The following is a 71910-nucleotide window of genomic DNA, read 5'->3' as shown; positions in this document are numbered from 1 at the left end:
TCCATCTGCGACTCTATTTCTGTCTTGCAAATACATTCATTTGTACCCTTTTTTTAGATTCCACGTAGAAGTGATATCCTATGATATTTGCCTTTGTCTGTCAGACTTACTTCACTCAGTGTGACCATCTCTAGGTCCATCCTTGTTGCTGCAAATGGCATTATTCCCTTCTTTTTTATGGCTGAGTAATACTCCATTGTGTACATGTACCACGTCTTTCTCCATTCCTCTGTCGATGGATGCTGACGTTGCTTCCATGTTCTGGTTATTGTGAGTAGTGTTGCTGTGAACACCGGGGTGCACGCATCCTTTTGAATTATGGTTTTCTCCAGATACATGCTTCTTCTTGAGGCTTTCCCCAACATCTCTGGCAATGTCTTTAATTCGCTGTCCCTTTGGTTTGCTAGAGAAGCCCCGACTTCTGCCCGTTAGCTGGTGTTAGAGCCATGCAAGAAGGATGCTTAACTGAATGTTGACACAGCCCTTCACAGTGTGCCCTCATCCAGATAATCCCTGAAGGAACGTTCATTCTAAGGTGACCTTCTGTCTTCCCGTGGTGTCTCTTCAGCGGCCCTGAATCACCGCACAATCAAACGTCCCCGCGGTAAAATCAGCCCCTGAACTGACAGCGCCCTGCATGTTGAAGCTTGTCATCCCTGCCATCTGGCTGAAGTAGCCCGGGGTTTATATTTCGAGCAGAAGAAGAGGTTACGTGGGATGCAGCAAATAAAGACCACAGAGCAGCTGTGCCTGTGGGGATTTGTGTAGTCGGGGATTCATGGGAGCTCTCCTGGCTACTCAGTGAAAAGGCAACCCCGGGGAAGGTGAGCTGAAGCTGGACAGTTTATAAGAAATGCCTGTGTGGTTCTCTGGACAGCCGGTACATAGGTCAGTTCTACGTACATTTTCCATAGTGAATGACCGTATGTGCAGGCAAGAAGTGGAGCTGCAGTGAGAAGTTGGAATAATATTGTAGGACGGTAAATCCTTCCTAAAAATATACAGAGGGAGAGAAGGAGGGAGAGAGAGGGAAAGAGAGAGAGGGAATTAAGGAAAATTGCAGAATGTGGCCATTCTATTTCATCGGCAAGGGTTAGAAGCCTTCTCTATGCTTTAAGTCTTGGGAAACCCGGTAGGCATTGATGGTAGATGGCACTAAAATGCAGAGGTACGTACAGACCTTAACTCTCCCGTTTCCATTTCAGACCCTCTGCAGGGACATCACGGTACAGTGGACAGAGCAGAGTGTCTGCACTTGGTGTGACCTCATTTCTGATTCAAGATCTGCAGCTCACGGCTGTGCACGTTGCTCGACAATGGACCATGTCACCGACGTGGGGAGTGGCAGAGCTTAGGTGTCCCAGCTCTGACTCCAGAGGTCCAGGTTTGACCGTTATGAGTATCACCTGGCCTCCGAAAGCCCCAGTCCCCACCTGGCAAACAGGGAAATAATCTCTCTTGTACCAGGCGTTCCTGAGAATCTAGAGAAAGGGTGAGCCTGGGGTTGAGCCAGCCTGGGCCCCTCCGGACACCTGAGTTACCTTCCACTGTCTTGATCTGAGGACCCTGTTTTCCTGTGAAGTATTGTAGTCGTTTTTTTTTTTTTGCAGTACTAATTTTTTTTTTTTTTGTAGTCGTTTTTTTAATGACCTCTGACCAAAAGCAATACATGGTGCGGCACGATCTTTTGTTGTCAATGCCCCTTATAAATTATACAATTTACAAATGAAGAAAAGCTTGACCCCTTTGTCGTCCAAAGAATATATTGATGATTGGATCTGTGGTAAAACGTTACAGCATTCACCTAGGTTTCAAACATTTTGTTAATGTCAGCCATGTCCACGGCCATTCAAGCCTCTCATTAGTCAGCCATGTACACGGCAATCGTAGCTTCATGAAGGTAACGATTTGCAGTATTTACAGGTATGATTCTGATGCAAGTTTTTGTCTGAATAATGCCGGTCTCTCCCCTAATCACAGCGTTCCCTTCTGTTGCTCGGAACGCACGTCTCCTTTCTCCTGTGTTACTGACGTCTCCCCGTGCTCTGTCGCACGACTTCTGTTTACATGTTTCTGTATCCCTGGTGTCTGTGGCTTCCGAAATTATGCATCGTTTTACTCTCGTAGTAAGATAAGAAAATTATAATGGAGGGTTTTCCAAAACTTATGGCAGTATTCGTTGTTCCGCCTGACCCTTCCTTTGTGATCCCATGGGGACAGTCCCCGAAAAATAAAATAAAAATCTGCCAGGCCCGCCACTGCCCACGCATATAAGTCATCCTGTTTCCTGGTCTGCTGGTGTGTTTACTGCAGGTTTGGCTTCAGCCTGATTCATCCTATAGGCATGTGGACCGAGCTTTAATGAGCTCTTGGTAGAAGCCCAAGCTTTCCTAGGTACCACCCTTAGGACGAAAGCCGTTCACCAAACCTGGACGGGCCCAGCCTGCTTTATTTATCCTGGCAAATTTGTTGGCAGTTGGCTGTTTAGTCGGCACGGAGACCATATCAGGTCACTTCGACGTTTAGCCTAATGAGAATTCCATTCATTGACCATGGATGGAATTCACGGTCCTTTGTGATTCTTAAATCTGTACCTACTGTGTCTTCTCGCTTTTGCTCGTGTCCCTGGCTTGGCAAAGGAAACTTGTGAGCCGCCCCCCTCCCCGCGTGTTTTCTCCTGCTGGCTTCTGTGGCTGGGGGCAGTGGCGGCAGCAGTCAGCACATGGCTGCCATGTGCTGAGAGGGAAGTCCGAGCTCCAGAGCTGTCTTTGTGCGTCTGCGATTCCTTCTTGCCGACAGGAAAAGAAAGAATGGGGAGGGGGTCTGCGTCTGGGCCTCCTGGTGGAGAGCCGGTCCCACCCGCCAGCCCCATATGCAACCAATCACCCTGGGTCCTCTACGTCCAGGCACACAGCCCTGCAGGCCAGCTGGGACTGTGCTCTGAGTGGATTTTACTGGGCTTTGCAGCAACTTTGCGTAGGTTTTCTGGGTTGGGTCTTTATTGCCCCCACTTGGGCCAAGTAACAGAGGCTTTATAGGAGGCTAAGAAACCTTTCACCACTCTCCGACCGGCACGCACTTGGGGGTATGACGATGGAGCTTTAAATCAAAATCAAAATCTCCAGTTTACCCCCTTGTATTTTTAATTGACTTATACTTGAGTTACAATGCTATGTTAATTACCGCTGTACAGCAAAGTGACTCAAGTTTTGCATATATATATATATATATATATACACACACACACACACATTCCTTTTTTTAATATTATTTTCCATTATGGTTTATCATAGGATACTGAATATAGTTCTCTGTGCTGTGCAGTAGGTCCTGTTGTTTATCCATTCTTCTTTTGGTATCTTTAGCTCAGATCCTATCAATGACTGTCTAACAGTCAAAAACGTTAACCTTTGAAATAATGGAATAGATACATTTTAAAACATGTAATTATTTCTGAATCTGGTGATATTGAATAGAATCTAGTTAATTTCTAATTATTGGCCAGATAACTTCAATTCACCATCTGGAAAAAGGCAGCTTCACCTTTGGACTTACCCCTTCTTGCTGAAGGAGATACATTCCTGTTAGTCACTCATCCAACTATTTTTAGGTGGGGATATTTCCTCTTTGACATGCAAGCAATCACCACCTCTTAGAGAATCTTCCGGTCGTATTTCACAACCACCTTTTCTCCTTTCTCTTTTTGGTCGACCACTTCAATCAAGCCTTCATTAATTCTTGTCTGGATGGTGACAATCACCTCCCAACGCATCTTACCAGGAGCCCCATTAATTTTTCCCAATGGGAATCATGCCAATTTACCATGTCCCCATTAACTTTCTTGAAGTTTCTCAGAAGTCAAAGAATCTATGGTATGTCATCAAAAAACAAGCAAAACCCCTAGAACTGTTCCATATCGACTGTGCCATTCACCTTATCACGGACAATTCGTCATAATACAGCACAACGGCCATACTCAGCTTCCTCTTATACCCCACACTCCGTGAACCGCAGCCCTAAGCTAAACCGAGCCATTCACTGTTTCTCAGAGACCCAGGAATCCACATCCTTGTGTCTTCCTCAAGGTCATTTTCTTCCAAGGATGTTTGTCTGCCATCTGTGCTTGATCAAATCGTAACCCTCCTTGACTGAAGCTTCTTCTAAGACCCTTTTCCCATCCAATTGTATACCCTCTTTAAAACTCTTTCAACTACCCCTGTTAATGAGCGTTTAGTTGGTGGTCCATTCTGTCCTTGGGGTCATTGGGTTATCTCACTCATTTTTCTCCACCGAATTGTGAATCGACGATCAATAGTAGGTCTTCACTAAATATGAGAAGACGTAAAGCAATGTCACGGATACATACGTAAGGACATGGAATTATCATATCTCTCTCAGAAGTCCATATGAATCTGACTGCCCGTGGACCTCTACAGCTAAGAATACAGGTTGGATCTCAAAAGGAAACTCAATTCGTACACAAGTTGGCATGCCATTTTATCAGCTATTTTAATAGCAAACACAATACAAATGGCACTTCTGTCACATAGAGCTAACGTAAACAACACTTGATAGGATGAAACCTATTGCCACCTTGTACTGCTTATAAACCCAAGACACAGAGTCAGGGGGGAAAGAAACGTTTCCAAGTTCCTAAACACAGACACATGCAGAATTTGGGCAGTAAGTGAGAGAATATGAAGTATTCCAAGTTATGCTTTTATTATTTTGCTTCTTTTCAAACCATGTGGAACTCATTAGATTTCTTTTCCATGCAGCACTCTGCTACACAGAGACAATAATGTAACTGGGAACCAAAAGGACCAGAATTGGTGGTAGGTTGATGTGTGAGAATTAGACCTTTGACCTGGAAGCTTTGACCTGGAGAATCTTTCAGGAAACATGGTGGGTTCTGAGGATCTCCTGTAGAGTCCACTATAAATGCTCTGTCCCGTCCTTTGATCTCAGATCTCTCCCATATGAGTGAGTCTTTATTATTCAATTCTGAGGCTTGGATTGCATACTGAGGCGGGTTCTGTTTATTGTGGTAAGCTGTTTTTTAAAAAAGTTGTCTCTCTGCGTTTGATGTAGGGAATTCCAGTCAGAAAAGAACTGTTTATATATTTATAAGGTCCAGAGTCCTGGTGAGTAACTCGGTCAAAGCCGAGGCGTCATGTCCTCGGGGAACACTTGGGAGCTCAGTTTTGGCGAGATACCTGCTTTACAAACTCTGATCGCGTCCTGTTCTTCTTTATGAGATGTATCACGACTGTGCTTATCCATGGATTACTGTGTATCCATTAAATTTTCGCCTCCATTTTTGACGTTTTTATTATGCTCTTTTCACCTTGTTTGGCACATAGGATATGCTCAAAAGTATGCATTTAATGAATGCATGAAGGAGATAAGCTATATAATAAGTGGTGTGTGAAGTGGACTGTCTTTCAAACACATGCACTCAGATTTGTAGAGCTTGACAATTTCCATGGTGTAAATACTCCACTAGAGTTGAGGCCAAGCTATCCATGGTTGACCAGATGGCTCTCAGAATTTCTGGCTGTTTGACTTGGCTTCTTAGAGCCAAGGTGAGCCACTGCATACGCAGTTCATCCACAGTGTGTGAGAAAGGTCTTTGGGGCATGGAAACATCCCTTCTCAACAAAAGAACATGGTTAGTAACTTAGGGTCAGAAGGATTCTTCTTGATTTAATTCTTTTATTGAAGTATAGTAGATTTACAATGTTGTGTTAATTTCTGCTGTAGAGCAAGGTGATTCAGGTATACATATATAAGCATTCTTTTTAAAAATATTCTTTTCCATTATGGTTTATCACAGGATATTGAATATAGTTCCCTGTGCTCCACAGTAGGACCTTGCTGTTTATCCATCCTATAGATACTTTGCATCTGCTAACCCCAAACTCCCAATCCATCCCTCCCTTCCCCCTCCCCCCTGGCAACCACAAGTCTGTTCTCTCTGTCTTTGAGTCTGTTTCTCTTTCGTAGATCAGTTCCTTTGTGTCATATTTTAGATTCCACGTACAAGTTATATCATATAATATTTATCTTTCTCTTTCTGACTTACTTCACTCAATACGATAATCTCTAGTTGCATCATGTTGCTGCAAATGACATGATTTCATTCATTTTTATGACTGAGTAATATTCCATTTTATATATATATATATATATATATATATATCTCACATGTTCTTTATCCATTTATCTGTGGATGGACATTTAGGTGGCTTCCATGTCTTGGCTATTGTAAATAATGCTGCTATGAAAATAGGGGTGCATTTATCTTTTTGAATTAGTGTTTTGTCTGGATATATGCCCAGGAGTGGGAGTGCTGGATTATATGGTAGTTATATTTTTAGTTTTTTGAGGACCCTTTATACTGTTCTCCACCAGCTTACATTCCCAAGAACTGTGCAGGAGGTTCCATTTTATCCACACCCTCTCCGGCATTTGTTATCTGTAGACTTTTTAAGGATGGCCATTCTGACCGGTGTGAGGTGACACCTCATTGTGGTTTTGACTTGCATTTCTCTAATAATTAGTGATGCTGAGCATCTTTTCATGTGCCTATTGGCCATTTGTATCTCTAGAAAGATTCTTCTTAAATAAATATTTGCTTTGTGTTGCCTGATGCAGATTTTCTCAAGTAGAAAAGCCCTTGTTTCTTTTTAGAGCATCTGTCAGAACCAGAGTTTTGAGCTCTACCTAAGAAATGCTGCTCCAGACACATTGTCCTTCTGTTAACAATCAGAAATGTTGTCAACCGGTGGCTTTGGGACGTAGAGTAATAGAACAGAACAAGAAACATAAATGAGAGATCTAACAATTGGGGAAGAGAATAAGCTATATTTTTTCACAGACAATGCGATCAATTAAGTAGCTCTGCTGAAAATGATGTATGTAAAAAAGACCTCCATGAGAAGATTTAGCAAAAGGATTCAAGACTTCCATGAAAAAAAGATCACAGCGTTTCTGGCAGATATAAAAAGCAGCTTATTAATAGGAACAATTCATGTCCTTGTGTGGGAAGACTCAATCTCATAAAATACAAATATTGCAAAACTACTTCATATTTTCTAAAAATTCCAACTGAAATGTCGATGACTTTTTGTTATGAAATCTTGGAAAATAAAATTTATCTCAAGGCAAAATTGAGCCAGAATGCAGATGGCAATATGGGAAATACAGGGCTTCCCTGGTGGTGCAGTGGTTGAGAGTCCGCCTGCCGATGCAGGGGACACGGGTTCGTGCCCCGGTCCGGGAAGATCCCACATGCCGCGGAGCGGCTGGGCCCGTGAGCCATGGCCGCTGAGCCTGCGCGTCCGGAGCCTGTGCTCCTCAACGGGAGAGGCCACAGCAGTGAGAGGCCCACGTACCGAAAAAAAAAAAAAATATGGGAAATACTAAGAAACTTGCCCTGTCATGTTAAAATATGATATAAAATACCCTCCAATAAGCGAGAGAACCAAAACCCGCAGGGGTATTTAATGTGAGGGAAACTTCTGATTACTGGGAAAATAACACATCAATACATGGCGTTAGAAAAATTGGCTTAATGAGTCAAAAAAGTTAGTTTTTTTCATCTCATACCGTAGAGCCAAGTGAGTTACAAATGTTTTGAGTTTTGATATTTAAAAATGAGAAATATTTTTAAAGTATGTAGGAGAATACCTAATCTCAGAATGAAGGAGGACTTTCTAAACATACAAAAGGATTAAAAAAAATAGAGGGGAAAAAAAGAGAGATACAGCTACAAACAATTTCAAAAGGCCTGTACTTCCAATGATTGCTGTTCTCCAAACAACTGAAAAAAAAAATGATGAGTGGAAAAAAAACATGTGCTATATTTAGAACAAGTATTGATGCCTTGTGTATTTGCTGCACTTAGGGTGCGTTAAGGCCTTGTTATGTAAATTATTCCATTGCTCAAGCAAGAAGGCATAAACAGCTCAAAAACTAATAACTAATTCCTCCATGAAACGGCCAACTTATATATTTTGACCATTAATTCAAAAGTATGAAAGACGGAAAACACAGAGCCACCTTTGAGTATAAAATTAGGAATTGTTAAAGCGAGAGCAGTTCTGAGGCATAAAGGGTGGAAAGGTAGCGTCCTTACATGCCAGTTCGGTGGCCGTGGGAAGGGGAAAGCCTTTTAAGGTTTTCGACAGCACTTCCAAAACGGTTTGCAAGGGCCTTAAAAATGTTCACACCCTTCACTGTTGCAATGATATGTCTCAGAATTCAGAGATTTATGGGACAGTCTTTGCAGAGACAGCCCCAAATGGAAAACAATGTAGATCTCCACCAAGATAGGAGGAGATACTTAACGGCACATCCGTTGAATGGGGTATTAGCCTGACTAATGACATGGGGAGATGCAAATCATATTGTTACGTGGAAAATAAATGGACTTAAAACCATATAGTTAAGCTTATAAATAGAATATATACATATATATATAATATATATATATGTATATATTTTCACAAAATCTGAACATGTTCAGAGAGTTATCCTTGGGTAATGGGATTGTGAATTTTTGTGTATGAATATTTTCCATTTGTTCCTATATTTCTTTTTTTTTTTTTTTTTTTTTGGGGCGGTACGCGGGCCTCTCACTGTTGTGGCCTCTCCCGTTGTGGAGCACAGGCTCCGGACGCGCAGGCTCAGCGGCCATGGCTCACGGGCCCAGCCGCTCCGCGGCACGTGGGATCCTCCCGGACCGGGGCACGAACCCGTGTCCCCTGCATCGGCAGGCGGACTCTCAACCACTGCGCCACCAGGGAAGCCCTGTTCCTATATTTCTATATTATTTTTAGTTATTTATAAAATGTATACTGTAAAATAAGGGTTTAAATCTCAGTAGAGTACAAGCTTGCTATGTGACAACATTAGAAACTTGGTCTTTTCCTCCCCAAAGGCCCCCAACTCCCAGATCCACCTTCCTTCCGGCCAATTCCTTCGTCCCTTGAGCAACTGGCCTCATGGTGGGTGGTCTTGTGTGCACTTTTCTGGTTTCTGCTGGAAAGATGTCAAGAAAGATGATTTTCCTCCATTTTGAAATGTACTCAATGTGGTATTTTCTGCAGGAAAAATCTCAGTGGTTATTTTTTTTTAATTATTAGCTTAAATCCCAGCTTTGACAAAATGTCTCACTTTCCAGAATCAACAATAAGAAAATGAAAAGGCAGTGGATACTAATCCAGTTCTCTGAAAACTGTGTTTTTAGTCTCTTCCTTTAACTATTGATTTAAAATAGACCTCCAGCTCCTGCCATCGTTCAGAAAGAAAATAGAAAGAGAGCTTTTATTCAGAATCTATTTTTATAATTATTCAGAGCCAAGGAAGTCCATAAACTCCAATTCTTCACCCAGACCCAGAAAATGTATCACTGAATTATTTTGACATATTTCATAGATGCTATACAACACAAAATAGTAAAAAGAGACTGCAGGAACCTCCATGGCACACATGAGTTCTCTTAGATGTGCTTGTTGGTGTTTTTTTGGTCATTGTTTTTCAATGCACGTCGCCAGACATTAATGGAAAATAGTCTTGTTTTTTCCTTCCAAAAGCAGCACGTCCACACTTTTTTTTTAATAACAAAAAGCTGAATTGGGTTTTTCACTAACAATGCATCATGACTCCCAATCTTTCTAGGACTTTGTAAGAATTAAAATATACTTTACTCGTTCTGTCTCTTAAATGATAAAGGGGTCCTCAGAGTCCAGATGTCTTCACTGCAACATTGTACAAAATTTTAACGTATGCCACGTTTAATAATACAACTGAAATGTTGAGCTGGACTTCAGACAGTCTTTCTCTGCCGCTCGCAGACGGCAAGAATTGGGGCTGGCCACGGAATCCCATGAACTAGAATAAAGACATAATAGTGGAAGTTCCGTTGCTAAAGTCACAGTGTATATGAAAGATTTTGAAAATTGCCACTCTTGTGCCAATTTGAGTTCCACTATCAATCCAACAAGATGATAATAACAATAATACTAATGACTTTTTAAAAAACAATTTCCATGGCACGCCCTTGAGAAATGTTATCTTATTTAAACATCACAGCGTTTTTATGGCTTAACGTGTCACGTGGGACGATGGTACGGCTGAGATAAACCCCAGGCTTGCAGACGCGTAACACAATAAGCACGGTTTTCCACTTTCAAGAGCAAGGATGGTCCTCGAGAGCCATGGTGGCCATAAGAGGAAAGGTGGTGGAGACCAGAGCCCAACAGAACCCACAGGGCAGCCCATGCCAGGTGTTCGTGCCCATGGTGGTTCAGGAACTCAGGTCCTTCCTATCCTGTGGCTCCTCCATTCCCTGGTCCCTTGTAACCCCTTTACTCAGTTGGGGGATGGGAAAAGAGCCAGAAGGGCATCTCTGCATCTTCACCTTCTCAGCCTGGAAGGGACACACGTCATTGGTGAGAATTAGTCACGTGACCCCACCTCCCAAGCAAGGGATCCTGGGAAATATAGACTCTGCCTGAGATGCTGTACTCCCACCAACATTCTGCCATCCGGCAGCTGGTGCTTGAGGCTTGGGGGACGGGTAACCAAGCACCTCTGCCTCAGGGAACTTGCATTGCTCTTAACATTTTAGCAGTGAAGGAATTGAGATATCTAGGAGCCAGATTTAGATCCAGGCTACAATGTGGTAGGATTGCTTCTGAAAAATATGTCTTCTGGGCACTAAAATGTGAGTGGCATACCAAAAAAATTGGACCAAGATTTTTAAAATTCATTTTTGGGGGTTGAAAATGTCCCCTAAGTTATGTGTTCCCTCCTCTGTGTGACTTTTTGGGTTATCCGACTCTACAGCTGGAATCCCATCTGTTTACTTCTCCATGTGTCACTACAGACACTCCAAAGACAAAGAGAAAAGACATTTAAACTAAGAAATAACTTTTAAGGTGACGTTAGGACGTGAGAAAGGACCTGGATACCATGAAGGATTGTGACATTCTCTTCTATGGATGGAAGAGTTTTTGTGAACAGATGGGAAGCTGTAACTGGGACAAATGGATCCTGTATGATATTTTTATGATGTGTGTGGACCAGGCCCAGGCGGGCAGTGGTGAGCAGAGTGTGAGATTTATGTAAATATTTTGTGTAGTAAACAATTCGGCCAGTCATTTAAAATTGATTGTATAGCATGCTTAAACATGAGTCCTTGAACTCCAATACATATTCACATATACAATTTTATATTCATTTGTATATACTGTATACATTTATATATTATATACTATACCTGTCTATATCTATCTATTTATCTGTCACCTATCTGTCAATGTATCTATCTGTGTCTATGTATGTATGTATGTATCTGTGTAACTATCTCTATCTATGTATCTATCGTCTATTATCTATCTATCAATGTAACTATCATCTATCTATTTATCGTCTATCTATCTCTATCTATTCTGATTTCCCGTTTGTGTCCTCACTACTTTGCCCTCTATCTCAACTTCCTTCTGACAGTTCAGCCATGGGAAACTTTTTACATAATCTAAAAGTGTCCTAGCGAGTGTTCTAAAACAAAAACATATCTTTCCGATGATTTATGCTACCCTACTTGGCGGGGGGGCACAACTGTTGGATTTTTTAAAATATGACTTTTGACCTTTGTTCCACCATCCATATGTTATCTCAGTGGTTTTTCCCAGTAATCCTATAAAGTGAGTGGTATCAGTGCCATCGGACACATACAGAAATGGAAGTTGATGTAGATGACACCAAGGTTCCCACGGCTGTTAAGGGGCAGAACCTCAATTCCAGCCCACTTCTCAGCTACTCAAGCCTTCGTTGGTTCTGCCATAAACTTCTAATCAGCCTCATGGTTGAGCGGAGCCCAGCACAGTACGCAGGTTGGTTCTGATTCTGATTCTGGTTCTGCAACATGGCTTTGGATGGACAAGTCACAGCCAATGTCGCATGGTGTAGGATCGAACCATATCGTCTCTATTCGCCCTTCCCCAGAAATCACCTCTTCCAAGAGCAGTGGGGAAGCCGCAGTGGAATACAGTGTGTGAACGTGTTCTGGAAACCATAGTTATATATTTTAAACCCTGGAGAAAAGTAGCAAGGATCATGGAAATAGCACCAGGAACTCACCACGCTGCCCATCCTTAGTCTGGTCTTACACGATTAGAAGTGCCGCAAAGTCTCCTGCAGGGCTCGGCATCTTGCAGCGTGAATTCAGTAGCAGGTCACCCCTCACGAGGACTAAAGTCCTGTCCAGGTTCTTCAGAATGAGAGCTGCATCTGCAATTACACACCAAATCTTAAAGAGCGGATTTAAAAGCCTGGTTTGGGTTTTGTTTTTCAGTGAGGACCTGGGAGCAGTCGAAGAGTGACCGTTGACTGCTAAGCGAGGATGTGTGCTTGGGCACACAGATTTACAAGCACATATACCAGATGTGAGACGTTTGGGAGGAAAAAAAACCTCCTATCTTTTAGTTAGTATATTATTTACAAATCACAACAGAACCGTATGTGATTGTAATGAATGATCTCAAACCACATACACCCCCATTCTGAGCAAACTATTTTAAAAGACTCAGGATGACGAAATCTCAAAGTACTCGAGTACCTGTCATTGTGACTGTCTCCACCAGAGAATTTTTAAGATTTGTGTTTGTTTTCCACGGATGCTATAACCAATTATATCAAACGGGTTGTCTTAAAACAAAAGGGATTCATTCTCTCTCAGTCCTGGAGACCAAAAGTCTAAGATCAAGGAGTCATCAGGGTCGGTTCCTTCCGGAGGCTCCAGGGGAGGGTCCTTCCCGCCTCTTCCAGGTTCTGGGGGCTCCGGGCGTCCCTGGGCTTGTGGCCTCATCCCTCCCGTCTCTGCCTCTGTCTTCACAGGGCTTCTCCTCTGTGTATCTCTCCTCTTCTGTGTCTTATAAGGACCCTGTCACTGGATGTAGGGCCACCCTCATCCAGGAGGACCTCATCTCAGATCCTTCACTTCATCACGTCTGCAAAGACCCTATTTCCATGTAAGGTCCCATTCTGACATTCCAGGTAGACATGGATTTTTGGAGAACATTATTCAACCAACTATGATGTCATAGCATTTTCAACCAAAAAGTAAACACTTATTTAAACTCTAGTCCAAATACGCCTATTACTTTTTATCTGTTGCTCGACCCGAGGTCACCTTGCTGGAGGCTAGAACTTTCTTAGAAATGTTTTTGCTGCAGGGAGAGCCGTGCTTCCCTCCTATGCATGTTATCCTGCCCAGACATCCCTCTTTCTTAGCCCAGTAAAAATGGCTTCTCCACAAATAACTAGCCCTTAGACTTCCATATGACGTGGCCTTTGAGTCCCCTGGGACAGGAACACCCCCTAGAACCACCATTAATGCTTCTGAGTGTCTCAGCCTTGTAGCAACCTGACTTGTAGTCTTATGTCTTTTGAGAAGATGGAGAGTGTAGACCACCATATACCTCTTCATGTCATGCTACCTCACCTACATCAGGACAAGGCAAGCCCTTAAGAATGTATGTTGAAGGAAATCCCTGGCGGTCCAGTGGTTAGGACTTCGTGCTTCCACCGCAGGGGGCACAGGTTCCATCCCTGGTTGGGGAACTAAGATCTCGCCAGCCACACAGCGTGGCCAAAAAAAAAAAAAAAAAAAAAAAAAAGAATGTATGTTGAGTTCACCCACAGAAGTTTACCACCAGTTCTTAACCTTACATGAACCCAGAATGATGGGACAGTGAGACGCTTTACCATGTTTTTCTAGGTGACGTGTATGTAGCAGCCTATGTCTTGGTTTCTGTACCATCCTGGGTCTCCTTTTCTGAGGCAGTCAGTCCAAATGAGTCTGTTCCTAAAATGCCTTGCTGCATTTATTTCTCTAGCACAGTGGTTTCCAACCAGGAGTGATTCTGCAACTCAGAGGGCATCTGGCAATGTCTGGAGACATTTTTGGTTGTCCAACTGGGGGAGAGGAGGGTGGAATGTGATATTGGCACATAGTGGGTGGAAGCCAGGGATGCTGTCCACAGTCCACAGTGAAGGACGGTCCCCACCATGGAGGGTGACTCAGTCCCAGAAAGAGTGACGAGACTGCCTTCGCATGAGAGACTCAATCTGTCGGTCTCTCTCTCTGTCTCTCTCTACGCACCTATCCATCCATCCATTTGTCATCTACCTTCCCTATCTATAGATCTACCATCTATCTAATCTATCATCACCACCATCATCATCTAGCTATTATCTATCTACTATCTACTGATGTATCTATCAGTCACCTATCTACCTGTCATCCATCTATGTATCATGTATGTCATGTATCTGTCTACAATCTATCTTCATCATCTAGCTAGCTATTATCTATCTACTATATATTTACGTATCAATCATCTCTATCCATCCATCCATCCACATATATATCATCTACTTATCTCTATCATCTATCTCATGTATCTATCATCTATTGTCTACCTATCAATCATATCATCTATATTTATGTACATAGCTATCAATCATCTATCCATCCATCCACACACCTATTTATCTATCTCATCTATCTATCATTCATCTGTCTTATCTATCATATCATCTACCTATTTTCTTCCTATCTATCTATCAAATTGTATCTAGATCTACGGTGGTGGTTCTCAACTAAGGGTGATGAGGGGACGTTGAAAATATCCGGAGCCATTCTTTGATTGTCAGCCCTGGAGGGGAGGATGCGAGTGGCATCTCATGGATACAGCCTACAGATGCCACTAAAAACGCTACAGTGCACAGAACAGCCCTCACCCCAGAAAATGATCCAGCCCCAAATGTCTGTAGTCCTAGTGTTGAGAAACCCTGTCCTGGATGAAGGGTTTGTCTATGGAGGATGAACTCTTCAAGCAGGATGTGTTTCCTACACATCAGGGTACCCTGATGCCCATCCCGGTACCTGGCGCACCCCAAGGGGCTGTGTAGTTACCCTCGAGCAAATAAATGGATTCATGAGTGAGACAGTGTCCGTGCTTCCCACAGTCTTGAAAAGTCAAGCTCTCTTTCCCTTCAGTGACTGCCACTCTTTCCAGATTGGCAGCACGGACAAAAGTCCCATGCTTCCCCAATATTTATCTTGCATTTGCTTTCTTCCTTCCTCTCGCGGGAAGCCAAAGAGTGCATATTTGAGGAATACCGCTATAGGCACCCGAGATGTCTCCTCCCTAAAGAAAACTGGCTGCAGGACTGCTGTGGCGCTCTTTCTTCAGCCTCCAGTAATCCTGATTCACACTGGAGCTGGTCCCACCTTACCTTCCTGTCAGAGACTCGGCTGGAGCTGCCACCTTGGACTTAGTTTCCTTGCTGGTGAAATACTCACAGAGAAGAGAATAATTCCAACGTGGTGGATAAAAGCAGTTTTTCAACCAATCTGATCTAAGCGCAGACTCACTTGAAGTGGCTTTTGCCCTTGAAAATATCACTGTCATGACTGCCTGGTTCTTTGGAAAATATTATTTTATTATCCAATGTACATTATTTTGACCTTAAAAATACAGCAAAGCAGTCGTGGAAGTAACAGATCTATTTTTCGAGGACACAAATTGACAGGAGGAAAGATATTTCTGGGCTCCTCTGGAAGGCTCTGGGTTTATTCCGTGCGGTCACAACTTCGCTCTGTCCTCCCTCTCCTGTCGTCTCCCCGGTCCCGCACGGCTCTCTCCGGATACATTTTATTATCAACAGGGAAATCCAATATCTCAGCATCCCCTACCGGAGGGTCGCTGGGAAAGGTAATATAACAGTGGTTTATGAATTCGAAGGAAGTCGGGAAGGAAACTGGTTTTAATTGCATTTCCGTGCCTGGTCTAATGTATACAAACCTTGTAAAGACCAATAATTTATTATTTTTAATGAGACAGAAAGTACGTCTTTCTCTTTCTACTCTCATCGTCTGATTAGAAAGAAAAAAAAAATATATATATATATATAAAACACTATATAAAAAGTGAGTTCCAGGGAGAAAGCGTCCTTTCCTATAAAATGGGAGCTGTACTGTAGGACACTTGTACGTGAGACACAAACAAACAATCCCTCTGGTTCTCAGCCCTTGTTGGGCACACTGGAGTTCTGAAGTGACAGAAGGAGTAACGGAAAGACGGATACTCATTCTAGAACGTTCTATCATGTTAAAACGGCAGCGGGTTAACTAGGGAATGCATCTTCCGCGGGGGTAGCAAGGCACTGTGAACCTCGACAGCTTCTTTGCAGTGAAGGCTCCTTAGATATCCTACAGACGCCCGTTCAAGCATCAGGATGGTACCAGCAACGCAGAATTTGTAATTTGCGCCCAAGTCCTGTGAAATGGAAGGCAAGAGCATACAGCATCCTGTAAACATGAAAGGAAGTCCCCCAGAGAGGCCGACACCCGCTTCCCGTGTCTGCATTGCTTCCTTTCGTCAACGAGCACAGGTCAAGGTCGACAGTGGGCCTCGAACCCAAGCCGGAGGGGGCCACCGTGCCCCGGGACAAATCCTTTTAGAGCCCTGACTCTCCGGCCCCCGCTGTGAACCCAGAGGAGGCTTTGTTCTAACTTCGGAAGCAGCGGCCGTGGAGTCCAGGGTGTGCTCCCGGGGTTTCAGTAGACGTGGACGTAGGTTGTTTTTGAGTCACGGCCCAGGAGGTTTTTGGCGGTGCACTTGTAGAAGCCCGCGTCCCTCTGGGTGGCCTGTTGGATGATTAACGACCCCTGTGGGTGAAGAAACCTGTTCCCGTAGAGACGGGGCTGCGTCCCCGCGGTCAGGTGCGATTTGTCCGGCAGCTCCCAGCTTATCTCGGCTTTGGGAATGCCCACGGCCAAGCAGTTCATCTTCACGGTGCTCCCGGGCCGGGTGTAGATGACAGGTGTGGGTTCACTGGTGATCCGGGGAGGATAGGCAATCACGATCACCGGGACGTTCACGACGGAGGGTCCGTACTCCGTGTCCGCCTTGCACACGTAGGTGCCCCTGTCGAAGACGGACGCGTCGCGCACGGTGAGGGTACCGTTTTCCCAAAGGGTGAAGCGTCCTTGGACCTGGGGACCCTCCAACACCATGCCGTTGGGCAGCGTCCAGGAGGAGTGGGTCTGCCGGGCCCCCGGGAGGATGCAGGGCAGCTGCAGGGTCTCCCCGTTGATGATGCTGACCAGGTTGTGGTACTGGTTGCTCATTTCGGGTTTCAGCCCCACCTTCAGCGACACCAGCCTCTCCGTGTAGCCCGCCGAGTTCCTGGCCACGCAGCGGTACGCCCCGGCGTCCACGGAGGAAAGGCCGCTGATGTGGAGCATCCCGTCGCCCTTGTGGTAGAACCTCTGCAGCTGGTGGCCGCTCTGTAGCTCCGTCCCGTTGGGAAGGACCCACAGCAGGGTGGGCGTCGGGGTCCCGGCTGCCGAGCAGTTGAGACTGATGGTGTGGCCGGCCATGGCGGTGATCTTCTCGCTGACCGGGTCGTGGAAGATGGGCTTCTCCACGGGCTCCAAGACCGTAAGTTGCACGATGAGTCTGGCTTCCCCGCCCTCGTTACGCCCAATGCACGCCAGCTGGACAGAGTCGCTCTTCCTCAGACTCTTGATGTCCAGGGTACCGTTGCGATGGATGGTGATGCGGTTGCCATAGTAAGGGGCCGGCAGGACCACGCCCTCGGGAAAGGCCCACAGCACTCTCGGCGTGGGGATGCCTTCCGCCTTGCAGTCGATGAGTTTGCGACTCCCTCCTGGGGCAATCTCCCGCACCGTGGTGATGGCATTGGGGTGCCCGTTGATCTTGGGCGACTGGACGTTGACGTGAATCCAGACCGTCTTCCTGTCCTCCCCGGCGCTGTTCCTGACCACGCAGGTGTAGTTGCCGCTGTCCGAGCGCTGGGCTTTCTGGATAAGGAGAGTGCCGTCCTGATATATCTGGTACTTGTCAGAGGAGGTGGGGATCTGCCTGCTGGTTGGAGAAAGCCAGGTCACCCTGGGCGTGGGTTCCCCTTTGGCCTCACAAGCCACGGTGACCACGTCCCCGTAGGGGACCTGGACCACGGAGTACGTCTTATTCCGGATGACGGCGGGCTCGGTCACCACCTTGACGCGCACCCTCATCTCATCCTTGCCAACCTGATTTTCGGCAAAGCAGGTGTAGTCACCTTCCTCTCGCAACCCGACCTCGTTGAAGTAGAGGGTTCCGTTGTTGAAAACGACGTAGCGCTTGGTCCGTCCACCGCTGTCGTCGGACTGCATGAAAGAGTTGACCAGGCTGCCGTCCGGGAGGCCCCAGGAGATCTCGGGGTTGGGGAGCCCGGTGGCCATGCAGTCCACTTTGAGGTCGCCCCCGTAGAAGACCCTGTGGTCGTTCTCCTCCTTGTGCTGGATCTTGGCTGCTTTCATGACCACGTTGACCTTAAGCATGACGAAGTCATCGCCCACCTTATTCCGGGCGACGCACAGGTAATCCCCCGCATCTTTGTCCGTGACGGATTTCACCACCAGGGTCCCGTTGGCAAACGCCTTGATCCTGGTGTCAAAGCTGACCGAGAGAAAGAAAACAGAATGAGATGTCAGTCTCCCGAACGCTGTCTCTCCCGGCTTGAGGTCACCGGAACGAAACAAAAACGTGTGGATCTCAGAACTCTGGGCGCACAGGGCTGCCGCTCAAGAATGCTGGATGGACTTTGCAGCCCGGAGGGGACGGCCATCCAAACGCAGAAGTGATTTATTTACCACAGTTAAGAACTCCCCAGTGGAGCCTGACCTTTGGCTGGCCTGGCCTCTGATTCGAAGATGTGAAACGCAGTCTAAGACATCAGCCCGGTTTGTGTGGGCGTGTGTGGATCAAATATTTGCCTGGTCGTCAGCGTGGAGCTTGTGGTAATGATAAAAGCAGATCAAATTCTAGCGTCCTGGACAGAATGAATGTGCATTAACCTTAGGAAGAGGTGACATTTTTTCCTAAAAGTTTTATAGACGATTTTTACTCTTGACAATTTTTATGATGTTGTATCCCATTACGAGGCAAACAGGCAGCAAAGTAGCTACAGTATGGATCACGTAGTTGTGGTTATACCCAGAGTTTCGAGGCTACGATTGGATTCTTCAGAACTTGGTGCTATTGGTGTACAAGCTTCTTCCCTAGAATCTGTAACGAAAGCTTCATGACCCTCACCAGCTCGTACCCTCCTGCTGACTTTCCGTTTCTCCACGTGGCAGACCTAAACTCACACACTGCTGAGTTAGTATTCGAGAAAGAATTTTCAGTTTAAAAAGGCAACACGGAAAGAAAGACAGAAATATCTTCACTAGGCGTGTGACATTTTTATAAATATACATCGGTATGTCCTCCGGCAACGCAGAACTAATGTTTTGAATAACGGGGCGAAGAGATTGGGGAGGTTCCTACTTTAAACGTGTCCAGATTGAAAATCTCAATTACTTATAATTCTGGCATCTGCAGGGAGAGCTTGACTATTATCCCTAAATATTTCCTGCACACTGTGTCATTCTAATAGCACGTCTGGAACCGTGTCACTGATTCAAAAAAAGAGAAGTGTCTGCCTATGATGGAATTCATGCCTGATTATTGTTCATCAAAGCACCTACCAACAAGGACCACGTAACGTGTTTTTTTGGCCATGAGCGAGAGTCCAGTCAACCTGAATCAGTAGGTCATTCGATAGGCATGGAGCAGACAGAGGTATTTTAATGAGTCTTGGAGTTAGAATCCAAAAATGTATACAGTAGCACATGTCTGTAAACATTTAGAAACTTCTATAGCAGCAAATCCTAACCTTGGTCATTATCTGAATCAGCAGAGCGACTCTGAAAAAGATGCATGGCTACACATTACAGGAGACTTAGCTTCGAGACAGGAAAGTCCAGTATCCCTGTTTTACAACAGTCCCAGTGTGTAGGCAGGGCAAACAGCCCGTTCTTTTAAAAAACTCACATGGGCTGTTTCATTACACTTTTCTGAGAATGTCATTAGCCAGAAGCTAGGAATAATGAAGCTACAGAGACTGTGGCTTATGGTTTATAGCGAGATGCCAGTAGCATGGCCCCAAGTCACACCAAAACTACATTCTTTCCCTTCAGTGTTCAGTCAGCACTGCCTCAGCCTCGCCAGTGTCGATGGAAAACAACCCTCCGCGCGGCAGGACACCGGCTCAGCTGGAAGATACTGCGGGGAAAATCGGGCATGTGGTATTCCGGATCGACGGTGCAGGGCTCACTAGGCACCACCCAGCCATCTGAAGTTAAAATACGGCGACTTGGCCCTTCTCCTGCGCTGGAAGGAGACTGGGCAGACCAGACACAGCTGCGCAGAGCCTTGGGCGCTGCTCTGGGTCACGTCCCAGGGAGGAACCCGCGCCGAGGTGGGTTCCTGTCTGAGCTGCCAGGCTGTGTGGGCTGGAGACGCACCACAAGCCAGGGGGTTTCCAACATGACGCCACGGATGTGTCTTTGCTTCCTGTTGCCAATCACTGTCTCTTTCCTCTGCATCTTGAAACGCTTATTAAAGAGACAGTGGCTTTGGGGAGCTACCTCAGGGCTTCTCAGCCTCGGCACTACTGAGATCAGGGGCTGGATGACCCTCCGTGGTGAGACGTCCTGTGCGTGGTGGGGTTTCGAGCAGCCTCCCGGGTCTCCACTAATCAAAGAGTATCAACCCTTCCCCACGAGCTGTGACAACTGAAAACGTGTCCAGACATGGATGAGTGCAGCCTGGTAGACAGAACCGTCTAGTTGAGAACCACTTCCAAAGATAGACAGGCGACAGACAGAGGGTTAGAGATAGATAAAGATCACAGAAGAGGTAAATGACAGATGATATACAGATACAGAGACTACATGATAGAGACACATGGAAAGATCCTATAGAGATAAATAATACGTATCAGATAGGTGATGACAGATAGATAAAAATAAATGATAGACACATAGACACAGATGATAGAGAGAGAGGTAAGATGTATGGCTAGGTAGGTAGATAGAGCTAGAGACAGATGAAGATAGATGATAAGATAAATGACAGATGATATATATAGATACATAGAATAGATGACAGGCAGATGCAAAGATACTAGATAAACGATAGATATCAGAGAGGTGATGCTAGATATATAAAAATAGATGATTGGTAAATAGGTAAAGGTAAATCATCTAAAAATAGATGATTGGTAAATAGGTAAAGAGCTAGATATGGAAAGGTGAGGGATGCCAGATAGATACATAGAATAGAGGATAGACAGGCAGATGGAAAGATACCAGATAGATAAGCGATAGATATCAGATAGGTGATGACAGATAAAAATAAATGATGATAGATAAATAGATAGATGATAGTTTTCCTTGCGAAGACAGTATTTCTCAGCCTCAGCACTACTGATATTTGGGGCTAGACGACTCTCTGACGTGGGGCTGTGCTGTGCACTGTGGGGTGTTCAGCAGCATCTCTGGTCTGTACACACCACGTGTCAGTAGCATCCCCTCCTTGCTCCCCAAGTCTCATCAACCAAAAATGTCTCCGAACACGGCTCAATGTCCCCGGGGGACAAAATCCCGCTTGGTTGAGACCCACTGCTCTAGAGTCACACATCTGCGAATTGAAGACGGGGCAGGGCAAGGTGCTTTTTTTCCTAGCCAAGATGAACTCTTAGAATTGCAGATGTGCTACCTTTGTGCGGCCATTTGCCTTTAATTTGTTTCACCTCCTTTCCTTCTATTGCTAACACATTTCGAGATACGATCTGAAGCTCCTATGTGTTTTGTTGAGATTAGAATAAGACAAGAAATTGTTTTATCTAATTATTTAAATACAGTTAAAACTACGAGCACGAAAAGAAAAGCTATTGCTTTACCTTTCTTTGGAGGCGGGGAGTAGAAAAGCAGGGCTAAGGGCTAGGTGTTTGCTCTGCATCTCAACTGATAAAGACAAGATTGGGACTTCCCTGGCGGTCCAGTGGTCAACACTCTGCGCTCCCAGTGCCGGGGGCAAGGGTTCGATCCCCGGGCGGGGAAGGAAGATCCCACATGCCGCCCCGGGCGGGGCGGGAAACAAAGTAAAAAGCCAAGATTGCATCGTGTGAGAAAGTAATGCCCCCCACCCGGCCCACACAGGAAGCAACATCTGTGCACCAGCACTGCCGACGAGGAGTCATTCCTTTTTCTGCCCGACCCCATGAGGAGGTTTCCCCAGCACCCAGAGGGGAGACAGGCTTAGGAGCCCCGGGACTGCTGGCGAGGCAGGAGCGCCACGTACCTGAAGAGCGCATCTATCATCCTCTTGGACGGCAGCCTCCAGAGGATGCGCGGCCAGGGGTCACCGGAGGCGCTGCAGTCCAGCCGGAGGGTCCCCCCGTAGCGGACGTCGGTCCTCTGCGGGGAGGTGCCCGTGATGCGCGCGTTGGCGGCGGCGCGCTGCACGGTGAGCTGCACGGTCCTGCGCGCCGAGCCCACCAGGTTGGCGGCCACGCACTCGTAGCGTCCGCTGTCCTTGGGCGCCAGGTTGCGGATGTAGAGGGTCCCGTTGGGGAAGACGAAGAGGTTGTCGTGGATGAACTGCGAAGGGCGGATCTGCGTCCCGTCCCCCAGCGCCCAGCGCACGCTGGGCAGGGGCGCGGCCTTGGCGGTGCAGTGGATGTGAATGCTGAGGCCAGGGGGCAGCGAGATGTTCTCCAGCTCCTCCTGGTGGATGACGGGTGGGAGGGCCGCCACGTGCAGGCGGATGGCGAGGCTGTCCGCGCCGGCGGCGTTGCTGGCCACGCACTTGTACACGCCTCTGTCTGAGAAGGACGCCTCCTTGATGGACAGGGTCCGGTTTTCGTGCAGCGTGATCCTGCCCTCGACGGGGGAGACGGTCTGCCACACCCTCCTGTCGGGGAAGATCCAGGAGATCTGGGGAGCCGGGGTCCCCTTGGCCAGGCACTCCATGGCGATGGTGTTGCCCAGGTAGACGGTGACATCCTTGTAGTGGGCTGCTAGGATCTGAGGTTGCTGCACCGTGACTGAGAGCAGGACCACCATCCTGTCCGCTCCGTGCAGGTTTGTGGCCGTGCACAGGTACTGGCCGCGGTCCTGCACCTGTACGTTTCGGATGACGAACGTGCCGTTCTTCAGGACTTCAAACCGCTGCACTCTGGTGTTGGGGGTCATGAGAGCCCCTGGAAACCAAAAACAGGCACCGTCAGGTTCAGTGCAAACACGGTCTTGCCAAAGGGACGAAACAAGGATTATGAGTTAATCTGATTCTCCTCTTTATGTCCAGACAGTGAAAGCAAAAAAAGACCCACCCCCCAGTGCCTCTGATATTCGTCTTGGATGTTACACTGATCCCCAGATCAGGGCATATGCCACCCTCAGGCCAAGGCAGCAGGCGTGGTTTTCAGAGAGGGTTCTGGAAGCCGCCAGAACCCGTCATGAAGCCCAGGGTCTCCCAGGATGGCCTCTTCATTTAGGTACTGGAGAGGCAGCCCCACTTCGCTCAGCCTCTGCCTCGCTGCATGGAGGCTGTCCTCCTGAGGTCCCCAGGTCGGCTGCAGGGATGCCCCAGGTTCTCAGTCACCGCCCGCCTCTGTCCGGCCAGGGTCCCGAGAGCGACACGGGGCTGGTCGTGCTGTGCCCCGTCTGGTTGAGTTGCAGGCTGACGCAGGCTTCCTGACGGTGCCTGGCAGCCCCACCTCTACAGACAGAGGGCACACACCCGTCCTTCTCCCCACTGCCTACACTCCCTGTATTTTATAGCCCATCTCTCAGGACTCTGCCACAGTCGGAGTCTGTAATAATCAAGAGTTTCTGATGTTTTGACGTGTTGGGGCCTTGCTGACCTTCCAGGGACGGCCAATTCCTAGAGATATAGCAGAGGACCCCCCTTCCAAATGCAAACTCACCCATCCAGAGCCTGCCCCCCACTCCCTGCTCTGAGAGGCTCCCATACTCTGGGCCACCATCCACCTGCCCTCATCCCCCCAGGACAGGTACCAGACAACTAGGGCAGCCCGTGCACCCAGGACCTGCTGGAATTTTTCACACCAGGCCGTCCTAACCCCGCTCACCCTGCCTCACCTGTTCCTTCCTGCGAAAATCACAGGAAAGGCTCTCATCTGGTTTCCCCCTTTCCCTCTGCCTCCTGACCGACCCTGGTGCTTCCCCGTGTAACCCTGCTTGGTGTGCTGTGCCCCTTCCTCTTGGCAACCGTGAGCGACCAAGTGTCTTTTCAGTGGCAGTCATCTCCTGACCTCTTAGCCTCGCCTTACCTGAATAATAACAAATCCTATATTGAAAGACTGGGAAAAGCCCCAGCAAACCCTGAGTTTCAATCCTCCCACCCTATCCCACGCTGCTTGGTTCCCGGGTCCACGCGCCCGTCAGTGGGCTATTCATTTTAGTTTTGACAAACTCCTCTGCTTCTTTTCCTAGTCATTTTCTCTAAGCTGGGAGTCCTGCCTTTGCATGGAACCCTGGAACCCTGGACGCTGTCCCCAGCCCTAGTGCTGCGGATTCATGTCCTCGACCTCCTAAGTTACCTGAAACTTCCCACGACAAGGCTTTCCGCCGTGCACGGGTATTGCAGGTGAGTCTTCCCAGCCCACCTGCTCGTAGGGAAACAGGTGTTGGTTGACGACAGTATAACCTCCCTGCCTTCGAGGAGATGCAGGTCCTTCTGGTCTGGGTCCAAGTCCTCCTGGATGACAGGTGACTGTGGGCGTGGAAGGCCTCCTGCTGCCCCTCAACCACTTCCCCATTGAGGGATTTTATGATGCAGAGACCCCCAAGCGCTTGTCTATTTCACTGGGTTTCAGGTGGGGGGGAAGGCCCACTAAAACCGCCTGCAGATCACGATGGGCAGGTAGAAGGTGGCCTCCTGTTAGCACTCGATGAGCTGATTTGGTTTACTGGATAGAAAAGGTTCAATACAATAAGAGACATCGTGCAGCTCCAGAAAACAACGCTGGCTGGATGGGAGACTGTCTGGTTTGGGCATGAAATGAGGAAGAACTTTCTGAAAACTGGAGCTAGCTAACAAAGGAGAAGCCAGCAGTAGAAACAGATTCCTGGTCAGGTAGAGGAAGGTGCCTGACTGTCTAGGGAGGGGGCATGGTCCAGGGATGCTCTAAATGGCACAGGGGACGGTAGACCCTAAGGATCAATGCAAATGGGATCTCCCAGGGGAGGAATACGCCTTCCTTCGAAGGCACAGTCCTTCTAGAATGAAAACCCCGTGGTGTTCCCCATTTGCTATTTCAAGCAAGTTCCTTATTAGAGCATTACGAAAGCGTTTGCTGTCAAATGCGGAGCTGATCAAAGATGCTGGTAATTTCCCTGTGCTCAGTGCTCTCTGCTCACCACTGGGACATATCCAACATGTGTGAGATAAGCAGGGAATGTACAGTTCTCTCTAGTGATAGCAGCACTTGTCATTTCCTGGATTATCTAAATGGCAACCGAAGAAAACCCAACCCTCTGAACAGGATGCGAGCCTGACGGACTCAGCCATGTTGAGAGAGAAGGGAAGAGAAAGGGGAAAAGGGAGGTCCGTTCGTGGAGGCTGTAGGCCCTCCGCTATTACTTTCTTCCGTCTCCTAGAGTCTCTTTCGCCATCGGGAAAGCCGACGGTCATTTTATGAAGCACAGTGGTCTTTGGGCGTCCCAGCCTGCTAAGTAGAGACCACGGTATAGAGCCTTGTTACGGACTGAACTGTGTTCCCACCACAATTCATATGTGAACGCCCTGACCCCCCAGGACCTCAGAATGTGGCTGTATTTGGAGCTGGGGTCTTTAAAGAGGGGATGGAGGTACAATGAGGTCATTAGGGTGGGTCCTGATCCCAGAGGACTGGTGTCCTTGTAAGAAGACGGGATTAGGACACAGACGCACACAGAGGGGCGAGCCTATGAGGACACAGGGAGGAGACGGTTGTCTACACACCAAGGAGAGAGGCCTCGGGAGGGACCAGCCTTAGTGACACTTTGATCTTGGATTTCAACCTCCCCAAAGTGAAAGCAAATACATGTGCTGTTCCAGCCGCACCATCTGTTCCGGCGCTTCGCGACGGCAGCCCGAGCGGACTCATATGATCCTATCTCTAGGTTCAAGTCAAAGCAATGCCTGATGAGCTCACACCAAGCTTCACTGACCTTTCAGGCCAGCGCGAGGACAAAAGGGGTTGGCACAGTTCCCCTCATGCCCCTCTGCACCCCGACATGGCTCGTGGATGACTTCTGTGCTGGACCTCACTGGGAGGAGGCAAGAGTGGCACGGCCCTGAGCCTCGGTTAGGAATGCCCTACCCAGAGAAGCTCGTACGTGTCTCCATGACTCCATTAAAACCCGACACCCATTTTAATTCCTCACTTCCCGTGCCCGTAAGGGAATACACCTGTCGGCAGATTCTCAGATGTCCTTTGCCATCCCATCTGCCTGTCCCTCTGCCCGGAATCTCTGGTTCTACCTGCACTCATGGACTCCAGTAAGCCCCTCCCCTACACAAGCCCTGGTTAAAATGCAGGTGTTTAAACAGCCTACCTGTGGACGGCTTTGTCCAAGTCACGAAAGGCTTGGGTTTCCCCATAGCCTCACACGGGAACATGACATCTGTCTCGGCAGTGACGGACACGGTCTGGGGGGATTTGGTGACAATCTGGGGCTTCTCCCCGAGCGTCCAGAATTTGGATGCAGGTGGCCCTCTGGAAGAGAAGAGCTTTGAGCTGCTCTGATGGAAGCTTCTGGAAGGCTGGGCAGAAGATGTCATGAAAGGGATGGAGCTCCGGGTGGAGTAGACCAGAGGGATGTTTCTTAAGTTTGTGGAGGGTGGTGTCACGGTCCGGGGAAGGTGCAGTACAGGAGGTGCTGGGGGACCGAAGTCCACATGGGTGACGCTCTGAGAATGTATCCTGTTGTAGGGACCCGGGTTGACTTTTCTCCCTCTCGTCCCTGGGGCAGGAGAGGTGGGGACCTGAGGCTTCGGAGTAACTGTCAACTGTGGAGAAGAGAGGGTCCTGTTGAAAAAGAAAGGGACTCTTCCATCGGGATAATACGGGACTCTCGAATCTGGAAGCTTGCCAGCTGGGTCTCTTGAATCAGGGATGCTGTTGTCTCCAAACAATGTGGGGCTGCCGTTGAATGGGTCAGTTCCCCGGTCAGTCGACTTACTAGGAATGCTAGGATTGGACCTCGGCAACGGAACCACAGGAGTTGTTGAACTTGGTAATACTGGAGCCGTAAAGTGCCTATTCTCCGGCGGATCCCTGGACGGATATGCAGTGATTTCCGGTCTGCTGGTCAGGTGGGGCTGGCGAGTGACCACGTATCTAAAGGAGCTTTCTGTGGCCGTGTGTGGCCGCCTCACGGTTCCTCTCTGGGGGACCGCTGTGGCAGCGACTCTGGCTGGTTGGTGGAAACCTTGGACCCTCCCAGCCTCGTGGTGAGTATCTGGACGCCCTGGAAGGCCGTTTTTGGTCGTACCGTCCAAGGCTTCCTTTCGCAACTCCTGCTTTGGAGCGAAGGTAAATTTGTCCTGGTGGGAAGAGGGAGTGGATAATTCGTTTGGCTTCGATCCATGCTGAGTTCCTTCGTTATTCACTGAAGGTGTTCCGGTGGCTGGGGTCCCCCCGGCATAATGGAAGAAAATGTTTTGTTTGGAAGCGTCTGACGTTGGCAGCGTTTCTGACGTAAGAGGTGTGGGCTTTGCGGTGGTTTCAGCCAGAGACACACGAGTTGTGGGTGGGAGTGGGGTTGCTGGTTCCCCCACCAGGGCACGTGTGGAGACTTCATTCCGGTGTCTAATTTCAGAACGGAGAGTGGCTGGAGTGGTTTCACGATGACTCTGACCACTGATGGTGGTTTCCACCTGACCTGAAGATGCCTCTACTTTTAGGATGGCGAGAGTAGTTGAAGGGACCGCTTCTTCCTGTTGCGAGAGCACAGAGACTGCGGCAGAAGGTGAAAACTCAGAAGGAAAACCTAGGTCCTCCGACTCTTTTAAGAAGGGTGGGTCTGTAAGAGCTTCTGAAGAGCTGGTAACAGGTGGGTCTGTCTGTAGCCGCCCAGGCTGGGCTGCCCTTGGAGGAGTCCACCTTGCACTTCCTGGAAAGCCAGAAGGAGGGGATGCCTCCTTAAATACTCCCACACTGGAGACCTCGGCCCCAGAAGGTGAGGCCACATGAGTGACTGACTCGCCAGGGACCAGACCGTCGGTTTTAGAGTCCTTGATGTTTGTGACATTGTAATTCTTAATTTCCTTTCCGTCCGATACAGGCTCGTCTGTGACTGGAATTGTCTCTTGGAATTTATCATGAGATAAATGTGTTTCGGCGGCGGCTGTCCTGTAATCTTCCACTCTGGTTATCTCACGTGGGTCTCCAGTTGTGAGAGAAACGGCGGTGGGTGAAAGTACAACTTCCGAACTGGGGGTAACAGTGTTTGTATGTTTATTTTCTGGGGAAGGGCTGGGCTTGGGCACAGACGCTATAGAGCTCAGGGTAGAGGTGAGGTATCGCTGTTTCTTTGGCCTCTTCCCATGTTTCCTGCGTGGGGTGCCCCTGGATACCGGTTCTGCATGCTTCTCCACGTCCATCAGTTTTGGGGTACCAACGGTGCTGTCAACCCAAGGTGTAGGAACCAGCAAGCTTTCCGCTTGGCTTGAAGTCTTCACTTCAGGTGCCTGAGTCAGTGGTGCCAAGAACGTGGCCGCTGGGGCGAACGTCGTGGGCGGGGTTTGTTTATGCCGGTGCCGGAATCGGTGGGGGCGCAATCGCCTCCTCCCGCTGGGTCTCCTTCGGGAAGGATGAGTGGTCAGCGCTGACGGGGGAGTGGCCTTTGGGGTTGGCCTCATCATGGCTACCGTGCTGGTGTCCCTGTCGAGCAGAACGCCAAGCGTGGTTCCCTTGGGGTGCTTCACGGCAGTGATGCTCGTCACGGCTTCCAGGGCTGAGTCCGGCAGCGTGGTGGATTCGATGCCTTGCCTCTTACTCTCAGGAATTCTGGAGCGTTTGGGGTCTCTCTCTCGCACACCTCCTTCCTGCAGTGTCTGAGAATTCTCCTCTGTGCCCTTGGGAATCCGTGGGTGGCCCTGAGTGCTTAAACCACTTTTCACAAGCTCGGGGCTCTCTGTTTGCTCTTGCAGAGCTGTGTGTGCTGGGACGTCGGGGTCCCCTAAAACGGGATCTTCAAATGGCTCAGAGGTCCTGGTGTCAGCAACCCATGAGGCAGGCACTGGAGTAACGTGTGCGGAGGTGTGTCCTTTCGTCGTGCTTTCACCTGGTTGTGAATTTGTCTCCAGATCTTGGTGAAAGTATGGCAGGGTCTCGGACTCCGCCAGGGAGATGGCATCCAGTGGAGACTCATACTCACTGGACGGAGACCCCGGCATGGACCCAGCGTCTAGTGTAGACCAGCCCTCTGTGGCCATGTTTCTGTCAGTGGGCTCTTCGCGGACCACATCCAGGGTCTGCAGAGTAGAAGATTCGTAAGGCACAGGGAGCGGTGTCGTGGCCGTGGCCCAATTGGAGTCAGCTGCAGTGGGCGCTGCAGGCTTGGTCTTCTCAGAAAACTCTTCATCAATCAGTTCTTTCAGGTGTGCGCTTGTCACTTCGGGGTCAGCAAGAATCACTCCGTCGTGGCCAGACTGGACCAGAGCCATCCTGGTGGAAGAAACAGTGCCGGAAACCTGCTCTTCCTTGCCAAATAAAGAGACATCTCCTGAGGACTCTTCTGCACTGGTTGTGGTCTGCACAGGTGACACTGAGCGGGGAGCAGCTGCAGGCAAAAGGGGTGTCACTTCTAGGCTCTCCGATGGAGGAGTGCTGGTTCTAACGACCTGGGGGACTTCTGTTCCCTTAGGGAGATTTCTCCCACGCACTCTGGCGAGAATATCTGCCCACTGCTCTGGACTGATCTGTTTGTTTGCCACGTTTATCCTTCGTCTGGACTCAAACACTCTGCGACCTTCTGCGATGTTTGTGTCTGGTTCCTTTTCGGAAGTCTTCCAGTGTTTCAGTTTTCTGCGCCCTTTCTTGGTTTTCTGACCTCCAGCGATGGCATCGTCCTTTGCTTTGATGAACATCTCTTGGTCCTTTGGATGGAGAACTCTCCTCATGGTGTTACCTTCATCTCCTAGGCCAGATCCCCCTTCATCCTCCACGACATCTCCTCTTCCTCTGGAAAGGGTCTTCCCACCTGGGCGTCTGCCTCTTTTCGATGACCTGGCAGATCCCTTCTTACTCACCGTGATCCCCACCGTAAAATGATCTGCCCCTTGCTGGTTGACAGCCACGCATCTGTAGTAACCACTGTCGCTTCCTTGGACCTTTGGGATGTAAAGAGTTCCATCGGCCAACATGTATGTGTGTGACGTGTTAGCCATAGCGTTAATTATCCTTCTGTTTGGAAGGATCCAGCTGATCTCGGCTTCAGGTATGGCCAGAGCATTGCAAGGCAGCGTCACCGGCTCCCCCGGGCTCTTCTGAATGGTCACGGTATGTCCGTCAGGGGGCTGAGTGACAGGTGGTTGCACAAGGACCCTATAGACCATTAGATCCATTTCATCCCTCACCTGAGCAATGCACTGGTACAAACCAGCGTCTGACTGCTCCGTGGATTTGATCTTCAGCCAGCCGCTGGTGAGGATGGAGAATCTCCCGTCCTCGTCTTCCATGGGTGCCTTCAGGACAGAGCCATCTGGGAGCACCCAGGAGATGGACGGGCTCTCAGAAGCCTTCACGTTGCAGCTCAGCTGGCATGGACTCCCTTCCAAGACGGTCTGGGCTCTCTGCACCGCTCTGCTAGGCTCAATCATTACCCAGCTTCTGCTCCGAGACGGCCTCGCGTCTTTGGCGGACACGGTGACAGCATGTTGAGAGGAATAGGACAGCAGCACTGTTTGGGCCGTGCTCTGACGCCGGTTGAGCTGGAGGTGTATGGACGGCTGCGTAACCCACTCTGGCTCTGCCAGGATGTGGGCTCTGACGCCCGTGTAGTAGAGGGTCTCGTCGTCGGCGTCTTGCCTGTACTGGTAGCCGAGTCTGGGGTCTCTGCTGAGCGTGAGCTCCCGGTGTAGCGTCACAGGGACCTCGCTGTAATAGGCAATCAGCTTCCAGAGTTTCTCATAGTTTTCTCGCGTCATCGGACACTCGAAATCCAAGGCGACCGTGGCGTTTATCTCTATCTCTTGAGGGTCTGTCTGGTTCAAGTGTAGCTGGTACACGTCCACGGGCTTCTTGATGTCACAGACCAAGTTCACTGTGTTCCCGTGTTCGTCGCTCATATTCAGAGAGACGTTCCACACAGGATACTGGAAGCCCTGCAGGGAGGACGGGGCGTCGCCGTCCTGCTCTTGACTCTGATTTTCCTCGCTACTCCCGCTCCCGTTCTGTCTCAGAGGGGACTCGATAGAAGGCTTCTCACAGGCGATGTCCTGCAGCCTCTGAAGCTCTTGTCTGTGCAGCTTCCTGGGACTGAAGCACGTGGAGCACAGCTGACCCCCTTCGTACGCTTTGTCCTTCTTACATTTCAGAATCCCTGAAACACGCAATCACACACAAACATGCTGTGAGTCAGTGACGCACAGAACGGCCAGAGGGTTACAGCCTTCGCATCTTTATCACCCGGATGCACTCCCACCACGACTTAGGACCTCACCCACCTCGCTCTGTGACGTCACCCCTGACTTGAAGTCAGTTTAGCACAGTGCGTGGTACCTCACCGGGGTTTTGGAACTTCCGGATGGTGAGTGATGAGTACTTTTCTAAAAGGTATTTTTAAGTTAAAAAAGAATGGCTATTCATACGTATTAGACAAGTAACCTTTTATGAGGGCCCAGGAGAATCTACGTGAAGTCACTGCAACCCGTGAATATATTTCCAGGTTATAGGATCGACGGCTGGCATGGATCGTATCGTGTCTACCTTTTATAATTATGTTTTCTCTTGCTAGAATTATTCATTTCAGGCAGTGTTTACTTTTTGGATTCACATTCTACTCTTGGCTTCCCGGACATTAAATCCTCCAGAATTTTCTCCTTCTCTGGCCAACACTGACTCTTTCACTGTTTCCTCCTTCTCTGCCCAACTCGTTACGGATGATGTGTTCCTTGAGTTGCGCTCGGCCCTTTCCCTTCTTGTGCCGAGGTCTCAGATGGCCTCGCCCACGTGCATAGTTTCAGTTACCGTTCACTCGCCAGTGATGAGTTCCAGCTGTGCTTCTCCCGCCCAGACTCATTCTTATGAGTCCCACACCCAATGCCCTACTTGACACCTCTATTAAAGGGCACAAAGGTTCCTCGAACTGACACCTATAGAACCACATTATGTTTTCTCCCTGCTAGACGTCTCGGGGCTTTTCTGTAGTCGTAACTGGGGAGACTAGAAAACTAGGATGCTTTCTGACAGTCTTCGTGGCACGTGTCCACTGCTTTCCATCCGCGCTGGGAATAAAACAGCCAAACTGCCGTCACCCGGAGTATTATAAACCTTCCAACCAATGTCACTATGTCTACTTTTGCTTCTCTGAATGCAGTTCTCTATTCGAGTTTCAAAATAAACATCTCGAGATGCAAATAGGATGGTTTCACATACCCCCCCCAAACACACATACACACAAATACAAGACATACCACACAGACACACATATGGACACACTCAAACATATGCAGACATCATGCATACATATGGGCACACAAAGGCACAGGCGTGTATCGCCAGAATGGCTGTGGCTCTCTACCCCCAGAAGCCTCATGATTCCACCACCAGCGTGTAGTGTTCCTGCTGGGACATGACGGTTTTCAGCCTGTCCTGGACCCAGAGGGGTTTGGGCACTGAAATACGAACAGAGGTGACGTGTGTCTTTTCTGATTAAGAAAATTAAGAGGTCAGTATACCTGTCCTTCCTCATCCTTTGCCTGATTTAGCAAATCTGGCATCAAATGTAAAGTGGAGCCATCCATGAAAGAACCTGAATCTCAGCATCTCCACGTGGAGGAAAGACACCTGGCCGCTGCACGCGCCTAAAGGGAACTGTGGCCCATGAAACCAAAACGACAGGGAGGCACCAACTCACACCCGTCAGAACGGCCATCGTTAAAAAGCCTACCAACAATAAACGCTGGAGAGGGTGTGCAGAAAAGGGAACCCTCCTGCCCTGCTGGTGGGAATGTAAATTGATACAGCCACTGTGGAGAACAGGATGGAGGTTCCTTAAAAAACTAAAAAGAGAGCTACTATATGACCCAGCAATCCCGCTTCTGGGCATATATCTGGAGAAAACCATAATTCAAAAAGACACATGCACCCCAGTGTTCACTGCAGCACTATTTACAATAGCCAAGACATGGAAACAACCCAAAGGCCCATCAACAGATGAATGGATAAAGAAGATGTGACACATATATACAATGGAATATTACTCGGCCATGAAAAAGAATGAAATAATGCCATTTGCAGCAACATGGAGGGACCTAGAGATGATCATACTAAGTGAAGCCAGTCAGAAGGAGAAAGACAAATATCAGATGATATCGCTTGTATACGAAGTCTAAAAAAATGATACAAAAGAACTTATTTATAAAACAGAAACAGACTCACAGACATAGAGAACAAACTTACGGTTACCAAAGGGGAAAGGGGGGAGAGGGTACATTAGGAGTTTGGGATTAACAGATGCACAGGACCATATATAAAATAGATAAACAGCAAGGACCTACTGTAGAGCACAGGGAACTCTACTCAGTAAATAACCTACAACGGAAAAGAATCTGAAAAAGAATATATATCCATACATGTGTGTGTGTATATATATATGAAAACAAAATTGTGACATGTATAAATGAAAACAAAATTGTGACCTAAGGTGTGTGGGCTGTGGGCTGGAAGTTCCTCGATGGCCACAGGCTGAGAGGCTAAGCTGAAATTAAGGGTAGCAAGACCTCTCAGAGGAGGAGAGCTTTCAGTGAAAAGCTGAACGCTGAAAAGAAGCCAGACCCTTGAACATCTAACAGAAGAGTTTTCTTGGTAGATGATGACCAGGTCCAATGACGCTGAGCTACAAATCGGTTCAGACGGTGCCTGGAACAGAACGCAGCGCAGTGTGGCTAGAGCAGAGTGAGTACAGGGAACAGTGGGACCAGCCCATCGCAGGAGGGTAGGCACTGCGCTAGCCTGCACTCTAGAGCCCACGCGCCACAACTACTGAGCCTGCACTCTAGAGCCCACGCGCCACATCTACTGAGCCCGCGAGCCACAACTACTGAGCCTGCGCTCTAGAGCCCACGCGCCACAACTACTGAGCCCGCGAGCCACAACTATTGAGCCTGCGCTCTAGAGCCCACGCGCCACAACTACTGAAGCCTGCACGGCTAGGGTCCGTGCTCCGCAACAAGAGAAGCCACCGCAATGAGAAGCCCGCGCACCGCAACGAAGAGTAGCCCCCACTCATCACAACTAGAGAAAAGCCCACGCGCAGCAACAAAGACCCAACACAGCCAAACATAAATAAATAAATAAAATAATAAAGTAAGAAATGTTTTTAAAAAAAGAAAAGAAAAAGACCTACTCAGAGCACTCCATTTGCCTCCTTAGAGACAGGAGAAAGGAGTTAGACCCAGGCTGGTGGCTGTGAGGTTGGAGATGAGCCACGAGACTCAGGTAGGATAAGCTCAACGGGCTCTGAGGATGGGTTCCAACGTGGGGCTTGGGGAAGGGGGTGTAAAAGAAAAAGGAAAAAAAATCTTTCTTATTTTGATGCAAAATCTACTTTCTTGCAACTTCTACCTATCAATCCTGGTTTTTTTTCCCCCCTCTGGTTCAGTACAGAACACCTGTATCCCCCACCACAAAAGAATAATCACATAGCCAGCCCAGTGTTCTCTTTTCCGAGCACCCCTGAACACTTCCTGTAGGACGAGGACGCACGGAAAATCCAACCTTTAGCTGTAACCCAAGGTCGAAAAGAATCCTCCAAACGTGCTTGCTATGCCAACCAGAGTCAACTGTCGATCACTCATTAAATGATAATCATCCTACATTTCGATAAAGGATCCACGCGTTTGAATTATGCCACGGAGCTGTCTTGACATTTCAGTTACATCATTTCCTGCCTCACTGGTTTGAGGACGTGATTTCACCCGACCTAAGATGAAGCAATGGCGCAGAACGTAATTTGTCCAGAGAGGTGAAGGTTGGGCAGCTAAGGGTCACGCAGCCGCTCTCCTGTCCTTACCTCTCGACTTTGCTTCCCATTCCAGAAACCACTTCATGTCACAACCACAGGACCACGGATTCCCGTGCAGGTAAAGGTTCTCCAGAAGCGGCATGCTCTGAAGCACGCCGGGGGGAAGGGTTGTAATCATGTTCTCGGCTAAGTAGAGGTGTCTCACGGTGGAGAGTCTGAAATAATCCAGAAACGTGAACGTGGAGAACGTGGCGGGGTGCAGCTGGTGAAGCATGTTTCCCTCTAAGTGGAGTAGCCTTAGGGACGTTAAGCCGCTGAACGCTTGTGGGTGGATAAACTCGATCTTGTTGTGGTCCATGTGTAGCCTTATGAGGTTCCAGAGCCCCCGCAGGGTCTCTCCTGTGATCACTCGAAGCTTATTGTAGCTGAACTTGAAAACCTACAAAGACAGGGAGGACGGGAAATCCTGTCTAAGATTAAATACAAGACCAGAAAACCAACCAACCCACAACCAGGAAGAGAAACCAGAACAAAGGGCAGGAAAGTAATGACATTAAGCTCGTCTCTTATGTTAAAAAAAAAAAAAAAAGGCCACTTAAATCATTGTTAGGGAACATTCTACAGCTTCCCCTCTTCACGACGGGTCCTAGAGGTTGCTAGTCCCGCTGTTCATAAATGCCCGGGTTTACCTGGAGAGAAATGAGGTCTCTCAAAGCCCCGTCGGGGATGCTGGGAATGTCATTGCCGTGAATCATAAGCAGCTCCAACTTGGTGAGTCCCGCAAACGAGGTTTCCGACAAAGCCTGGATGCTATTAAACCTGGAAAATAAGTAACTGGAATGAGGAGCCGTGAAGTTAAATCCCAGCTGGGGAGGAGTTCCCAGCCCACCCCGGGGCAACTGAGCAAAATGTTGATTCTAGGGTTGTACCAGTGCCACTCGCAAAGCATAATCCTCTCTCTCCGTGTCCTTGTCTATTTCTAAGGTTGCAAAGAAACCCACGCGTTTTTATGAGCCTTCGTTCAGTGAAGGCGTGATGGCTGGGAATTCTGACTGGGAGTACACTTACGTGGTCACAGGCTATTTGGGGAGATACATAAGATTTAGACCTTTAAACGCAGCTGGTCGAAAGGGCCCCTCATTGGAAATCATAACAAAGACACGTGGCCAGCACGCATGGAAACCAAAAAACCAAAAAACCAAAAGACAGCTTTGGAAGTGGCTTTGCATATAGTAAGACAAGGACGTTCTTCTCTGAAATAAAGGACCAAATGAAACAGACACCCTTATTTCGCAAAGACAAGCTCCCATTTCTGATGGGTGATGGAATTTATCTGTAAACATTCTGGTGCATTTGGGGTGTTGTTTTTGCAGAGAGATTGGTAAAGACGCTTCCTCGACCGGTCTGGAAATCCCTCACTGCTCCATGGTTAGTGACACCAGGGAATCCCCAAAGTGAATCCCTGGAGAACCAATTATAAGATGAACAGAGAATCCTGTGCCTTGCTGTGTCGTAGGGCAGGAACCTGGGGTCAGGGCTTCTGTGGAAATCCAACACATCTATCCTGACATGATTTCTGTACTTCCCCTTATCACCTCAACAAAAGGAAATGCGTCTGTAGAGGAGGCCGGTAACAGCTCAGCGCTAACTCAGCAGGTGATGGCCAGGTCCAGTTTCCTCCTGAGACACATACGTGCCCCACACCTCGGTGATCACAGCCTCTGCGGAGGTGAGGTCCACCCCAGAGCTCAACATCCTGCAATGCACTGGCCAGCCCCCATGACAAGGAACCGTGGTAAGTGGGCCCCAAACGTCATGTGCTGAAGTGGAGAGTCCCTGCCTTAACCCAGGCTGGGATAGGATGGGGGGTTGGTGTGCTGCCTCATTTGTTCATCATTATTTGGACTCTAGCAAGAAACCTGCCCAAGAGGGTGAACACCCAAGAGGGGATGAGTAAGTATCAGCCCGTAAACTCTTTTCCATTCCTTGTTGCCTGACGCTCGTCTGGAAACAGTTTGTGGGAGAATATTATCAGGGGAAGTAGGTGAGGCTGGCAGGGACCAGGTAATCTCAGAATGGGGAGGATGTAGAGAGGAAAGAGCTTCCTTTGTTCCAAGTCCACCGGGAAGTCACTAGAGGGTTTTCAGGAAGGCTGTGGCAGGAAGAAAGTCACGTGGTCAGACAACACAGCTCCACTCTGTGCAGAATGGGTCAGAGACAGACAAGAGGGGAAGGAGGAGACCACATGCATCCCGGGGAGGGACGCCGGTGTCCGCGGGCAGGGTGGCCGCCGTGGAGATCAACGTACGTGGGAAGTTTCCAGACGTGCTTAGAGCAAGAGGCCACAGGCATGGCTGAGGGATGGAACTGCAGATAAGGAAGAGCTTGCGGGGGAAACACTTGCAAGTTGTATTTGCCACGGGATGTTGAAGAGGCTTGTCAGACGCCACGGTGAGGGTGGGACCCAGGAGGCAAGTGAAGACCTGAGACGTGCACATGCAGGAAGCATTCCCGAATGGACGCATGCACTAAGGGCTTGGGGGGAGGTGACGCCACCTGCGAAGACCCCAGAGGTAAAGAAGAGTAGAGAGGCCAGAGGGAAGAGGCAGGTCTGGACTCGGAGGCAGGCGGTGGTGCAAGTCAAAGGCTCCATCTCTCAGGTGGGTCAGAAAGAGTCTGATGTTCCGCAGCACATTTTCGTTCAAGGCTGTGCTATTCCTCTCCTGGAATTTTTTTGTCTCCCCAGAGCCTCACTTCCAACTTGACGTCCAGCTACAACGGTGGGTGCCGCGGCGGGCAGAAGATAAAGGGGAGGAAGATGTTTGGGTGCAGGGGGTCACCTTGTTTGGATTCCCTCCCCACCTGAGTAAATCCCCTCAAAGTCCTGGATGGGGGGCATGTCAGCTCAGGAATCCTCCTTCCTGCATCCCTCTTCCTGGTGCTTCCTTTTAAGAGAGTGACAGATGCAGGAGCTGCTGGTGTCAAGGTTACGAATGCGGGGTGGGGGGGCCGGGGGGGGGACATTTCCAGGACAGACAAAAGACAAGGGAATCACGTGAATGGCAAATGCAGGAAGCATTGTATTCTCTCTGCACACCCAAGGGGTGTGGGTGAATTCTCTCCGCCTCTGTCTAAAAGCCGGCAGAGAGACGGGGAAACTCACGTGGCAGTCAGGAAAATAATTTGACCGGCAGACTGAAATGACCTGGTGTACAGCCCCAGCCTTTAACTGGTCAGCTACCCATCCTTCTCTCCAAAGCGTCTTCCTCATCTGTTGACGGGCAATAACTGACTACATAACCAGCTAACTGGAATGATTTTTATATCAGAAACATAGAACCGTTTTGCAATATATACACATCTCAAATCATCATGTTCTACACCCGAAACTCATATAAGGGTATCAATGATGTCGCCAATAAAAAAGAAAAAAACAAATATATGTAAAATTGCTTCACGGATACCCGTTAGGATCCCAAAGCAGAATTTAAAATGAAAAAGAGCTAATGGGCATGGGAGAAATTTCAGCAAGATGTCATCAGAACTCATCTTTCAATCAAAGGGGGGAAAATCTTTAAAGGTCTATAAATCAGACATTTAACTGCATGATATGTTCTTACTCAGAAATATTTGGAAAGTGATTTCTGAAAAAGCTTTGGGGCTGTCCAAACAGGAAACAGCAGATCTTTCTTTCAGTGCTGAGTGAGAACCCTAAAAACATCTGTGTGGGAATGAAAATTTTTCATTACTGCTCTGCCAATAATCCCTCATTCCTTGAGAGTTTTAAACCCTTTCCAGACCGCGAACAGACAACTCAGACCCTGAGTTCTATCTGTATTAGACGTTGCTATTGTTTTTTTGTTTTTTGTGTTTTTTTCCCCCAACAAAAGGCACAATGCCAGCCTCCTTATCTGCTTTGAAACTGGTTTCCAGAAATAGTGCTGTGATATTATAAGAGTGATTTTTAAAATGTGGCACATTGAATAATGTTACAAATTAAGCCAGATGGAAGTAATATATGTGGGTGCAGTGAAGCTATCCCTTTTTTTTTTCCTTTATCTTTAATATCACACAAAACCATCTCAAGATCTTATTGGAGATGGTAGGAAAAAGAATAATTTTGATATCTGTCTTTCATTCGAGTGGCAAAGCCTTTAGGACACTGTAATTCACTGTCTTCAGCATTAATTGTTTAAAATGAAACCACCAAGAACTATGTTCTCATTAGACGTGACATAGGTTCCACGCTTACAAAACACGTCAATTTAAAGATGGGCGGAAGAGAACCCTCCTGGAAACTGTGAATGAGATGCAAACAGCTCCACAAAAAAACAGTTTATAGGTCTTGCAAGTCTCAAGCTATCACACAGCTAACTTTTGGGAGAGGATGCATGCGGTGTCTTCCCCAACCCCCCAGCCAACCTGACAGCCCAGATCCTCAACACACAACGGGTGAGGCATTCGGGGCTCCTACACAGGAAACACAGCAGAAGACAGTCCCCCTGCACCTTCAATCCCACACTGTCTAGGGGGCTCCCCTAAGGCCTAACAGTAGCCCCGATTCTGTGCCCTGACAAGGGGTCAGCCTTGAGGGATTAGGTGGTTAACCCGCAAGAGGGACACTATGCTGAAAATGGCTCATGAAAGGGGCGACCCCTAGAGACAGAGCTCTTTTGCACCCCAGGAGGTGTAAGAAAGAAGAGAAATCACAGATAAGCTCTGTTTTCCTTTCCACAAACTAGCACAGCCCATCCTAGCCTGACTCAAAGCAGCCCCAGTTCCCCTTCTGAATGAACTGTAAGATTGTGAAAAGGAAACTGGTTTTAAAATTGTAAAATGATTTAAAGATGGCAACAAGGAAACTGTTACTGTTCTCTCTGCTGGCAAAGCCAAATTGTTTTCCCCACGGAACCATCATCACTGTGTTAGATTTTTCAGAGCGTCAAATCGTAAAGTTTGCCAAACTTTTTTGGAGAAGGCTATTTAATGGTCTATTGCTACGGGTTCAGTGTTTTTTCTTATTGTCTTAACTTCCCGTTCTTTTATTCTACTACTGGACTTTATAATCGATAAATGCAAGAACGGTTGAAGCTCTGTACTCAGAGATGTCTAGGCAGGTTTACAATTTTTTGTTTCATCTTATGAAAATGTCCCCACAGTGGCTATTCATCAAACCCTAAATAATTTTGTTGTTTTATGGGTGGTAGAAAGTAGCGAATAGGTTTTGTTGAAGAAGTCCAAATGATTGTTTACTGCTGAAGTTGTACATTGTTTAATATGAAAATTGCACACGAGTACCTGTAATTCATAGCAATGTACACTAATGTACAGAAAGCGTATATGGGCACAAAAGGAAACTAAAAATACAAAAATTCTACCTTGAAATGCTGCATTAAAATATCTGTTTAAAAGATACTAATATTTTAAACAGGCAAAATCTGAAAGAACTCCTATTTCCTCAATGTCACAACTGCATCATGCAGATAACCTACAAAATGTCACAGATGCCTCACTTATTCCTTTTATTATTATGTAATAGTTCCTGAAGTCTATTTAGAATACTATTAGTATATTTATGTGTGTGTCATATGCTTTCATATCTGCATTAAAGAATTGTCATCAACGGAGACTTATCAAGGAACTGAAGCTGTCCGAGACGGTTCGTTATTCAGCCTTGTGATAGAAGCTTCCGGTGACGGATCAATTCAGGTAACAGCCCCCAAAGGACCACATTTAGTATAGTTACAAACGCCCCCTCGATTCAGCCCATATAGGAGCACATAACGCAAGACACAGTGACACATAAAGGAGCATATATTCGCAGTGACGTAAACGCACACACACATAACGAAACACCAAATCAACACGCATGCGAGGAGGCTGCGATGGCTCAGGAAGAACGTGGTACAAACCCCAGATTGATTCTTTCCACATGTTTAGAAATCCCAGCGGGCACGGAAGCCAAGGAGCGGAACGTGCAGTGGACCTCGCTGGGAACATAGCAGGCGCAAGGATACGGACAGGCCAGCGCGGCGCGCGGATGTCCCCACAGCAGAATCAGCACCACGGAGAGTGCTCGCCACTGCGCCCGCGTTGGCATCTTGTCGGGGTGGGTCATCCCAGGACACCTGTCGTGGAACCACAAAACCAGATGTCAGGTAGCGCTTCCGTATTTCCAGCGGATCTTACTTGGATGTGCACCATGGGGGTAAGCTTCGCAAGACATCACACAGTGTATGTCAGTGACACAGAACATGTGCATCAAGAAACAGAAAATTTATTTTTTAAAATCTTTCGCCATTCACTTTAATCGTTACTATAGAGTATAACCTTCCCTCCTGACTTTGAGATGATTTGGAAATCTCCCTATGCTATGTAGGAGGGTACGGAATACACATGTCCACATACACGCCCATAAACATACTTACATACATATGTGCGTGTATAAAGGTATACATACACAGACATATATATTTGTATAAATGTGTATATATGTGTGTGCTTATAGATACAGAGAGAGGAGAGATACATTCATATTTCTATAATAAAATAAATAATAAAAGTAAATGTTATGCGTCCGCCTCCAACGTTATTGCCGAGCCGTTGCTTATTGTATATATGGGAATAAAAAGCTTCTCAGGAAGGCCGTTATTATCAGAAGGGTTTCCTTCTTTTAATGCCATTCCTTAAAGTTTTAATTATATCTTCTTCAAGTGCTTACAGAGGCATTCACTAAAGCGAAATATGTTCCATTATATGTGGTTTTGTTTATGACCCTTAATTGTTTTTTCCTTGGAAGAGCCCAAATGTTGAGATGGTGCAGCACCATAGTTACCGGAGAGGAAATCTGGGGCAAACCTCTGAAAAATCTGCCACTAGAGAAAGAGGAAAGGAATTATTTCCTGATGAAGAATCTTGAGGCAAACAAAAAAGATCAGTAAGACAAAAGGAAAAAAAAAAAGGAAGAAGGAGAAAGAGAGAAGGAAGGAAGGAAGCAAGGAAGGGAGGGAAGGAAAGAAACGGTCAGATAAATGTTAGGTTGTGGGCTTCCCTGGTGGTGCAGTGGTTGAGAGTCCGCCTGCCGATGCAGGGGACACGGGTTCGTGCCCCGGTCCGGGAAGATCCCACATGCCGCCGAGCGGCTGGGCCCGTGAGCCACGGCCGCTGAGCCTGCGCGTCCGGAGCCTGTGCTCCGCAACGGGAGAGGCCACAACAGTGAGAGGCCCGCGTACCGGGAAAAAAAAAAAAAAAATTAGGTTGCATCAGCTACCTCATTTAGAATGTCCGTGATTATTTTTTCATGCATCGGTCATGCCTTCCTTCATCGACTCATATTTCTGTCAACTCTTGCATGAAGTTTACTTGCAGATAAGTAACACACATGGAGAGTAAAGGGCACAGAAGAGAAACGCGCCTGTCGGTTCGTCCCTGCTCTGGGCAAGCCCTCACTTGTGATCATAAACTCTCCCTCCGCTGACACGCGGCAGGGACACCCCGAGGCCGCAGCCCTTCCATCCGTTGCAGGGCCTCCAAAGAGATGCTCTCTAAAATCCGGACGCGTCTCGCCTTTCAGCTGCCCCTCCAGAGCTGACGGCGCAGGCGGCCGCGCAACAGGCAAGCGCAGCTTCCTCCGCTGCCGCTTTGCGGAGAGCAGCCGGCTGGCTCTGCCGAGCCCAGGCCTCCCCCGCTCCCGCCTGCGCGCTTGACCTCCGCCCTGGCTTTCTGCCGACGGCCTCCCGATGCCCCCTCCCCAGCAGCGCTCCGCATCCTGCCTTCCACCCGGCTCCCCCCGGAAGACCGCAGGAACGCTCCCCGGGGAACCCTGGTCCCGAGGTCTCGAGGGAAAGCGCCCTGAGCCTGCAGGACCTCCCGGCACGCCCGGAGAACCCCGGGAGGCTGGCCTCGGGACACCAGGCGGTAGACGACCTGGAGGGGCCGGGCGCGCGGCCCTGCGCCCCTGGCCGGCTTCCAGCGCCCGCGCTCACGCGGCGGGCAGGCGGCGCGGTGAACGCCGAGTCTTCCCCGAGCGCGGCTCGGGTGGCCCCGCGGGTCTCTGAGGCCTGGCACCCGGGCAGCGAAGGACGTCTCTCCCAGACGGTGACTTCCCCAGCTCCCGCGCGGCTCAGCCCCCGGCTGAGGGGGGCTTCGCGTCTCCCCCTTTCCAGGGGAAGACGAAGGGGGAGGAGGACGAGAGTCTCAGCCCCCGGAGCGAGGCGGCCCTGCAGCGGCGGTGTCCCCCGCCAACGCAAGAGCGCAATCGCTTACGCTGGGGGATCCCCTTGGTGACGCCCTGGAGACCAGGGAGGGATGAGTGAGAGGTCGCGAGGGGGAGGGAGGAGAGAAGAAAGGCTCGGGGGTTCCTTAGACCTACTCAGCGCATCTTCCCGGAGGATTCCGTCAGCCTCTCGCCTGGACGGAAGCCGGCCCCTCGGCCCCTCCACTGTAGTGCCAGGAAACAGTTCAACACGTCTGCTTGCCCTCGCCCCCCGCGGCACAGCTCCGTCCCGCACTCTCGTCACCCGCCCCTGGCAGACAGAGCCGGCTCCCCGCCGCGCGCCCCGGCCGCCCTCGGTCCTCACCTGTCCTTCGGAAGCCGCGGCGCACGGGAGCGCTGCGCCCAGAGCATCCGCGGGGCCGGCGCGCGCGCGTCACCGCCGGGGGTCCGCCGGGGCCATGCCCTTCCCGGGGCCGGGGGCGAGGCGGCGCGGCTTCCCAGCGCGGCGCGGCGAGCCGGCGCCCTTTTATGCGCGTCGCCCAGAGACTTCCCCGAGTGCACGCCTCGGCCCACCCCCGCCCTGCCCCACCCCGGGGAGACGGGGCGCGGGCCCCGGCGCAGGGACCCTGGCCGCGCCGCTCTGCGCTCAGCCCTCCTCTCGGCTCTTCATGGCGCCGCGTCCCGAGTGGGCACGCCTCGTCCACGCCGCCGGGAGGACCGGCAGGGGCCAAGCGCACACGGCTTTGGGAAGGAGGGCTGCGGGTCCGGGACGAACTCCGGGGACCCGCGGGAGGGGCAGAGGCCCGGAGCGCGGTGCGAACTGCTGCTCGAAGTCTGCACCCGGAGCGCCCTTCCCAGCAGAGTTGGAGAGGGTCTCCTTCTTTCCGCGGAGGAGAGAGGGAACAGGGTTTGCACTCTTCCGGGCGGGTCGGAGTGTTCTCTGGCCGCGCCTCCGAACCCCGGGGTTGGCAAGAGCCGGCTGCGCCCGCCGGCATCCCACCGCCCCCCCGACCCGGAGGGGCAGGCGCGGCTGCCACGTGAGCCCCGCGGCCACGCCCTCCCGCCTCTGCTGTGGCTCCTGGCCGCCAGCCTCCCTCCCCCTGCCAGAATCTTCCTGCCAAAAAGGTGGAATGCTCTCGTCCCGTTTGGAGAGCCCGAGGGGGGCTGGGCCGCTGCCGGCATTCTGGGGAGCCCGGTGGTACTTGCTGGGGCAAGTGAGAACCGCTTGTGGACAGGGCGAAGTAACAGAGGTTGGCGAGGACCCTGCGTCCCCAACGCAGAAGGGAAAGGGAGAGAAGGAGGTATCCTGGTTCCCAGGAGGAATCAGATCTGGGCAAGGGGACCAAGGGGTCAGGTGAGGACTTTCATCAGCAGAGCCCCCCTGGGCAGAGCTAGGAAGAGCACCCACTGTGAAGAGAAAGAAACGGGGGTGTCCCAGGGCCGGCATCCAGGAGGGGAACATGCCAGGTGTCCTGAGTGAGCCTGCGGCATGCCTGGTACCTGTCCGAGAGCTGCTGGGGGTGTCCAGAAATGAACCTTAAGATGAGCTGCTTCTGATGCAGTATGGACTGGCCTGGTTTCTCCTGAAAAGTGTGTAGGAGGGACTTCCCTGGTGGCACCGTGGATAGACTCTGTGGTCCCAGTGCAAGGGGCCTGGGTTAGATTCCACACGCATGCCGCAACTAAGACCCACTGCAACCAAAAACAACAACGAAAAAGTGTCTAGGAATTCCTCACTGCCCCTTGCCCAAGGTGGCGGGCATCCACCAGGTAGATCAGGGGCCAGTTCATAAGTGGGTCCATTCACTGCGTCCACAGCAATAACGTGTGTTGACATATTTCCAGGGACTGGTTTTAGGGATCCTCTTTCTTGAAATGCCCCAAACCCTTTAATTACATTTATTAAAAACCTGTCCCCAGAACATCTCCTTAGCTTTCCTTCGTGGCTTTGCCATCCACCTACTCAGCTAAACTGGAAACCCAAGTCACGGTCCCCATGTGCCTCTCGTCTAGGACCTTGAAGCCAACTGGTGGCCAAGTCTAGTGGATTGTGACTCCTGAGAACTGTTAAGCCCAACGGCCTTGCCCGCTTGGTACGGTAGTCTGGTGCTCAAGTCTTAGCTTCTGCCTGCCTCTTCCTTCATCACTTGTTTCTTTGTCCCACCACCAACCTGGAGGGCTGCCCCATCCTCAAAACAAGTTCTGAAGTTGTCCGCGGTGACACATGACATGGCAGGGTCTTGCCAGCCTGTCCAGGGACCTTGTATCTGCGGATGTCCCGGCTTTGAAGAAATGGTAGCAGACCCCTCCCTTCTTCTCTTCCTCCTTCTTGTTACGTCCGTGCATGTTCTCATCTTGAGGTACGTATTTCAGTCCATCGTGTGTCCCTTCCCTGCCGCTGTTTGATGATCTCTTCTTCAGCTTCCATCTCATAGCACTTTCCAACATTCCTGCCCATCCATGTGGCCCTTTGCTTGTCTTATGGCCAGTTACTTGCCCTTGTCTAATTATATGGTTACGTTTCGAAACCCGGAAACTAGCACAGAGCTTAGCACACCCTAGGTGCTCAATCAAATGCATGAATAAGTGAGTGAGGGAATGAATGAGGTTCAATCCTACTAAGAAATGTGTAGATTTAAAAAGTCACAGTGCATAATGGATATGACAACTCCATGAATATAGCCTTACGGATTTTCCATGATTCCATAATTTTTTTAAAAAAATCAATAGCTTGGTGTATTTATTCCTTTTGTTTCGACATTTATTCTGCTCCCTCGGTGGTTAGCTCCGGAAACCATGTTTGATTTACTGTTGGATCCCCAGAAGTGCCAACAAAATTCCTTGAATACGGAGGGTTTTAAATACATATCGGTTGAATTAAATTTACCTGTTTCCCCACAATTCCACAAGGTGGAGGCTGAGGAGGGTAGAGGGGACAAGGGCCAGGTCCGTAAGTTAGGACAGCGTGGAACGTGCTTTCTGAGGCAAGGAGTGATTTGACCTCCAGAGTGACAAGAGGTTGGAGTCCTCCAGAGTCACCAAACGCCATGTGATTTGGGGGATGCCGGCTCCTTGCACGGTGCGCCCCACGATTTTATCAGCAATTGCTTCTCCATCTTTCTCATGCTAGCGGCATCTGTCTTCTTGAAGGATTCTGCCTGCATCACCGTAAGAGCCCTCCCATCCACTCTTCTCATTGGACCCCCTTAACAGCAGAGCCATTGGTAAAGAGTACAGACAGCTGGGCTTACGCCCCCCTTTCCTCCTTCCCACTCTTTCTTGGCTGGGCAGAAACCTTCCCTAAAATCAGCTTCCCCAAACGTAACATAAAAACAATGATGCCCATCTTTCAGGGCTGCTGTGACCGCAGGATGCAATCCTGTAGACAAAGACCTGAACACAGGACCTGTGTCGTACCCGTGGTTAATACACAGGATCTGTGGAACCTATGCTCCTTTATGTTTTACTCCTTTCTTATATCTTTCATCCTCTTACCTGATTTCTCCCCAAGACAGGATCTCTGGGGATACAGTGGCTGTTTCTTGCTTGAGCAGGCGCTCTGAATCTTGAATGGGAGAGTTTCATGTTCCGGGGGGGGGGGGGCTGTGCATGACCACGGGATTATATGGTTTTTTGCTTAACAGGGATTGTAAAAGTAAATCCTGCGTCAGCGGCTGCTACCCAGCCTCCATAATCAGCTGAAGGACTGACCCTAAATGTTCTAGGATGACTGGAGAGAAAGGAAAAAAAAAAAAGTCTGCACAGGAAATGTCTCCTTGCATAACTGGGAAATCCCAGGGGTAGACTAATAGCTAGTGGGGATGCATCTTTATCTGAGCAGAAAGAGACTTTCAGGAATGTTGCATGTGAAACTTGCCCCCGGTCTGTCTAGGGTAAGCCTTAAATGAGAATACAAGCTACTGGCAACCTCTCTGAAAATGAGGGGGTATTTTTGTTTCACCTCGTTCCTTCATACCACAGTCAGTGGAAGTCTCCCATTCTGCTGCATTTACTAAAATGCTTCCAGATTTTTCTCAACAGCGAATTTTTAAACAGAACAAAAAAATAAGAAGTACACCTCAGAGGAACTCCCCAGATCTCCCAAGCACAGTTGAATTATATCTGCAAAATGGGCTGGAGCAAATTCTGCTCAGCGGGGAGGGTAGAAATCTACAGAAAAAAACATCAGATACAGACGTGAACTCAGTCCGACCCACCATGGGGGGACGCGCTGAAGGGGGCTGCTCGGCAAACTGGAAGCTATTTCTCCATCCCTCCCCCTTATCTGAGCCGGAAGCATCTAGAACAAGTCACAGACACAGGCTCTTCCACTCTGGGTCTCCAGATTCTGCTTGGTAGGAAACCAAGTGCAGGGGGATAAGATAATGGAATTTCAGCTCTCTCCTCCATACCACGGGATCCCATGCAGACTGGGGTCAGCAGCCCACGCCACGGCACCCGTTCAAAGACCTCAGCTCTGGATGGCAACGTGTCAGAAACCAAGATCGGGCTTCCGTTTTGAAATAAAAGTTACCAGTGGTCTCTACCTCAAGGTGAAACTATTCATGCCGGAGAGATGTCCTGTGATGGCGACTATTCAACCTTCTACGCAGTGTCAAGACTTGTGGTTTTCGGTGTTTTTTTTTTTTTTTTTTTTTGACAAAGCATTTTGACCTGCATTTACGCTGATTTTACATCCTGCCTCTGGGAATACAAATCAAGTAGGTTCTCTGGGATTTCATACGGCAGGTGCACGAAAGGCTGGAATGAAAGGTCACTAAAAGCTACTTCTGGGACTTCCCTGGCGGTCCAGTGGTTAAGACTCCGCGCTTCCACTGCAGGGGGCGAGGGTTGGATCCCTGGCCCTTCCGTGGGTCTCAAAAGGCTAGATCCCAGGGTATTTCTCTCACCTGTGGATGCATTCAAGACACCAGGTAAGGTCCCTTCTGCTTTGGGAACATGCCTCTTTCATGAACTAGGACGGGCAGCCTCACTTACGGACAACAGATGAGTTATGCAGAGAATTTAAGTCATTCTGAAAACAGACAAGCAGGAAGACATTCTTGTGTCTGGTGACCGTCAGTCCTCCCTGCACATCGCGGAAGAGAAACACGGATTTGCCGAATTGTCCGTGGCGTGGGCACGGACAACACACAGGCACGCGCTGTAAGCAGAAGAGCTTAGACAGGTACCCAAACCCAAACTGAGTTCAAAGAAGTTACGACAGGCTTTGGGACATGGTCTTTAAAGATGCAAAGAGAATTTACTTAGGAATAAAGTGGAAGGAACACATGACTCAAAACGATTAGAAAGTGTGAAGCAGAAAATCATGTTCTGTTCATGGTTTTCCAAAGAAGAACGCGGCAAAGAAAATACTTAGAAACTGCGTGGTGTCGTTAGGACTCCTAATTAGCCTTCAAACTTGGATCGTACTTATATGAGTTTTCAGTGGCTGCTATAATGAACTACCATAAACTTTGTGGTTTAAAACAACAGAAATCTGACTGCGCTCCGCTCTGAAGACCAGACGTCTGAGGTCAAGGTGTCCCAGGACCGCGCTCCCTCCAGAGGCTCCAGGGGAGGGTCCTTCCCGCCCCTTCCAGCTCCTGGGGGCTCCAGGCGTCCCTGGGCTTGTGGCCGCGTCCCTCCCGTCTCTGCCTCTGTCTTCCCAGGGCTTTTCCTCTGTGTCTGGGTCCCTCCTCTTCTGTGTCTTAGAAGGACCCTGCCATTGGATGTAGGGCCACCCTCCTCCAGGAGGACCTCATCTCAGACCCTTCCCTGCACCACATCTGCAGAGCGAGACCCTCTTTCCAAATAAGGTCCCGTTCTGAGGTCACAGTTGGACATGAATTTTGAGGGGATACTGTTTGCCTTGCAGCACTACCTGTTTGCCCTGTAAGAGGGTAAAATGTGTCACATTGACATCGACCATGGAAGCAGTAAATCAGCCCCTAACAACCTTAAAATGTCATGTTTTTAAAGTAATGATAGAAATATTGCGATAGAGGAACTAGAACCCTATCATAGTGCCAACCTGAAAATGTAGGTCCCTGGTGTGGGGCACATTGATATAGGATGGATTTTTTTTTTCTTGTTCCAGCATCTAGAACCTCCAGACCCAGCAGAAACACAGTCCTTCCTGGCATTGCTCTTCTCTGAGTCCTAAACTGGGTTCAAGTGGGATTGGCCAGGTTCACGTCATCCTACAATGCTGGGCCATGATTGGCTGGCACCACGGTGAGCAATCGCTGATGGACCTTCTGCACCAATCAAAATGCCTGGCTCCCGGATACAAATGATTGGTGCACGGGTGAGCACATGACCCAGGCCAGGCCAGTCACGATCCATGCCGAGAATTTCTCAAACAGAGAGGGAGATGCGGTTCCTGGTGATGCCCGGTGGACACGTGTGAAGACCCATGGCCGCCATATTTCTTGTCCCGGTGAGGAAGGCTGTTTAAGAAAGTGAGCTCAACATTTTGGAGAACCAGAAAGGGGAGATGCAGCAGAGAGCACTTGCCTTTTTCTTTTCTTTTCTTTCTTTTTTGGCCTCGCTGTGCAGCTTGGGGGGGGGGGGTCTAACTTTCCCGACCAGGGACTGAACCCGCAGCCTCGGCAGTGAGAACGCAGAGCACTCATCACTGGATCACCAGGGAATTCCCACCTTTGCTTCCTTCTCAAGGTTCATGTGGGTTCCAGTAACCTCCCTGTCTTGCCTGAGTTGGTTCAGCTGAGTTGATAGCTTTTCCTGTTATGGATCAAAGCAGAAATGCCCAATGGGTGGTGTTCCACTCCAAGCCCCATAAAGACAGATGTTCTGCCCTCAGATGCGTTGGTGTATTGTGGGGAACTACAGATTAACTATCACAAAAGACGCTGCCTCAGGACCTTTGCACTGACTGTGTCTGCTCCCTGGAGTGCTCATTCCCCAGATTCCCCCATGCCTTCCTCTGGACCTTCTCCTGGTCTTTGCTCAGGGGGGGTCCCTTTCGGCAAGTCCTCCTCTGACCACTCCCCCTATACTTTTCACTCGTCTTTCCAGCTTTATTCTTCCACAGGTTGGAGCTGAGAAGAGACAGGTGGACCTGAGGAGAGGCAGATCGAAGTGGGTGGCAGCTTTGAGTTTCAAGGTCATTGTAATCTCCACGGACCGCATAGTTTCCCTTTGATTCAGGCAACTTTCCATCACCTTTCAGCACACACTTAGCCAACAGGCACCTTTACTGCTTTCCTAACTTGAGTTGGGTTTTTGTTACTTGCCATGAAAAAAGTTCTCAGTGATATAACAATCACCGTTGAAATGTTAACCCAGTTTTGTTTTTTTTTTTTAAAATTGCACCACTTAGAACAAATGGTAATGTAAGAGTCATCACTTTCTGAATCAACAAAACCTGTATGGTTGAAAGAAAAATGTATGTTTGCTTTGTTTTCATTATGATGCTATGTTTTATTATTATTAGAACACATAGTCATTTATCCGTGAGTTTCATTTTTTTCCTGAAAAGGGTTTTCAGGATTTCCTGAAAATAATTCCTAAGGTAACGGTTTACAACTGGTCCTTCCCCATTTGTTTCTCAGGCATAATCGTTATGAATATAAGCGTATGCATTAATGTTTATCTTTCATGTTTTACAGTGTTTTTAATGGCATACACCCATATATACATGCTTGACTGTATATAAAAATTCTGAAGAAGTTAAAAGAAATCGTTAATTGTTACTTCTGACATTTAAGACCGAAAAACAAGGGGGGTAGACAAAAAACGTTTAGAGTTTGTATTCTTTTTTTTTTTGCAATATGAGTTTTTAGTTTTATACCAAAAGGGGCCTTTGTTTGGTTTAGAAATGTCTCCTGATTTTTATAACAATACAGTGGAATGTTTTATTGTCTTGGAATTTAAATGTAAAGCTATTAAGGAATATGATGCGAGCCCAGTCAAAGCCCAGTCCACTAAAAGATCCAGGACATATAATGCTTTTAATTTGGGGGATTCCTTTTTCTTTTAACTTAGAATAATCTTTTAAGAAGGAATATTTCTTGCTCAAATGAAACGTGTCCAAAGTTTAGTCATTCTTTGACTTCCACTTTTATTTTATCAAGGTAAAAGTCACACCGTACAAAATGTACCATTTAAACCACTTTAAAGGGCACAATTCAGTGGCTTTAGAGCGTCCACCATCTTGTGCAACTGTCACCTCTACCTGCTTCCAAAACATTTACGTCATCCCCAGAGGAGACCCATTAAGGGGTCACTCTTCATTTTCCACACCTCCTCCCACCCCCAGCCCCTGGCAACCGCTCATCTGCTTTCTGTCTCCCTAGATTTACCTAGTTGGGACATTTCATATAAGTGGGATCACAGGGTATGTGGTCTTTTTTTGTGTGGCTTCTTTCACTCAGCAAAATGTCCTCAAGGTTCATCTATGTTATAGCCTGTATTCATACTTCATTCATTTTTAGGGTTGAATACCTTTCCACTGTATGGCTGGACCACGTTTTGTTTATCCACTCATGCACGGGTGGATAGGTAGAATTCAGTGAAATGCTTTTTAGAAAAGAGCCAAAGGTGTAAGACTCTGCTTTAGACCTAGTGAAACAGGCATGGTTCTGCAGGTCAGCAAATGACCACGGGTGACTGTGACACGCAGAGACTCCGATTCACACCTTGCACCCACAGTTCTTGTATTTTTTGCAGGGAAAGGCAAGCTTTGCTCCTAATGTCTCTCCTCTCCACAGGGATGGAATGCATGAGAAATCTCTCTGGATCCCACGTGCAGCATCATTCCATAGAATTACTGACGACAAAATCATTTTTAAGATTCTCATAGTTGTGTTGGATTTTGCTGACTTGTACTTAGCCGCTGACTTGACTCAATTACAGGCATTTGACTCCGAATTTCCTGCCTAGGGGCAAGGGTTATGTCAACTTACAATTTGCATAGATAAAACGATATTTAGGAAGAACTGGCAAAGTGTGTCTGGCATGAAGACTTTTCTCTATAGCGTAGGTGGAATTCTGCCCATTTTAGGCGTTTCTAAATCAGAGAACAGAGAATGAGAGCACACAGATATCCCTTTGCTTGCTAGTAGTTTAAGTTAGATGTAACTTGTTCAAGGAAAAGTATACTTTATGGCTGTGGATGCCTTGACCACCAAGGTTCACACCGATGAGCCATGGTCAGGACTTTAAGGTCTCAGTAGAATAAAGATAGAATCCGTCCTGAGGTGGACACGTACTCACATAACCCCGATGCAACTCAGAGCTCTGAGGCGGAGGGATAAACTGGGAGATTGGGATTGACATATACACACTACTGTATATAAAATAGATAGCTAATAAGGACCTACTGTAGAGCACAGGGAACTCTATTCAATACTCTGTAATGACCTATATGGGAAAAGAACCTAAAAAAGAGTGGATATATGTATATGTATAACTGATTCACTTTGCTGTACACCTGAAACTAATACAACACTGTAAATCAACTACACTCCAATAAAAAATTTTTTTAAATAAAATAAAATACATCAAAATGATAAAGCAACAAACAAACAAAAAAGCTCAGAGCTCTGAGACCTGATTCTGGACCCAAAGGGATGCCACGCTGCGCTGCCGTACGCATTGGCAAGAGGAGAAAAGGATCCCAGACGTATCTTGTCATTGAACAAGTCCAAACACCAGACTCTGAAATCCCAGGTACTTGGTGAAGTCTCGGCCCCACGAGGATGACACAGGAATACACAGGAAGCTTCTCCTTCCAGCCTCTATCAGAAGACTTCCGAGGGCAGGAGTTCCCGTCAAGCAGAGGTCGTGGACGAGCAGATGACTCTGTATTTTGCACTTTCCTAACATGTGAAATACGCATTCCTGGAAAGGACTCAGAGAAGCTCTCCAATGAAGCACCCATTTAGAGTCATCACCTGGTTGGCTGTTCTCCCAACGTCACTGGTCTACCCACCGAATCAAGTAGTCAAGTTATAACGAAAGCCTCGTAGAAACAATGTTACCCCAGCAAGTGTGGGTTTTGTCAGACTTTGTCTATTACTACTTCTTAATGTAGTCTATTTTTTTTCTGAATGGAGTAAGATAATCGATTCATCATTTCTGTCTATCTCTCATCTACCTACCTGCCTATACCTATTACACCTAAGATAAACGAATGCAACGAATTTCCATTCATTTGACCCAAAAAATAGCCTTATCCAAAGGTTTGCTCGAAATTTTTGAGTCTGATGATTTCTTCTTAAATAAAATAATAGTAAACTGCATTCCACATTAAAAAAAAAAATGAGATCCTGCTTTCAGTTCTTTTGACTATATACCCAGAAGTGGGATTGTTGGATCATATGGTGGTTTTATGTTTCATTTGTTGTGAAACTTCCATAGTGTGTTCTCTACCAACTGTACCATTTTACACCCCCACCGACAATGCTGATTGTTTAACATCTTCACCAACACTTGTCCTTTTCTGTTTGTGTGCTTGTATTTTTTTGTTTGTTTTTATAGTAGCCACCCTAATGTGTGTGAGCTGATACCTCATTGTAGTTTTGATTTGCATTTCCCTGATGATTAGCTATGTTGAGCATCTTTTCATGTGCCTGTTGGCCATCTGTATATCTTCTTTGGAGAAATGTCTATTCAAGTCCTTGGCTTGTTTTTTAAGTGGGTATTTTGAGTCAAAATCACCAATGTGGCGTCCTCTGCCATTGCTTTGTTGCTGTTGTTGAGTTTTAGAAGTCTGATATGTACGGTGGATGTGCGTCCCTTATCAAGTATTTAATTTGCAAATGTTTTCTCCCACTGGGAGGGTTGCCTTTTTATCTGTTGATATTGCCTTTTGATGCACAAAATTTCTTAATTCTCATGAGGTCCACTCTGTCTATGTTTCCTTTTGTTGCCTGTGCCTTTGGTATGCTGTCCAAGAAATCATTGCTAAATCTAGCGTTGTAAAGCTTTGCCCTAGACTTGCTTCTCCCCATATAATTCAGTGACACCAACTTATCAACCCTGGTGATGATTTACCACCTGGATACTCTTCTAACCTAAGGATCACACTGTCAGGAGGACAACATCAATCTAATGATCCTAGTTTTCCAGTTTCCCAAGTTTCCCCTCAAACCTTCTTTCTTTAAAAGTGCTTACTGAGCCACTCACTACTGCAAATTAGATTCGATAATTGAACCGTTAAATGCGACATGAATTTAAGAACATCCTTTGAGTTCCTCCTTCAGCCCGTCCTGGAAAAAAGTGCTAAGCGCATGTGAATTGGAATCTTGAAATAGGTCTGCGTTCTAAATGGACCACCCACCTTCTCCCCACGTGTCATGCAAGGTATCTGAGAGAAGCTACTTTTGTTTACTTAGCCAAATATCCTGTATCCTTAGGTGACACACACCGTGCAGTGATATTATATAACAGTGTTTCCAAGAGAGACAAAAACATTTCATGACTGTTAAGGAAGGAAAAAGCAACTAACATGTTCATACATAAAGTTCAACCCTGGGGCCAACACACCTATTAAACACCTGGAAAATTTTATACACACACACACACACACACACACACACACACACACACACACATATACACTGTATATTTTTCGAAGGAACAGATACAATTTACATACTTTCCACGTATGGAAATGATAGTCTGTGTATAGAATCTAGGGAGCTAAGTTAATTGCAGAGGAATACACTGCTGCAATACCAAGTACAACCTTGACTGGGGCGGGAAATGGGTACAGATCCAGGGGAAGTCAGATGACCCAGATCCTTCTTTAATTTTAGTGGTTAGGAGACCTATAAGGAGAGGGACATAATAGCCCATGGGCTTAACTCAGGATGGCTATTTCAGAAAAAAGTGAGAGCACAGATAAGTGTACTTCAAAAGGAAAAACTTCAAGGAGGGCAGTTTCCTATTTGTTTATATAGTCCCCATCTGACTTTATCACCCCATTAATGGCTAAAGTAATTCCACACCATCCTCGCCAAGCTCCTGAATGAGTTGACTGCCTCCAATGGTGGGGGCTTGATTCTGTGAGAGGCATGCCAAAATCTATCACATGCAGCCCCCAATCCATCTCTTTGTAACTTTCATGGGTCACAGGTATGCCCCAAGTGGACATCTAAGATGTCTGTGGTACTTCATCTCCATGGCAGCCCTTTGAAAGTCAAAAAAAAAAGTCCCTGTGCTTCCCGTGTTTTATTTCCTTTAGAATACATACATGTCTGTGCATGTCCTGGTGAAAAGCCCTTGTACCAGGCTTCGCTTTTCTATATTCTTTCAAAATAAGAGTCCTCTTCGCTCATGGGTATCCAGGTGGGGCTAGGTAGGGACGCGAGGGCTGTCTCTACACTTCAGCTGATGGAGCTGAGTGTCATAGTATTGTGTTGGCCAAAAAGTTCATTCGGGTTTTACTGTAACATCTTATGGAAAAACCCAAACTTTTTGGCCAACCCAAAATACATCATCTGATCTGGGAAGGTGTTTCTTATGACCAATTCTCATTGAATCCGTTGTAGATTTTTGTAAAAGCTTTCAGAGGCATTTAGAAATCTTGATACTGAGCAGGGCCCTGGGGGGCTCTTGGGCACAAAAGCCTTTCTGTGTCCCCCGTTTCTTGATTACAGGAAGTAGGCTTCATTCAGCCTTCCCTGAGTTCGAAAGGGCAGGTTCAGACAGATGTTAATCAGGGAAGGGAGGGGATGCAGAGACAAGGGAGGAGCAGTGAAGAAACAACAGTGCAGCCTTGGGGCAGGTCCTGGTTCCCCCTCCAGGGATACACAGAACAATATCTTTGAGCCATCTTGCAGATACTGAAACCTCCACCAGGCAAGAGAAGTTAACTGCATGCTGCCCACCAGCACGCACACCTCGGACGCTTGGAACCAGAAGGCTGATGATGCCGACTCCCACCTACCTCCCCACCAACCAATGAGAAGAAGGTCCACGAGCTGACCACGCCCCCTTTGAACCATGACTGTTACACTCTTTCCTAACCCCCTCCAGGTCAGGACACAAAGTTTTGAGGGTATGAGCCCACTGTGGCCCCCTTTGCCTGGCAAAGCAAGAAAGCTATTCTCTTCTACTTCACCCCAAAGCTGTGTCTCCGAGAATTAATTCAGTGTCCGGGTAACAGAGGCTGGATTCAGCTTCAGTCTCTGCGCATCGGGTGTGGAGATAACAAGTGCTGCTGTGCAGAGTGGGAGCACGTGTCTTCTCCAGGTGGGCCCTACGTCATCACAGGGGTCCTTGGAAAAGGGAGGCCAGAGACTCAAAGCTTGAAAAGGACATGTGATCTGAGAAACAGGTTGGATTGATGTGACGAAGGGGCCGTGAGCCAAGGACTTCAGACAGAGTTTTTTTTTTTTTTTGGCCGCGAGGCATGTGGGATCTCAGTTCCCCGACCAGGTATCGACCCTGTGTCCCCTGCCTTGGAAACGCGGTCTTAACAGCCGGACCAGCCCGGAAGTCCCTGGACAGATTTACAAGCTGGAAAGATAAGAAACAGGTTCTGTCTCGGTGCCTGCGAAAGGAACCAAGCCTGCCCACACTTTGATTTCAGAACTTTGTGTCCAGAGCGCGAAGAGAATACGTCTGCGTTGTTCTGAGCTGCTAAGCGGCGGCGGTTTCGTTACAGCAGCCCAAGGAGGCAATAGACTTAAATCCTGTCGGTCAAGCTACAGCACAAGATAGATCCCTTCAGCCCCTTTAAACCTACTGGAAGCCTCTTTCTCCAAATGCTGAATGGTTTATTAAGATACCGTCTCTTGGGGCTTCCCTGGTGGCGCAGTGGTTGAGAGTCCGCCTGCCGATGCAGGGGACGCGGGTTCGTGCCCCGGTCCGGGAAGATCCCACGTGCCGCGGAGCGGCTGGGCCCGTGAGCCATGGCCGCTGAGCCTGCGCGTCCGGAGCCTGTGCTCCGCAACGGGAGAGGCTGCAACAGTGAGAGGCCCGCGTACCGCAAAAACAAACAAACAAACAAACAACAAAAAAAAGATACCGTCTCTTCAGAGTGGCTCTCCTGCTTCCCTTTGTTCCAGAATAAGCTTCCCCCCTCCCTGTGGCCTGATGGACTTTTGGAAGCAGTCGTGAATACTTGGACTTGGTATTTATTGCATCGTCTCTAACCGCTCCCCCTGGAACATGAGGTCAACGGGATTGTCAGCATTCTCACTGCATTTTTCTAAGAACGTGCCTGGAACCATCAGTCTGTATTGGAGGGAGAAATGGGCGTGCCCAGGTTTAGGGGGTGGAGTGCTAAATGAGTACAAAGTAGCGTCTCAGGAAGGAGGGAAAACAAATTAGGTTTAATCACGGACTGAGAGCGCCATGGGGTTTCTTACGAAGGGAGCAGAAGCACATCTATTGAAAACCAGAATCAGAGGACACCCACATACCAGATGTGTGCAGGGGACACGGGTTCCAGCCCTGGTCCGGGAAGATCCCACGTGCCGTGGAGCAACTAAGCCCGTGCGCCACAACTACTGAGCCTGCACTCTAGAGCCCGCAAGCCACAACTACTGAGCCCGCGAGCCACAACTTCTGAAGCCTGCACGCCTAGAGCCCGTGCTCTGCAACAAGACAAGACACTGTAATGAGAAGCCCATGCACTGCAGGAAAGTAGCCCCTGCTCGCCACAACTAGAGAAAGCCCGCGCGCAGCAACGAAGACCCAACGCAGCCAATAAATAAATTAATTAATTAAAAAAAATCAAGGTGGTCATATTTTCCTTCTACAGGGTAAAATAACTCAAGTTTTAACCTGAGTTAGAGTGTGTGTGCGTGTGTGTGCATGTGTGTGTGTTTATCCCTTAAGGACTTGAGTCATTATACTATCAATTTATATTTCTGAAATTGTTTTATTTCACAGTGTTTTATACTCAGCGCCCTAGAGGAAAAAATGTAATTTTCTCTGATTTGAAGCCAATCCCATTTTTTGGCTGTGGTCCAGACATAAGGGGGACTGACAGAATTTTAATTGTCTGTGGGAACGCAGGTAAATTGAAATTTATAAAGAGAAACAGTGTGTAGGCAGTGTTTGCCTATTAGCTCCCAAAGGGACAGTAAATATTTTTTTTCCATGTAATTCCATCCCAGGGAATGCCTTGTTTAATTCCCAAAAGCCACCTAGAAAATCAGGGTGTACCCAAAGAGATGCCAGCAAGAGTTCTGACCCTAAACAGAGGAAGCCAGTGTCTCCACCCGATGACCTACACCATTCAAGGACAGAGAAGTAATACTGTATGAAGGAAGAGCTACCGTATGACCCAGCAATCCCACTACAGGGCATGTATCTGGAGAAAAGCATGGTTTGAAAGAATACGTGCACCCCAAAGTTCACAGCAGCTCTATTTACAATAGCCAGGACATGGAAGCAACCTAAATGTCCACCGACAGAGGGATGGATAAAGAAGATGTGGTGCATATACACAATGGAATACGACTCAGCCATGAAAAGAATCAAATAATGCCATTTGCAGCCACATGGATGGACCTAGAGATGATCAATACTAAGTGAAGTAAGTCAGACAGAGAAACACGAATACCATGTGATATCACTTCTATGTGGAATCTAAAATACGACACAAACGAACCTATCTACGAAACAGAAACAGACTCACAGACACAGAGAACAGAGCAGTGATTGCCAAGGGGGAGAAGGGTGGGGTAGGGAAGGATTGGGAGATTGGGATTGACATATACACACTGTTATATTTAAAACAGATACCTAATAAGGACCTACTGTATAGCACAGGGAACTCTACTCAGTATTCTCTAATAACGTAAATGGGAATAGAATCTGAAAAAGAATAGATACATGTATATGGATAACCAAATCTTTTCGCTGTGGACCTGAAAACTAACACAACATTGTAAATCAACTATACTCCAATACAAAATAAAAATGTTAAAAATTATCCATTGTTAATCTGAAACTCACCTTTCACTGGAATCCTCTAAACCTGGCAACCCTACCACTGGCCATTTGGAGTTTGAGAAATAAAAGATAAGTAGCTTGATATTAAACCAAATATTGGGCCCTTTGGCATCAATAGAGTAGTAATAATTATTATTACTATTCTATTGCATCAGTATTATTTGCAGAATACTATACATAACTTTTATAGAGGAATTATTCTATAAAAACTATTATTCTATTGATTGCTTAAAATATATAATGTAATATATTAACAATAATAATTATTATTTTATTGTTGTCTTTCGGTGGAAGAATTTCTCCGTTTGCCTCAAATCCCGCTGCGTTAGGAATCGTTCTAATGCCCACCCAAAGTCAAACCTGCTTGCTGACTCTCCTTTGCCATTTCTTCTCACATCTCTGGGTCAGGATACTAAGAGGCAGAGACAAATCATTAAGCCCACAGGAAACAGAGGCTTCTCTTTGAAAGTAGAAATGCGGACTGAATGTATTTTTTTGTTTGCTTGTTTTTAACTTTTAATTAATTCATTTATGTTAACTAACCCGAATGTGCTTTAAAAATTCATCTCCATTTGTGATACTAACGTATTCATCCTGTCCTTTGATCATTTTCAGCCACCTGCCTTCTGGGTGTCTTTAAAGGATGTCCTTTGCGTTTGCAAACGGTTACAGGACTAGCATTTGGAAATAAAAGTGAAATCAGTTCAAAACACTGGAACTTCTTCGTTTTGACCCTGGAGTCAGAGGTAACCTTTGATGATCTATAAGCCCTTGGAAACTTTAATTCAACTACATGCAAAAGGGGAAAAATTGACATTTTTAGACATTTTTATCTGAACAGTTCTTAAACAGACCTCAGCACAGAAAAGAAAAAAATCTGCCATGACTTTACTATACGAGACTATGTCACAAATGCGAAACATAACACATCTTCACTAAATAATGCATATGGTAAATATTCATTACAAGCAAAAGACAGATTAATAGAACAGACCATGATCTACAGCATGTCAGTGTCTAAAGAAAAAACTTTTAAACTTAATAAAGAGAAGCAAGTGAATCTCCTCTTATGATTTTGGCAAAGACCTTGAAAATTGCAGCTTTTTAGAGCAGATGCACGTTTTCACGGTCACTAAGCAGGTAGATGTAAGGAAAGGAAAAGTGGTGGTCAAAAAAAAACAAATATGATCAGAGGAGTGTTAAATTCAATAAAGCAGATGGCAAGGGGCCATCCGTTAAGTCGCTCCACATCTTGGAACACAAATTCAAAAAGGAAGCCAATTTCCAAATTAAAAAGTAAAGCCATGGCTGAAAGAACGGTTCCTTTCTTCAAGTTTTTCTTTATTCTTTGTAAGTTGTGCCTACCTTTCCAGTTACCGGTTGTCTGGGACTTTGTGGTCGCAAATTGTTAACATATAATTTGTTTCTAAGAGTCCACATGGTGCCCTGGAATTGGAGTCGATGTTCTTGGGGGGGTTTAGCTTTGGTTTAGAAAAAAAATGATGAGTCATCGAAAGATTCTTTCTCAATATTGTTTACTTTGAAAGAGACTGAAGGCTCCTTTCTGGCTCTTAATTTATCCTGATTTAAATTAAAGGGTTGTGAGGGCAAGCATCTATTAAAGCAATCTAAAAATAAAAATGCAGATGTAATATCTATAAAGTATGTGAAGAGGGTGCTGTGGGAATGTGTTTCATGGGTGGACGGCCTGTTAAGAGCTTCTTAAAATACAATCAGTGCTCCCTAAGTTTAGGAGATACGGTATCATGCGTAACGCTCTGCAAGAAGAAAACCCCATAATGGACGGGTCTGAGAGATCTTCCTAGACCTGCGCTTCTGAAGTTTTAATGTGCTTTTGAATAACCCGGGGATCTTGTTACAACGCAGATTCTGGTTCGGTACATCTGGAGTAGGCGCCCCAAATTCTGCATTTCAGACTCTCCCAGGTGATGCTGATGCTGTGGGTCCATGGACCACACTCTTGAGTAGCAGATCCATTAGAGCAGAATCTTGGACCAGAACCTAGCACTGGACCAGGTCACGTTAATATGTGGTCAGGATCGAAAAACCCAGATTGACCCCGACTCCTTGGTTTTCCAGAAGAGGAAACGTAAGACCTAGTGTTCTTAGGACATGGCCACGTTCCCATGACAACAAGGAGGAATCATGGCAACCGCAGCCCACTTCCCTGATTCCCAGGTGTTGGGCTCTATTCTGCACCACCTTAGCATCCCTGATCTGAGGAACTTTGACGGATGAGAACACAAAGTGTGTACTCACGTCTCAAAGGCTACAGCTAAGAGATGGGAGGAAAAAAATTCAGTCACAAACATTTTCTTTCCTTCTTTGGTGGTGTTTTCACTTGCCAGTTGGGACGTGGTCCATCCCCATCCTTGATGAAAGTAGTTGGACGAGACAGGATAGGGAGACAGGTGGTAATAGGGACCATGAAGGAGAGGAAAAGCGAGACATAGCCTTCGGTCAGGGCTTCCCTGGGCTCACGCCTACATAAGAGACAACTCTGCAGAGTCGTAGTTTCCACGGGGACGGTGCACCCATTCCCGGTCCACCCATCTGCATTCCCTGACACACCCACTTGCATCATCTGAAACACATTATTACTACGAGTGCTAGATATTTTTTTTTTCAAAAGAAATTTCCTGAAGAGCTGCTAGAACCAACCATGCCTGAAGTCCAGCTGTCACCAACCGCACAATGAGATCGGCCTGACCACGTCTTGCTGGTGAGGGTGATTTCAAGAGGCAGACAGTTTCTCACAGCTCAGAGTTACGGAAATGTGAAACAAAGAGGAGTAAAGAGCAGGGGATACAGAGCTTCAGCTGGTCTTATCCATTTGCAGCTAAACGGAGCAGGGGAAAAGGCAGGGCCGTCCACAAGTCTGTACTTCTTGAAAGAGATGATTTCTTTTTCACAGCTACGAGGGCTTCAGGGGAATGTAAGAAACAGATTTGCACAGATTCTCTTGTTGGGAGAGTTCACATTGAGAAATATCCTTCGGCACCTCGTAGAAACCACCAGGGAAGCACACCTGGAGGTTCAAAATCAAGGAGGGTGGTTAGGCATGGTTCCTCCTACGGCCTCACTCCTGGTTTACGTTGGAACAAAAATGCAAGTCTTGTTCGTATCTTCTGCCCCATCCTAAGCTGTTCTTACTTGAATCCCCATTTTTTTCCTTCAGTTACAGTCTTCTGCTTGAAGGGAGATGAAATAGAAAAAGCAAAGAAAAAAAAAGAATTTCTAGCAAAAAGTTTCTGTCTCACAGACACACAAAATCCACATTTATTTGTGTGTTGAAAGAATTCCAAGATCCTGATGTGAAAAGAAAAAAAAAACCCACATATAATGATTATGCTGAGCTCTGCAATGCTCTGTTGTGTAGACTAGTGGTTAAGAACTCAGAGACAGAAGCCAAACCCTGAGTTCAGATTCCAGCTCCCACTTGGATAATAAGTGCCTGACTCACAAACATAACGTCTGTGAAGCCATTAGCCCCGGACCAAGCACACACAGAGGCCATTCAGTTGACAGTATCCTGATGATTCTATAACACTTTCAGAAGTCGGTTCATCGCGGTCTTACAATTAGCTCTTTCTTTTGCTTCTTCCTCTTCCAGACATGCTATGTACCGACAAGATGCTGAGATAATATAAGATTTGTGTGCTGAGGAGATGGGCCATTAGGATGCGAAAACAACCCTGGAGAATTACAGAATAACACATGCAAAAAAAAAAAAATGACCAGCAATAGGAAGAGTAGAAAATAATGATTTATTAGAATCCATGACTCTGGCCAAAAATGATCTCAGCGAGCAACCCTTTAGGTAAGAAATGCGTGGGAGGTTCTTCATCACATATATCCAGTGTATCTATCGGGTTCCCAGAAGGCAGACTCGTGGCACGGACGCCATTCCTCTTAGACAACAGAGCTGTCCCCGGGCTTTGTGGTCGAAGAGCTCTGGTCGACAGGGCCAGCCTACTCCGTGTGCAGGAGGAGAGTGGAACTCAGTGCCTAGGCATGAAGACCATCTTCTGACTAGACCCAAGCATGGCGTCTTTGTAGGAATGCCAGCTGCAAACGTAAGCCACCAGATGCCGTCTGCCATAGCTCATCTCCAGGAGACACAGGAAAAATAACTTAGAATGGCTTCTCTTGAAGCCAGGAACATTATTCCATTGCCCGGATATTTCATATGCCTCCTCAGTCTTTGAGGAGTGTGTGTGTGTGTGTGTGCATTTCATCCTACTTGCCTGCTCTGTCGTTCTAGCCCTATTAAATACTTCACCATCTATTGGTGTTGGGTGAATTGGACAAAAATGCAAACCTACTCAGGGCTTGACCCCGTTTTGATTTTGTACTTTATTACGATGCTCTAAAAATACCAATGCATCCACGTGCAGTTTTCCTTGTGTTTCAAAACATGTTGGTGACTTATGAATTTCCTCAACCCTAATCAAGGGAGTGAACTTTCCTGTTGCAACTCTCTGAGTTACTCTTGCATCCTTGACCGGACGGGACATTTGCTATGACTAAGAATTGCTTCGATCACTATTTCTCACACATTACTAATGAATGGCAGCCTTTATTGTTAATGGGAAGAGAGATGAGCAAAAGATATGAATCCCTAAAAGTTGAAACTCATTGCCACAGATACGCTGTGTGAAACTCTCAAAACTCTGTGACCCACATTGTTTTAAAATAAGCCTTGAAATGATTTAAAGATAATGAATCTAAGTTGAAAATGGAAAAAAAAAACCAACCATGAACCAAATACCTTGAGGTTAGCAGCCATGGTTCTCATCAGCATTGTAAACGCCTGGGGAGAGAAACTGTCCAGCTCAGGTATGCAGACTACCTGGACAGGTATGGCCAGTGCATAGGTGCATTGATGTCCTGTGGACGCCATAGCATAGCGCCATGGATGGGCTGGGTTAAACAACAGACATTTATTGTCTCCCGTCCTGGAGGCTGGAAATTGAAAATCAAGGTGTCTGCAGGGCTGGTCCCTCCTGAGGCCTCTCTCCTGGGCGTGTAGACGGCCGTCTTCTCCCTGTGGCCTCACAGGGTCGTCCCTGTGTGTGTGTCTGTGTCCTGATCTCCTCTTCTTATAAGGACAGCAGTCCTATGGGATCAGGACCCCCCTAATGACCTCATTTTACTTTCATCCCCTCTTTAAAGACCCCATCTCCAAATCCAACCACATTCTGAAGTCCTGGGGGCCTGGACTTCAACATATGAATTGGGGGCAGGGGGGAGGATACAATTCAGCCCATAACAGAATCGCTGGGTCATAGAGTATTTCTTTGATTAACATTTTAAAAAATTTATTTATTTTGTTTATTACTCTTGGCTGTGTTGGGTCGTCGTTGCTGTGCGCGGGCTTTCTCTAGTTGCGGCGAACGCGAGCTACTCTGTTGCGGTGCGCGGGCTTCTCATTGCAGTGGCTTCTCTTGTTGCAGAGCACGGGCTCTAGGTGCGCGGGCTTCAGTGGTTGTGGCACGCAGGCTCAGTAGTTGTGGTGCACGGGCTTAGCTACTCCACGGCATGTGGGATCTTCCCGGACCAGGGCTCGAACCCGTGTTCCCTTCATTGGCAGGCGGATTCTTAACCACTGCGCCACCGGGGAAGCCCTTTGATGAACATTTTGAAGAACCTGCACCGTTCACTTTTGTACTTCCATGTAGCCTTAACCACGAACCAGAAACTCTGCATGACAGTATCCTTATAATAAAAGGAGCTTAGGACACACACAGAGGCATGACCAAGTGAGGACACAGGGATGAGAGGGCCGTCTACACACCAAGCAGAGAGGCCTCAGGAGGGACCAGCCCTGCCCACACCTGGATCCCAGATTCCGGCCTCCAGGGCTGGAGACAATCTATGTCTGTTGTTTAAGCTCCCCAGTCGGAGGTGCTTCTTTATGGCAGCTCCAGGGCACAAATACACACATGGAATTTGGGGTTCAGAGTCGTGTCCTAGAGCAGGAAGATCAGTTGGTCATAGAGTTAAGCTCCCCACACAATGCCCATCCCTCTATCTGGGTTCGTCACTCAATCTTCATCACTCTTTACTGACCTGCAGAAACATACATACACGTCTCGTGGTAAAAACCTGTCCAACATTTGTCGGCGTCACACGAAGCCAGCCGTGGGGGTCTGGGAGAATTTGAGGACTGACTTTCAGGCTTGCTAAAAAGCTTCTCCTGATCAACAGAGCCCCTTCACCTGCCTGTCACATCTTGAAACGTCCCCGGGGAAGAATCCTCTCTGTTGGCAGGGTTTCACAGTCTTGTCTTTAAAAGAAATGTGCCCCGGAAGAGACTAAGGGATAAAGGAGAAGTAGTTGTTGGTTAGCTGGAAGCAGAGTCATTTTCTGAGAGTGGAGAAGGGAGGATGCGCAAAGAGGATGGGAAGGGCGAGCTAGGAGGTGGAAAGGATGGATAGAAAGGGCAGACAGGGACCAAGGACGCTACAGGGCAGAGGAGACATGAGTGAGTAGAACAGGGAAAGCAGGGAGGAACCCCATGAGACTCTGACTATAGCGTTTCTGTTCCTGCTGCCGGACTTCTCGAGTTTCCTCAGCCCATCCCAGGAGCTTCTGATTTGCTCCCTTCCGTGCTTTATCCACTGCGTGGGAGACCCGTTTCCTCCCCCAGAAACATGCTCCCTCTGGCAGCCACCAGATTCCCACCCGAAACGTTCCCTGTGGCCTCCAAGAGACCACAATGTACAAATTGCATCCGCTCTGAGTTCTTTCAGGGAAGAAGAATCTATCACCTCCTTCTTGGGATTTCCCTGGCTGGTGACGAATGCAGACGCCTCATCCTCCCAAGCCCCCCTTGCACCCCCAGACCCGTCAGCCATGGCATCTGTCTCTTTTCCTCCCCAGGAATACTGGCTGCTGACCACACAAGAGGACAGCCTGAACCATCTGGACAAGAGGTCCTTCAAAGTGGTCCAGCCTCGTCACCAGGCTCGTGGTGGAAATCGCCTGTGCCGCTCAGCTCCTGTGCGAAGAACTGCTGACCCAAGCAGTTGCATCTGGGGAAACAGAACTGCTTCCCACTGAACGGATTTTTGGGGGCAGCAAGGACCTTCCTCCTGACATCTTCTGGAATGTACGATACTTTACTGAAATTGTGAACACATTTCCAGGAATGGTCTTCTCCTTTTCATAGACTCGGTGACTTTTGGAACGTTCCCCCCCAAAAAACACGCTTCCTTTTGGCAATTGGCCATGCCATTAAATGGAAGACATGTACTTTTGCATATTCATGATTTCAGTTCCGGGCTTTAAAATATATTATTTTCCAGTGGAGATAAGAGACATACAGATTGCACTTCCTTCAGTGAAACAGAATCTACAGTTTCTTGCTGAATCGAAACCCTATGCACTGGTAAGAGAAATAGCAGGAGACCTAGTTTCTAATGAGATAAGATGATTAATGTATTGTACGTTACGCGTAGGTGATATAAGAAGAAGTGGAAGGGGCTTCCCTGGTGGCGCAGTGGTTGGGAGTCCACCTGCCAATGCAGGGGACACGGGTTCCAGCCCTGGTCCAGGAAAGATCCCACATGCCACAGAGCAACTAAGCCCGTGCACCACAACTACTGAGCCTGCACTCTAGAGCCCGCGAGCCACAACTACTGAGCCCACGTGCCACAACTACTGAAGCCTGCGTGCCTAGAGCCCGTACTCTGCAACAAGAGAAGCCACCGCAATGAGAAGCCCACTACCTCTCGCCACAACTAGAGAAAGTCCGCGTGCAGCAACGAAGACCCAACGCACCCAAACATAAATACATAAATTTATAAAAAAAAAGAAGTGGAAGCATCACTAAATGAGTATAGTGAACCATATTCTTTGAGTTGTTGATATTGAAAGTCCTATTTCTTCATCCTCAGATATAATCTGAAATTTACCCTTAGCTCTCAGTGAGTACATGATAACTAACTTCACTGACCCCAGAGGATGCATTTGACCTTCTCCATTCTTCCTCTAGGGTCTCTCCTGGACTACTTTCTCTTATTCGACCCACTTTTGCTCAGTGTCCGTCACCACTCTAGACTTTCCAACATTCCAAATGTGTGGTGTAGCCTAGGTTCTGTCTACACCCTCCAGACCCCTATATTTCATCTCCAACACCTCAAAGGTCGTTAAAGTCATCAAGACCAAAAATCAAACTTGCCTCGCAGCCTTGCAGGTCCAGGCCCACAAGCCAGGAACCTAGGAGTCTTCATTCCTCCTTGTTTTATCCATCAGCGGCCCTCATGGACAGCTCTCCTTGACCTGCATCTCTCTGTGCCCATCAGCACCACTAGGAAACCATCATCGGTCACCTGGACACTTTGCTTCCTGATTGGCCACCCTACGAACTGGCTCTGTTCCATATTCTCCACCCTTCAGGAAGTGACTTTTCCAAAACTCCCTTGTGCTCGAGGCAGCCTTCCTTCCTTAAAGCTTTCACAGCTTGCCATGGCTGTTACAACGAACGATATAGTTGGCTTGATGTCCAGGATCCTAAATTCCTTCCCTCCCCAGTTTCATTTCGCACCTCTCTCCCCTTTCCACATGCCCTCCCGTCACACTGCTTTCCTTCACTCTCAGCTCCGTTTGCTGGAGACCTTTGGACACACTGCGTCTTCTGTGGAAGCTCCATCCCTGACCTGCTGGACCAACCCACTCTGTTAGGCATTCTCCGAGCATCCTGTTTATTTCCACCGCGGCACCTACCACAGTCTATAAATGTCCACTCGTCTGATTTTTAAATTACCGTTCGCTTCCAGTACTCTGGTTGTACTCACTTCTTAACCCCCGTCACCTAGCAGGCATGCAACGAAAACGCACCAATCAATGGATACAAGTAATGCACTCCAGAGCTATTTAAAGAGTTCGCTACCAGGAAGCCTGTCTTGGACGAGAAAGTTAAACAGGAAACTCTGTCCCTCGGGGGTTGTTCTCTGGCTCCTTGCAACGATTCTGAAAAGCAAAGAATGTACTCGGGTAGCTCAGACCGCACAGTTCATGACCACGTCCGAAGCAGCTCCTTGTTCCGCTCACGGGAACATATTGTATTTAATACCTTCTATGACGTTAGGTTTGTTTCTCATCTAAACGTTGGAATTCTGAGCGTAAGGACTCTTTTTTTGATGCTGTTCTTGTCTCAGATCTTATTAATCCTGATAACTGCTTGATTCCGTTTATGCCTCAGACTGAGAGGCACGTCAGGATTCATCTTCTCAAGCTGCCAGCAGTCAGGTTCCAGATGCCAAGGAGGACGCGAGGTCGTTCATGAACACTAAACATCCTTTCTCACCTTGGATGGAATAATTAATTTTTTGTGTTGTTTCCGATTTTTTAAATTGGGTATAATTGATTTACAATGTTGTATTCGTTTCAGGTGTACAGCAAAGTGATTCACGTGTATATAGGTATGTATTCTTTTTCAGATTCTTTGAAAAGGAAAATAACTTTGATCCACCATGACCTTCTGGTTATATCCCAAAGTCACGGGTTCCTATTATTCTATTTTCCCCAATGGCTTCAACGGCAGTATTTTAGAGACTCTGGTAAGATGTAGCAGATGAAGGAGGTGGTGTGTATATGTATACTTGCATATGGAATTCCATCAACATTAGGGGAAATGTGTGTTTCTATATTTGGTTTGGATCTAACCCCATGATGTGAGAATGGATTCATTTCAGCCAGCGAGAGGCACCGTCTCAAACCCCAGGGAACACAAATAGGAAGATACGTCGTATACAACCTTTGAGCCAAGTCCTTGCCATATGGCGTCTTATTGAATCCCGTCCATAACCCAACAAGGTCCAAAGATACTGAATAAAAATACTTGCTCAAGAATTGAAGTCAAGCAGACCGCAAACCTTTGCTTTATCTGGTAGACATTGATCCCGTAATCTGTAATCCCAAGGAGCTCGCTGGTAAGCAGAGCAGAAGTAGGGAGAAGGTTGAACAGTTCACCCAGAGAAGTACATAGTCAGTTGATAACCTAGTGCTTGGGATCTAAGTCAGCTGAGTTTGGGATTAACAAACACACACGACTATACAAAAAACAGATAAACAACAAGGACCTACTGTGTAGCACAGGGAACTATATTCAATGCCTTTAAAAAAAATTGAAGTATAGTTGATTTACAATGTCGTCTTTAATTACTGCTATACAGCAGAGTAATTCAGTTATACACATATATACGTATATATCCATTCTTTTAAAATATTCTTTTCCATGACAGTTTATCATAGGATATTGAATACAGTTCTCTGTGCTATACAGTAGGACCTCATTGCCTATCCTTCAATGTCTTGTAATAACCTGTCATGGAAGAGAATCTGAAAAATCTGAAAGATGTGAAACAGAATCACTTTGCTGTACATCTGAATCTAACACAACACTGTAAATCAACTATACTTCAATTAAAATGGAGAACGTTAAAAATAATTCAAACACAAACAAAGAAACCCCCCAAAGAGTCAAAGTTGAAGAAAAGTAATTGAAAAGCTCAACTCTTTCTTCAGCTATTATTTCTAAGGTCATTACAAATGGAGAAAAATATTGAATTTGCATCAGGCTAATTAGCTTTTTTCTTCAAGACTTTTTTTTTTTCTCTAGAGCAGTTTTAGATTCACAGCAAAATTGAGGGGAAGGTACAGAGATTTCCGACAGCCCCTTGCTTCCCGACCCCGCCCACAGGCTCCTCCAACGTCCATATCCGCCACCAGACAGAACGTCTGTTTTCACTGATGAACGTACACTGACACGTCATCATCACCCAAAGCCCCCAGTTTACATCAGGGATCCCTTTTGGTGTTGCACATTCTATGGGTTTTGGAAAATGTATAATGACATGTCATCTACCATGAATTAACTTTTTAATTTAAAAAATAATTTAAAAAAATGAATTTCCATGAAGCTAGTACCTGAATGGATATGAAACCCTAGATTTAATGTTGTTCCCTAACTATACAAGCATGCCTATAATAAACAATATTATGCTGGGTTGCTTTCCTGATGATGCTTCTGGGGGCATGGGGGGACCGCCTTGTACAAAGATCTCAGGGTAAGGGCCTCAAGGGTAACCCTCAACACCCAGTCACTTCCAAGCAGGCAACAAACAAGCATCTTCAAAATGGTTCAATTAATTAATTGATTAGTGGCTTAATACTGGAGCAGAGGATTTCAAAGCTTATCAAACCTCGGAGTCATCAGGGGACCTTTAAAGATGCCGGCACCCAGACACAATCCAGATATTCCCCTTCACTGATCAGGAATTCATACTGGGCATTAGCATTCTTTTAATTGAAGTATAGTTGATTTACAATACTATATTAGTCTCGGGAGTATAACATAGCGAATTGATGTTTTATAGATTATACCCCATTTAAAGTAATTATGAAGTATTGGTTCTATCCCCTGTGCTGTATAATATATCCTTGTCGCTTATTTCTTTTATACCTAGTAGTTTGTTCCTCTTAATCCCCTCCCCCTATTTTGCCCCTCCCCCCTTCCCTCTCCCCACTGGGAACCAATAGTTTGTTCTCTGTAACTGTGAGTCTGCTTCTTTTTCTTTTACATTTGTTGTATTTTTTAGATTCCACAGATAAGTGCAATCATATAGTATTTGTCATTCTCTGTCTGATTTGTTTCACTTAGCGTAAAACCCTCCAAGTCCATCCCTGTTTCTGCAGATGGAATTATTTCATTCTTTTTCATGGCTGAGTAATATTCCATTGTATACATGTACCACATCTTCTTTATCCATTCATCTGCTGATGCACACTTAGGTTGCTTCCATGTCTTGGCTACTGTAAATAGAGCTGCTATGAACGCTGAGGTGCAGGTATCTTTTGAAATTAGCATTTTTGTTTTTCTGAAACATACCCAGGAGGAGAATTGCTGGATCATATGGTAATCCTATTTTTAAAATTTCGAGGAAGCTCCATACTGTTTCTCACAGTGGCCGCAGCAATTTACAATCCGACCAACACTGTACGAGGGTTCTCTTTTCTCCATATCCTTGGGCATTAGGATTTTTGAGAGCTCCTCGGGTAATGTGCGGCCAACTTTGGGTCCCTCTAATCTGTAGAATAACAGACCAGACAGACCAATAGAAGCTCTGTTTGCAGGTTCTCAAGTCACCGATGACTTGCAATCAGCCGCGGTGAACGTTTGCACAATAGGAATTGGCAAGTAATTCACGTATTGTTTCTTTTTTTTTTTTTTTTTTTGCGGTACGCGGGCCTCTCACTGCTGTGGCCCCTCCCGTTGTGGAGCACAGGCTCCGGACGCGCAGGCTCAGCGGCCATGGCTCACGGGCCCAGCCGCTCCGTGGCATGTGGGATCTTCCCGGACCGGGGCACGAACACGCATCCCCTGCATCGGCAGGCGGACTCCCAACCACTGCGCCACCAGGGGGGCCCCACGTATTAAGTTTTGCTGTCATTCCCAGTACTAAGGTCATCAGAAACTTAGGAGCATGGAGTCACTTGGATCCCTCCAAGCAGATGGAGTGAAGATGAAAATGTCACCCTGGGAAGTAGTTGACAG

The 71910-nt window shown here is 47.5% G+C and overlaps 1 protein-coding gene across 2 annotated transcripts; it reads right to left on the bottom strand.

Moving 5' to 3' along the window:
* Window positions 1-15498: 15498 nt before the first annotated feature.
* On the bottom strand, window positions 15499-43867 carry MXRA5 (matrix remodeling associated 5). 2 transcript variants are annotated; one of them, XM_060137587.1, is made up of 7 exons: window positions 43753-43867; window positions 41086-41301; window positions 35863-35992; window positions 35222-35612; window positions 26537-31528; window positions 22275-23220; window positions 15499-18545 (listed from the first exon to the last, which is right to left on the bottom strand). In XM_060137587.1, the coding sequence occupies exons 1-7, from the start codon at window positions 43797-43799 to the stop codon at window positions 16637-16639; spliced, it is 8631 nt and encodes a 2876-aa protein (XP_059993570.1). In that variant the 5' UTR covers window positions 43800-43867; the 3' UTR covers window positions 15499-16636. The 2 variants fall into 2 exon arrangements, with proteins under 2 accessions (XP_059993570.1, XP_059993571.1); XM_060137588.1 differs by having other exon boundaries at window positions 22275-23175.
* Window positions 43868-71910: the final 28043 nt, after the last annotated feature.

Source organism: Lagenorhynchus albirostris, chromosome X (genome assembly GCF_949774975.1).
Source record: "Lagenorhynchus albirostris chromosome X, mLagAlb1.1, whole genome shotgun sequence".
Lineage (NCBI taxonomy): Eukaryota > Metazoa > Chordata > Mammalia > Artiodactyla > Delphinidae > Lagenorhynchus > Lagenorhynchus albirostris.
The sequence above is the reverse complement of the archived record's forward strand: the minus strand, read 5'-3'. Positions and strand labels throughout refer to the sequence as shown.

Bases quoted from the DNA above. Each gene is read 5' to 3' on its own strand.
- MXRA5 (XM_060137587.1), bottom strand. From the start codon at position 43,799: ATGCTCTGGGCGCAGCGCTCCCGTGCGCCGCGGCTTCCGAAGGACAG. The intron at 41,302-43,752 runs GTGAGGACCGAG...GTTCCACGACAG, and splicing joins CCGCGGCTTCCGAAGGACAG to GTGTCCTGGGATGACCCACC. The intron at 35,613-35,862 runs GTAAACCCGGGC...CTGTCTTTGTAG, and splicing joins GAGACCTCATTTCTCTCCAG to GTTTTCAAGTTCAGCTACAA.